The sequence below is a fragment of the Pinus tabuliformis genome, chromosome 4_2, assembly GCF_031772625.1.
Source record: "Pinus tabuliformis cultivar Carrire ecotype Pingquan chromosome 4_2, CPIR1, whole genome shotgun sequence".
Classification (NCBI taxonomy): Eukaryota; Viridiplantae; Streptophyta; class Pinopsida; order Pinales; family Pinaceae; genus Pinus; species Pinus tabuliformis.
In genome coordinates this window covers 542,496,612-542,568,700 of record NC_142304.1, presented here as the reverse complement: position 1 = coordinate 542,568,700, position 72,089 = coordinate 542,496,612, and positions in this window count along the sequence as shown.

Genomic DNA, 72,089 nt, shown 5'->3' with positions numbered 1-72,089 from the left:
TACATGCACATGCATTTTGCATTTAGACTGTTTGTTGGTTTGATTTAGGACAGTGCATATAGTGTGTGCTCTCTGCTCTATGTTGAAAGAATGTCATCTCTCTTTCCTTAGTAGCTAGGATTTTCATTGCAAAAAGAAGATTAAATGACTGTTTATCATCTTAGATTGCATTTTAGGAATTGTACATCTACATCACGCGGTGAACCTGAAAGGAAAATTTCTTAAGCAAGATCACCTGTAAAATAAATTTAATGCATCTAAAAATGCTTTGGAACCTAATGCACAACATCTAGAAGTCTAGGCTAGAGACGTATTCCGGCGTCATAAAGCCTGTAACTGTTGTTTTCATTGTTGGTTGGGTGATTCCTCCACTTTGAGACGATAAGTGCCAGTACGGACTTGTGCTCCCACGTACCGTCCAGTATATATTGGGAGACCACAATAGGCTTTATCCTTTATCCATAGGAAGCCGTGTCTGCCGCCCTATCAATCACAATGCACTGAACACAACATTCGGGAAGATTGACTGCTGTACCGTAAAAAATATTCTGCAGTTTTGCGATTGGTTTGGTAATCCCTCTGTCTAGATTTTCAGAGCAGTCCCTTTCATTCCTCTTCAGACTCCTTAAAGGAAAAGGTCCATCCGAGCACTTGTCACTTCAGGCTCATTAAAAATCGAAGGCGACTAGAGTCATCTTTTGTTTTTTCTCGACTCTTAAAAATTGAAAAAACAAGTTGTGTCAAAGAGTCTAAAATTCATCTAATTCGGAAACATACTTCCCATTGATTTTTAGTTGATCGAGTAATCCGCAATCGTGGAAGAAAGTCAATTGAAACCCCCTCGTTTGTGGAGGCTTACGAGTCAACCGTCTTTGTCTCCAAAATCGAAGCTGTTATGGACAAAGCGAACTCGTTTAACTGGTTCCAAATCCCCTGGTAAAGTTAGAACCAGTGTTCCAACACCATTGGAGACTCTGGTTACTCCAAACATTTCTGGTATCCCTGCCTTTACATAAGAAGTTCAGCAGCCACCAAAGGACAGTAGAACTGATCCTAGTGTGAAGGTAAATAGTTGTATTACTGAACGAGCTCCATCTACAGCTGATTCAGAAGGTGTTATTCCCCAAACATCTGTCGCTGCGGATTCTATACCTTCTTCGGCACCGGAAATATTTTACGGCCCTGACGATCTACCTCTTCCACCCGGTCTGATTACTATAGAAGAGATTGTGGAGGATCCTCCATCTAGTACTCCATCGCGATTTGGAATCGGTATCACTCTATATCCTTTTTCATCAGAAATTAGTCTACCATCATCGGAATATCCTGTAGAATCGCTAGGCAATCTTTTGGATAGACTAGAAATGTCTGAACAACCATCGACATCTAGGACTGTGTCATCCGACACAGTGACGACAGAACTTCCTGTTGTCACTCCAACAATGTTCGTCGGCATACCATCTGTCCCAACTATCTCTCAATCGCTAGAAGGGGCCCACTTAGGGGTTATTTCGACAGTATGGTATGTTCCTGTTTGTTCATCCAGAATAGTATCCGGGAACTCTTGTGTTGAGTCTCAGCAAATTGATCCCTCAGGGTGTCAATTTGGGTAGTCCGGTCCTCAAGGATAAACAATTCCTTTGAGTACTAGATTACCGCTGTATGGGGGGCAGTATACCCTTTCATTGTCTCCTCTGGGAGGACAACCATACGTGAGTTCACAACAAAATTCAGGTTATGCTAGAATTACATCTAGCAGTTGGGTGCCAATACTGCCTCAACAACTAAGAGTTGTATATTCGATGCAACAATGTTTACCTTTGTCAAATATACCAACTACGCCGGCTATTGTGACGGTGTCGCAAGTACAAGCGTTTCCTGTTGTATGCCAACCTCAGGTTTCTCAGGTTGTAATGTAATAGCCTCTTGTCCCTGCGACTCAACCACAATCGCCAACTAGTGGAATGACACAGGCCCAAACGAGTACAATTACCCCTCATCTTGGTCAAACGGTCAGTATTGGACAACAACACATGGCTTCACAACCATGGCTGGTGCAATATCAACAACCACAATTCCAACAAGTTTACCAGGGGTCTGAGCAACAAATCTTTGCAAATAGTGGGTAGCCGTATATTCAAAACGGTCAAAATCAACCATTCTATAATGGTTATGCCCATCAACCTTACCAAAGTTACCAGCATCAAATGCATTATGCTGGTATGCAAAGACCAACTGCTCAGGCCATTCCATCCTATCCTGGGTATGCTTAGCCAAAACTGAATCAACAGTTACCCTTTGTGGCAACTTTGGAGTTACCAGATCTAAATCGGTTAACGAACGATCCAATTGCTTACGGCCCTTGGTGGCCAGTGATTCCACATAAACTTCCATAAGATATTCCTAAGTTTAATGGAAATCCGGGTGAAGACCTGTCGAATCATGTGATGACCTTTCATCTGTGGTGTTCATCAAACACCCTAAACGATGATTCGATTAGGCTTCGCCTTTAGAGGACGTTAACTAGTCCGGTAGCAAAGTGGTATATCGAGTTACCCAGAGCTTCGTTTGACAACTTCAGTGCCCTAGCCACAACATTTTTAACCCATTTTCAGTTACCGATAAGGTACGAAACGGGAACAGAACTTCTAACCAATTTCAAGAAAACGACGGCCACTCACATATCCGATCATATTCATGAGTTGCGACGTCGTCGTAGAATGGTAAAAACGTATGTTCCTGATCAGCTTTTAGCTGAATGGTTTATTAAGTCATTATTACCTTCCATTACAGAAGATGTGGCAAAAGGAGGATTCGTCAATGAAGAGCAAGTTATTGCTCGTGTGCAATATTTAGACTTGATTTATACCTAGTCTGGCACGCTGTACGATAAAATCCCTGACGCTCCTAGACCAGAATTTTCCGTTCCTCCTCCTCCTAAATCGAACAATGACTGTCATGCCGACGATGGCGTGATTGGTACGATAGACACGAAATCGACAAAGGATACATCTAAAAAGGCCCGTAAGGTTTCCAGTCAAAATGCAAAAGAAGAACTTCTCGCCTCGGAAGTAAATGTCGTCTCGATTGATAAAGGCAAAGAAACCAAGCAACCAGGAGGCAAGAAGAAAAACAAAGGAAAAAAGAAGAAACAAGAGGAATCATCACCTGAAAATTCTTCTGCAAACCCTCATAGAGATAGGAAACCAAAAATCCATGCTTAATATGCGATGAGGATCATTGGACAAGAGATTGTCCACATAAAGTTGAGCTTAAAAGATTCTTCAAGAATTCAAAAACCTTAGTGGTATTGACTGATCCGTTTCCAAATCCAGGAACAAATCTAGTTGCTAGTGAAAATGCTTCCCCGTCCCAAGTACTGATGTTGTTAGTTTTGTAACAGCAAAATGATGCTTTGATATCGACAAGGAATAAAGATTATGGGAATCCACAGTTGTCGAACAACAAGAATAAAGATCAACCTAGTAGTTCGACAACGACTTCGACAGAAGTTGCATCGCCCATCATTCTAGAGCTAACAATAAAACCACCAAAGGGAGTAGTACACAAGTTGACATTTAATCCTCGTGCCAGAGCAGCACAACATTATAACATAGTGGAAGATCTGGCCCAATCACCATCTGCTATGTCGACACTTGAAGTACTACAAAATTGCCCATCCCAAAAGCAGGCTTTATTATCAGGTATAGGTGGGATAGACCCAAAGGATTCTAATCTTGTGTCCTTTAATCACAAAGGATATGATCCTCAGTTACCAGCTCAACTAGCTTTCCTCATTCAGGTGAAAGACCTCAACAAAACTGTTCATTGAACAATTATTGATGAGGGGGCATCTACATGTATTATGTTGATGAGTTGCTGGAAAAATTTGGGATCTCCAACCTTGTCATGATCTTCGACGACATTAAAAGCATTTGACGGAAAAACATATACCCTGTATGGTATTCTAAGTAACTTGCAAGTTGAACTAGGGGGGAAAACAGTAGAAATAGATGTCGAAGTAATCGATGGAAACCTCGATTACAACATCCTATTGGGAAGACCATGGATATATGCTATGGCTACGGTTGTGTCGACCTACTTTAGGAAGATTGCACTTTATTTTCAAGGAGGAATTACAATCGTCAACCAACAAACATTTCTCACCAATAGTTCCCAAGTTACGGGAAGCATTCCAATGATCCATGGAAGCCCCCATTCGCTTCAAAATATCGGAGTAGGCCTACTAAAAGACCCTATATTAATGGGGACTTTTGCCCTCCCACTGCCAATCAATCTGGTGGAAGTGGCGATGGTAGGAACCTGCAATATGATATCTTCGATTCAAAAGATCTCAGAAAACAATATTAACATGGATCATCCGCAGGTATTGCCTCCAAGCCCAATAGAAATATTGTAGAAATCAATGTTTTCGGCATGGGAGGTAGACCCGAATCAACGCTCATCAAGCATTTGGATAGATAGGTCTAAGGAATATGGCACCCCTTCAGATCCTTGGTCGCAAGTGCATTACACCGATGAAGGAATTATTCAGTCAATGATAATTGAAGGGGCACCATGGGAAGATTACCACCATCATTCCCATCTTCCGGATTGTCAAGAAGATACTCCTAATGACCTCCATCATCCTTCAGTTTTTGATTTCCTATCAAATACTGTAAACACGCTGGATTCCGAGCGAAACTTGTCCAATATTGAAGAGACTATCACCATAAATATCTCGACCAAAACAGATGTTGTAGAGAATATTTATGTTGGCAAACGTTGTTCTCCTTCACAACTGGATATATATAACGCTCTTTTTTGTGAATTCAGAGATGTATTTGCATGGTCATACGATGAAATGCCAGGCATTGACTCGAGTATAGTTGAACACGAGATAAAGATGTATCCAGATTTCAAACCAGTATGACAACGGCTACGGCAGGTGCACCCCAAGAAATCCGCTGCCATAAAGGTAGAAGTTGAGAAACTTTTCCATGCTGGTTTTATTTACCCGGTTCCTCTAACCGATTTGGTATCGAACATTGTTCTTGTGATGAAGAAGCAAGGAACAATTAGAGTGTGGATTAATTATCGGGATGTAAATCAAGCTTGTCTGAAAGACAACTACCCTACACCCTTTATTGACCAGATAATTGATGAATGCGCCGGATGTGAAATCTTTTCATTTATGGATGGATTCTCCGGGTATAATCAAATAAATGTCCATCCATAGGACCAGTCAAAGACTGTATTTATTTGTCCGTGGGGCACATTTGCATATCGCAAATTACCCTTTGGTTTAAAGAACGTAGGGGCGACATTTCAGAGGGAAATGAATTATGCCTTCCATGACATCAAGAACACCATTCAACCATATCTCAACGACCTTCCAGCTCATTCGCGAAAGTGTACCGATCATCCGCAGCATTTGAGAGCGATATTTCTACGTTGCCGACACTACAAGATACGACTCAATCCACACAAATGTGTGTTCTGTGTCAGTTCTGGTCATTTTCTTGGCTTTGTAGTCTCAAAAGACGGGATTCATCTCAAACCATGTAAGGTTCAGGCAATCATAAATTTGCCCCCACCTTCAAATTTGCTTCAAATTCAAAAACTCCAAGGGAAAGCAAACTTTCTGAGGAGGTTCATTCCAAACTATGCCGAACTTGCTAAAGGTTATACACGTTTATTGAAAAAGGAAGTACCCTTCATCTGGGATCAGGTCGCGCAAGCTTCCTTTGATGCTTTAAAAGAATCCCTAATGAAAGCATCATTAATGTACGCTCCTGATTATCAAAAAGACTTTAACCTGTATCTGGCTGCAGCGGATAAAACCATCGCAATGGTTTTAGTTCAGGAAGACAATGGAATTGAACATCCTATATATTATTTGAGTAGGAACTTAAATGATACAGAAAGCAAGTATTCCTATGTTGAAAAGCTGGCTCTTGCAGCTGTTCAAGCGATATAGAGATTTCGACACTATGTCCTCTTTCGAAAAACTACCATTTTGTCAGATTGCAACCCCATGACTTATATATTGTCGCGACAGTTGCTGGGGGGCAAATATTCAAAGTGGATAGCAATTCTTCAAGAGTTTGATATGGAATTTGTAAAATCCAAATCAAAGAGATCCCTAGTTTTCACGGAATTACTATGCGATCTCCCATCGTTGTCCAACGATGAAACATCCGAAGAAACCATCGTGGATGAATCCTTGTTTCTAATATCTTCAAGCAATCCGTGGTATGGAGATATAATCATATATCTCCAAACCCAAAAATATAGGTCTAATACCTCTCGCTCAAAACAAAAATGTATTCGATACCTATGAAAATACTACATGATTGTTGGTGATACACTTTACCATCGTGGTGTCGATACAATTCTGAGGAGGTGCCTCACCCACGAGGAGGCCAAAAAAGTCCTGAATGATTGCCATTTAGGCGCATGTGGGGGGCATCAATATGGTTATGCTACAGCGCAAAATTTTTTACGAGCAGGATACTTCTGGCCAACAATGTTCAAAGATTGCATAACCGTAGTCAGAAGTTGCCATGCATGTCAAATTTTCGATAGCAAAACTAGAAAAACACCCGCACCTATGCAACTGATAGTTGCTGTTGGGCCATTCGCCAAATGGGGCATTGATTTCATGACATGTAACCCCACCTCGGCTGGGGGGCATGGGCATATCATAATCGCCGTAGACTATTTTACCAAATGGGTTGAGGCGATGCCTACATTAGATAACATTGGTGAAACAACTGCCCTTTTCTCTTTCAATCATGTAGTCACCAGATTCGGCGTTCCACAGGCTATAGTCATAGATCATGGATCACATTTTCGCAATTACATGATGGTCGAATTGGCTGCCAAATTAGGGCTGTCCCAAGACAGCTCTACTCCATATTACCCATAGGCCAATGGACAAGTTGAAGCAATCAACAAAGTCCTGAAGCGGATGCTGCAAAGGATGATTGGAGTCCACGAAAGGAGTTGGCACCTGATCCTGTACTCAGCTTTGTGGGCATACCGAACATCGGTAAGAAATGCAACTGGGTTTACACCTTTTCAACTGGTGTATGGCCTAGAAGCAATCTTACTAGTTCAGTGTGAAATCTCGTCCCTCAAACTCGCAGTCGACCTTCTCTCCGGAACTTCAGAAGAGGAGGCTCGTTTCTTGGAACTAATCCAATTGGATAAAACCCGTCGTGATGCCGCTTTGGCTAACGAAGCCCATAAGAAATGAGTCAAGGCGCAGTTCGACAAGAATGTCAACCCCGTGTCTTCTCAGAAGGTGACTTGGTCTTACTTTATGACCAGGAATCCGATAAATTGGGAGCAGGTAAGTTGAAGTCTTTATGGATGGACCCCTATATTGTTAAGCGAGTGTTAGCAAAAGGAGCCTACAAGTTAATGGATTATGACGGGATTCCATTGGCCCAACCCCGTAACGGGTTGTACCTTAAGCGTTACTACGCATGATTCAGTGTGGTAAGCTATATGCTTTTGTTACATTTTTGTTTTCGCTAAGAGTAACTGTCTTGGTCAGGTAATCCACTTTTTACATTTGTCGTAGATGTCAGACCCATTGGAATCTTTCGTTGGATATGCTGACGGAGCGAGTCGTAGTTCGCGGAACCTATCTTTTGTGGCCTGGGCCATTTTTGATCCAAACGGCGAGTTAGTAAGTTTCAGAGGGGTATGTATTGGTCGGTCAACAAATAACATCACTTAATATAGTGCATTGATAGAACTTCTCTGTGATGCCATCACACATGGCATAAGCCGACTTGCCATCAGGCTAGACTCACAGCTCGTCATACTACAACTCACTGGTATCTACTCCGTCTGAAATCCAGCTATCTGTCTATGTTCCTAAGGGTCAAGATTTTGGAAAGACAATTTGATTTTATTCAATATCAGCATATTTCCAAAAACCTAAACACATTAATAGACTCATTGGAAAATTATGTGTTAGATAGACATTTGCAACATTTATAAAAAGAAGCATTTCATCAGTATTTGCATCAGGATCATGTAACTTAACCAAAATAATGCTCCGAAAATCAAAAATATATATATATAACTATTTATGGTTTACACATAATGTTCTGTAACCAAGACAAAATTGGTCAAATGACCCAAAACTGAAAACTCTAGGGGGCACCCTAGTCTAATGATGCTGGTGATAACAAGTCACCACCTGTGCTATCATTCGTAAAAACCTAGTCCACCGACTCGGCACACCAGTGGTATGTTGCTGCAACCTTAGGGGCAGCTCATCGGTCCTCACGTCCGGAATACCAAGAGTAAGGCCCTCGACCTAATCCTGCAATGCTGAAAGAGTCCTGACCACATCAAGGTCGCCAAGGATAGCCCTTCCTGCACCCTCTCCTGCTGGAGCGACAGCTGGAACTCTCAAGCGTACTACTAGTCGAACTGGTCCAACATCTGTATGAGCACATGAGTTTTGATTAGTCCTGATAGAAAAATGCACAAGAACATTATAAAGAGAAATGATAAACAAAGATATGGTCAGAGAATTTACCAATGACGCCCCACTGCTCGCGAGCAGGCAATACGAAATCCAGATCACCCCGGAAATCCATACCAGCATATGGATACTCAGAAAAAACCATCTCCTGACGGTTGAACCACTCGAAAAAGGTATCAGAGAAGGAAATCTGGGACTGACTAGCATGTCTGGCCATAAGTTCGACCCATCTCTGCATCCGTGGCTCAGTCAGTGGAGGTAAACCAAGTGAAGCATACTTCGGCTGCATTTGCGGGATCTTTTCCAACGCGAAAGCTGTCAAGATAGAACCATATCCAAAGTTATTCAATCTTCCATTTTTCACCTTGGTCAGTTGTTCTTTCATCACAAAGAGTACTGCATCACACCAGTTGAACACCTTTGGTTCACGGCATTCCAAGGCATACTGCATATAAGACCTGTTGGCCACGTGAAGTGCCGCACTACCAGCCAGTCTAGAAAAAGTGAACAGAATGGTCCTCAGGGACCTGTCAGTGACATCTCGGATAATGATCTTGCTGTCCTTACTTGGCTGAGATCCCTCTCTGCAATACCTGCGAATGTAATCTCTCACAGATTCACCCCCACGGGCCGAACTTGATAATGAGATAGGGGCACCCTGCCTCGATAAGCCGGTCAAAAAATAGATGTCCACGATAGTCAAGGGGATAGATTTTCCCCTAATCTGGAACACCTGGGTGGTAGGATCCCATGCATCAAGAAAATATTGCAATAGGTTAATTTGTTGCCTCATGCAAGGGATGCGGAAAAACTTGAATAGGCCACAGTTCCGCATTGCATTTACCATAACTAGATCATGTAAAGCAAGCATGTCCTCTTATTCATGCTCACGTTCTTGCCATGTAACAGGGATTTTTATCCAATGAATCTCTAAAACAAAAAAGAGAAGAGTCAAGATCCTGATTTGTTGAAAAACAAGCAAAACTTTCCATGAAAAACTATGCATAAATGGCCCTCTTTGCGCCCATTGCACCCCCAACAGTGTTCTAGGTGGGATGCATGCTGACTGGCCAATGGCCAAGCTAGCATGCATCACACCTTTCAATGTAGAAGAGGTGCGATGAAGCCAGGGCGAGTTTTTCAAACCCCAGAGGCTTAGAAAAAACAGAAAACATACTCAGAATGCGAAAAGGAAAGGATGAAATTAAAGAGCTCAGGTTTAGCTCCTACCTGGTCCAGATGGTGCCGAGAATTGTCCACAGAATCTCTCGGAATCAACTAGTGAAAATCAAGGGGGAAAGCACCTCCAAAGCTCCAACAAACCAAAGTTCAAATGAGATGGTAAAATGAGAGGTAAAAAGCACTTTTAAATTACTTTTCACGTCATTCAAGTAAAATATTAGTGTTTTAACTCATTTTTCAAACATGTATTGTTCGTTCCTAACTAGTTTGATGAAGCAATTGAGCAGGCAGTACAACCTTTGAAATAACAAAGTTGTCAATGGTAAAATCAAGACAATCAATGACCATTATATCGAGCCATTTTAACGCAAAATTTGAGCTCGTTAAAAAACAAACATAAGCAATGAGCAAATGTTCACCCAGAGTTTAAGCTCATTAAAAAATGAACCAATCTCCGGTAAATAACCATTGTGAATGTATTACCATCAACCTTTGAAGCCTTGGTCGTGTTCTCATCATCACCTCCACTTTGTTTTGGCCGATCATTCACCTCCATTCGATTGTTTACCCTTTTTGAGGAACAGCTGCGAAGAGTGATCCTGCTAGCCATCCTTGTGACACTGCTGTGATTGGAAAATTCTAAACCTTACCTGGAATCAGCTGCTACCTGAATTTATCACTCGTTCCTCAAAAAACAAGTCTCCTTTAAGCTCTTTTCAACTGACTCGTAAAATATGAAAATATTGCCGAGCAATTGGCCTCTCCAGCTCGTTAAAGGGACCGGAAGTGCTATCCCTCCTTTAGATTTTAATCTTTTTGGACTTGAGGGATTATAACACAAAAAGATCGAGCGCTTGTCGTGTTCGGTTCGTTACAAGTACCGAAAATTCATCCCTTTTGTATTGTTTTATACTTTTTCGGGCTCAAGGGATTATATGACGAAAAAGGATTATTGGAGTTTTCTTTACATCCCTTTTTCAGACTCTCTAAAATTGAAAAGGACCGTGTTATCCTTGTCATTAAACTCATTAAAACCGAATAGCAACAAACTTTTCCATACAGACAAGAACGAGTTTTCACTATCGCTAGGCTCGTTAAAACATAGCGATGGGTTTCCCGAAGGGAAAATTATAGAACAAGCATACGTTATCCTCCTCAAGCTTGACAAAAATAAAGAGGTATTGGTTAGCAATGACTAGGGAAAAATTGGGAAGAAAAATTGAAGAAACTTTATCGGTAGCAAGTCGCTCTTGAACATGACACTTTCACTCCGCATCCGAGTCGGGTTGGGTTGTTCCATTCACTGGTCACATCACCATGGTTCTGTCACACCATCCATATTTGGGGTTGATGCTACCAATCCATCATGTCAGTGTCGACGATATGTTCAAGAGAAGTCACTCAGAGAATTCACCTGTGTCTCACCCACTGCAATACATTTATGCTCCATTCTTTCATGACCGCCACCCTAAACTTAATATCACAAGATCGTTTTCACCTCAATTAAAATCATTTGCTCCATTCCGTGTCATTGATGTGGGATTCACTAAGGCCCTCCTATGACAGATTGCTTCTTGTCGACATCAGCTCATTATCCAAGAAGTCGATCTAGGAACAACCCTTTCAGTACTTTGAAGCTTGCATGCCTCAATGGCAAGTTTCTCACTTCCGATGACAGGTTTACATCAATTGCCTTCGACCGAAATATTTTGCGTGGTGTTCTACACCAAGTCCCTCATTCACACCACGTGAATTGTACTGTACTACCTTGAGGGTCATCATAATTATCAGTGATTCCTCTCACACCTATTAACAGCTTACATCATTGGCTGGTAATCAGGCGATGTCTTTCCATGTTTGACTCTAGAACATCTCTCACATGGATCAACTTGTACTTTGAGTGAAGATCGAACGAGATTGAATACCCCGGATCTAGTTTCATCCATCTGGGTTGCGAAATATATTTAGGAAAATAAAGACATCAAATGTACATCATTACTGCACAGATAATCATCCAACCTAAGGGATGATGGCTCTACCAGAATCATCAGTCTACACTCAGACGATTGTCTGTCTTATGTACATGAAAATGAATTTATAAAGCTGAGCATGGGAATGCCCGCCTCAGCTAGATCATGAAAATATTATGAAGATAATGTATTGTATTGTATCTTATTACAGGTCGCCTTCCAGCTTGAAAGAATCTCAGATCCTCATGATAAAGCATTTAGCCCGAAATCAATAGATTAATGACCTCATGCTTTAGGGGGCAACTGTTATAGACATTTTTTGGCACTGCAACCCCAATCATAAATGTCCATAAACCAATGGCTCTTAAGTCCCTAAAAGTGTTGTAAGTGGGTGGGATGAGAGGCAGGGGGTGGGTGCCCCTATATGCCCCATTTTGTGATGCCGCTTTGGCTAATGAAGCCCATAAGAAACGAGTCAAGGCGTAGTTCGACAAGAATGTCAAACCCCGTGTCTTCTCAGACGGTGACTTGGTCTTACTTTATGACCAGGAATCCGATAAATTGGGAGCAGGTAAGTTCAAGTCTTTATGGATGGGCCCCTATATTGTTAAGCGAGTGTTAGCAAAAGGAGCCTATGAGTTAATGGATTATGACGGGATTCCACTGGCGCAACCCCGTAACGGGTTGTACCTTAAGCGTTACTACGCATGATTCAATGTGGTAACCTATATGCTTTTGTTACATTTTTGTTTTCGCTAAGAGTAATTGTTTTGGTCAAGTAATCCACTTTTTACATTTGTCACAGATGTCAGACCCATTGGAATCTTTCGTTGGATATGCCGACGGAGCGAGTCGTAGTTCGCGGAACCTATCTTCTGCGGCCTGGGCCATTTTTGATCCAAACAACAAGTTAGTAAGTTTTAGAGGGGTATGTATTGGTCGGTCAAAAAATAACATCGCTGAATATAGAGCGTTGATAGAACTTCTCTCTGATGCCATCACACATGGCATAAGCCGACTTGCCATTAGGCTAGACTCACAGCTCGTCATACTACAACTCACTGGTATCTACTCCGTCCGAAATCCAACTACCTATCGTAATGTTCCTAAGGGTCAAGATTTTGGAAAGACAATTTGATTTTATTCAATATCAGCATATTTCCAGAAACTTAAACACATTAACAGACTCATTGGCAAATTATGTGTTAGATAGACATTTGCAACATTTATAAAAAGAAGCATTTCATCAGTATTTGCATCAGGATCATGTAACTTAACCAAAATAAAACTCCGAAAATCAAAAATATATATATAACTGTTTATGGTTTACACATAATGTTCTGTAACCAAGACAAAATTGGTCAAATGACCCAAAACTCAAAATGCTAGGGGGCACCCTATTCTAATGATGCTGGTGATAACAGGTCACCGCCTGTGCAATCATCCGTAAAAGCCTAGTCCACCGACTCAGCACACCAGTAGTATGTCGCTGCAACCTTGGGGGCAGCTCGTCGGTCCTCACTTCCAAAATACCAAGAGTAAGGCCCTTGACCTGATCCTGCCATGCTGAAAGAGTCTCGACCACATCAAGGTCGCGAAGGATAGCCCTTCTCGCACACTCTGCTACTGGAGCGGCAGCTGGCACTCTCAGGCATACTACTGGTTGAACTGGTCCAACATCTACATGAGCACATGAGTTTTGATTAGTCCTGATAGAAGAAAGCACAAGAACATTATAAAGAGAAATGATAAACAGAGATATGGTCAGAGAATTTACCGATGACGCCCCACTGCTCGCCAGCAGGCAGTACCAAATCTGGATCACCCCGGAAGTCCATACCAGCATATGGATACTCGGAAAAAACCATCTCCTGACGGTTGAACCACTCGAAAAAGGTATCAGAGAAGGAAATCTGGGACTGACTAGCATGTCTGGCCATAAGGTCGACGCATCTCTGCATCTGTGGCTCAGTCGGTGGAGGTAAACCAAGTGAAACATACTGCGGCTGCATCAGCGGGATCTTTTCCAAGGCGAAAGTTGTCAAGATAGAACCATATCCAAATTTCTTCAATCTTCCATTTTTCACCTTGGTCAGTTGTTCTTTCATCACAAAGAGTACTGCATCACACCAGTTGAACACCTTCGGTTAAAGGCATTCCAAGGCGTACTGCATATAAGACCTGTTGGCCATGTGAAGTGCTGCATTACCAGCCAGTCTAGCAAAAGTGAACAGAATGGTCCTCAGGGACCTGTCAGTGACATCTCGGATAATGATCTTTCCGTCCTTACTCGGCTGAGATCCCTCTCTACAATACTTACGAATGTAATCTCTCACAGATTCACCCCCACGGGCCGAACTTGATAATGAGATAGGGGCACCCCGCCTTGATAAGCCGATCAAAAAATAGATGTCCACAACAGTCAAGGGGATAGATTTTCCCCTAATCTGGAACACCTGGGTGGTAGGATCCCATGCATCAAGAAAATATTGCAATAGGTTGATTTGTTGCCTCATGCAAGAGATGTAGAAAAACTTGAACAGGCCACAATTTCGCAGTGCATTTACCATAACCGGATCATGTAAAGCAAGCATGTCCTCTTCTTCATGCTCACGTTCTCGCCATTTAACAGGAATTTTGCTCCAATGAATCTCTGAAACAAACAAGAGAAGAGTCAAGATCCTGATTTGGTGAAAAACAAGCAAAAATTTCCATGAAAAACTATGCATAAATGGCCCTCTTTGCGTCCATCGCACCCCCAGCAGTGTTCTAGGTGGGATGCATGCTGACTGGCCAATGGCCAAGCCAGCATGCATCGCACCTTTCAATGTAGAAGAGGTGTGGTGAAGCCAGGGCGAGTTTTTCAAACCCTAGAGGCTCAAAAAAACCAAAAAACATGCTCAGAATGCAAAAAGGAAAGGATGAAATTAAGGAGCTCAGGTTTAGCTCCTACCTGGTCCAGATGGCGCCAAGAATCGTCCACAGAATCTCCCAGAATCAGCTAGTGAAAATCAAGGGGGAAAGCACTTCCAAAGCTCCAACAAACCAAAGTTCAAATGAAATGGTAAAATGAGAGGTAAAAAGCACTTTTAAATTACTTTTTACGTAATTCAAGTAAAATATTAGTGTTTTAACTCATTTTTCAAGCATGTATTATTCGTTTCTAACTAGTTTGATGAAGCAATTGAGCAATTAATACAACCTTTGAAAGAACAAAGTTGTCAATGGTAAAATCAAGACAATCAATGACCATTATATCGAACAGTTTTAACGCGGAATTCAAGCTCGTTAAAAAATAAACATAAGCAACCCCAGTGGAGTCGCCATTTTGTTATCGGGAAAGCTAGTGTCTATGCAGAGCTGATAGTCCCACTAAGGCTGATAGCTACCTTAGAAACAAACAAACTAAAACTACTTTCATTTTCCTTTATGAGAAATAGATAAGAGGGGAATAAGGAGACCAACCTCTGCCTTGCGCTTGGTTCCTCGTTCGATTCCTCTCCCTTCTGATAGATCTTTTCCACTCACTTCCTCGTCTACCCAGCTTCAAAGAGCACCTGTAGAATCAAAGTAGCATAACACTATCCAAGAACATAGATCTATTATCATAAACAATATAGGACCAGATATATATTGACCACACAAATGCATATAACATCAATCATACAAGAATGTGGAGGAAAACTTGAATAGATTTATTGATAATCAAGAAAGAGCAAAGAGGATTACAACCAATTTTTCTGGCCCAGCATCACCCTCTCAGCAAGAAATCCCTTCTTCACCTCATGAAAAGCTTAGATCACCCAACACTATGATGTTGCACCAAGAAACCAGCAGCACTTCCTTACAAGATACAAAATTCCAACCTTTAGATCTCTGGGATGAGGGATCCATATGTAGATGTTTGCAAGGGGGGTGAGTTAGCTTTTGAGAGTTGATTAGTGTCCTCTCTCTAATAGTTCTTGATTCCACTTGAAGATTGATTATCTCTTACTCATCCATGGGCGAATGCATAGAGGCAAGTGTCACAGGAGAAGTTTCTAGAAGATTTCATGATCCTCCACCTTGCAGATTGACCCTGCCATTTGTCCACTCTCGCCCATCGCACCCCATTGAAGGGCTTTTCAAGATGCATCGCACCTCCTGTGTGTATTTAGGTGGGATGCAGCGCACTTTGACCATGGAGCAGGTGAGATGGTCTAGTTTTGACGAGTTCTGAGTAGTTTTTCATGGAGAACTTCTGGGAGAAGATGTAATCAGTTGACCTTGTTATTTTAGAGGTTGGAACAACACTTTTAGAGACTTAAGAGCCCTTGGTTTATGGACATTTATGATTGGGGTTGCAGTGCCCAAAAATGTCTATGACAGTTGGCCCCTAAAGCATGAGGTCGTTAATCTGTTGATGTCGGGTGAAATGCTTTATCATGAGGATCTGAAGTTCTTTCAAGTTGGAAGGCGACCTGTAATAATATACAATACAATAGATTATCTTGATAATATTTTCATGATCTAGCTGAGGTGGGCATTCCCATGCTCAGCTTTATAAATTCATTTTCATGTACATAAGACAGACAATCGTCTGAGTGTAGACTGATGATTCTGGTAGAGCCATCATCCCTTAGGTTGGATGATTATCTGTGTAGTAATGATGTACATTTAATGTCTTTATTTTCCTGAATATATATCGCAGCCCGGATGGATGAAACTAGATCTGGGGTCTTCAATCTCGTTCGATCTTCACTCAAAGTACAATTCGATCCATGTGAGAGATGTTATGGAGTCGAACATGGAAAGACATCGCTTGATTACCAGCCAATGATGTAAGCTGTTAACAGGCGCGAGAGGAATCACCGATAATGATGATGGCCCTCAAGGTACTACAGTACAATTAATGTGGTGTGAATGAGGGACTTGGCATCGAACACCAGGCAAAATCTTTCGGTTTAAGGCCATTGATGTAAACCTGTCGCCGGAAGTGGAAAACTTGTCATTGAGGCATGCAAGCTTCAAAGTACTGAAAGGGTTGTTCCTAGATCGACTTCTTGGATAATGAGATGATGTCGACAAGAAGCGACCCGTCATAGGAGGGCCTTAGTGAATCCCACATCAATGACATGGAAAGGAGCAAATGATTTTAATGGAGGTGAAAACGATCTGGTGATATAAGGTTCAGGGTGGCGGTCATGAAAGAGTGGAGCGTAAATGTATTGCAGTGGGTGAGACACAGGTGAATTCTCTGAGCGACTTCTCTTGAACATATTGGTGACACTGACATGATGGATCGGTAGCATCAACCCCAAATATGGATGGTGTGACGGAACCATGGTGATGTGACCAGTGAATGGAACAACCCAACCCAACTCGGATGCGGAGTGAAAGTGTCATGTTCAAGAGCGACTTGCTACTGATAAAGTTTCTTCAAGTTTTCTTCCCAATTTTTCCCCAGTCATTGCTGACCAGTACCTCTTTATTTTTGTCAAGCTTGAGGAGGATAACATATGCTTGTTCTATAATTTTCCCTTCGGGCAAACCCATCGCTATGTTTTCATGAGCCTAGCGATAGTGGAACTCATTATTGTCTGTATGGACAAGTTTGTCGCTTTTTGGTTTTAACGAGTTTAATGAAAAGGATAACACGGTCCTTTTCAATTTTAGAGAGTCTGAAAAGGGGACGTAAAGAAAACTCCAATAATCCTTTTTCGTCATATAATCCCTTGAGCCCAAAAAAGTATAAAACAATACAAAAGGGATGAATTTTCGGTACTTCTAACGAGTCGAACAAGACAAGCGCTCGATCTTTTTGTGTAATAATCCCTCAAGTCCAAAAAGATTAAAATCTAAAGGAGGGATAGCACTTCCAGTCCCTTTAACGAGCTGGAGAGGCCAATTTCTCGGCAATATTTTCATATTTTATGAGTCAGTTGAAAAGAGCTTAAAGGAGACTCGTTTTTTTGAGGAACAAGTGATAAATTCAGGTAGCAGCTGATTCCAGGTAAGGTTTTGAATTTTCCAATCATGGCAGTGTCATAAGGATGGCTAACAGGATCACTCTTCACAGCTGTTCCTCAAAAAGGGTAAACAATCAAATGGAGGTGAATGATCGGCCAATACAGAGTGGAGGTGATGATGAGAACATGACCAAGGCTTCAAAGGCTGATGATAATACATTCACGATGGTTATTTACTGGAAATTGGTTCATTTTTTAATGAGCTTAAACTCTGGGGGAACATTTGCTCATTGCTTATGTTTATTTTTTAACGAGCTTGAATTCCGCGTTAAAACTGCTCGATATAATGGTCATTGATTGTCTTGATTTTACCATTGACAACTTTGTTCTTTCAAAGGTTGTACTGCCTGCTCAATTGCTTCATCAAACTAGTTAGAAACGAACAATACATGTTTGAAAAATGAGTTAAAACACTAATATTTTACTTGAATTACGTGAAAAGTAATTTAAAAGTGCTTTTTACCTCTCATTTTACCATTTCATTTGAACTTTGGTTTGTTGGAGCTTTGGAGGTGCTTTCCCCCTTGATTTTCACTAGCTGATTCCGGGAGATTCTGTGGACAATTCTCGGCGCCGTCTGGACTAGGTAGGAGCTAAACCTGAGCTCTTTAATTTCATCCTTTCCTTTTTGCATTCTGAGCATGTTTTCTGGTTTTTCTGAGCCTCTGGGGTTTGAAAAACTCGCCCTGGCTCCATTGCACCTCTTCTACATCGAAAGGTGCGATGCATGCTGGCTTGGCCATTGGCCAGTCAGCATGCATCCCACCTAGAACACTGCTGGGGGTGCGATGGGCGCAAAGAGGGCCATTTATGCATAGTTTTTCATGGAAAATTTTGCCTGTTTTTCACCAAATTAGGATCTTGACTCTTCTCTTGTTTGTTTCAGAGATTCATTGGAGCAAAATTCCTGTTACATGGCGAGAACGTGAGCATGAAGAAGAGGACATGCTTGCTTTACATGATCCGGTTACGGTAAATGCACTGCGGAACTGTGGCCTGTTCAAGTTTTTCCGCATCTCTTGCATGAGGCAACAAATCAACCTGTTGCAATATTTTCTCGATGCATGGGATCCTACCACCCAGGTGTTCCAGATTAGGGGCAAATCTATCCCCTTGACTGTTGTGGACATCTATTTTTTGACCGGCTTATCGAGGCAGGGTGCCCCTATCTCATTATTAGGTTCGGCCCGTCGGGGTGAATCTGTGAGAGATTACATTCGTAGGTATTGCAGAGAGGGATCTCAGCCAAGTAAGGACGGCAAGATCATTATCCGAGATGTCACTGATAGGTCCCTGAGGACCATTCTGTTCACTTTTGCTAGACTAGCTGGTAGTGCGGCACTTCACATGGCCAACAGGTCTTATATGCAGTACGCCTTGGAATGCCTTGAACCAAAGGTGTTCAACTGGTGTGATGCAGTACTCTCTGTGATGAAAGAACAACTGACCAAGGTGAAAAATGGAAGATTGAAGAACTTTGGATATGGTTCTATCTTGACAGCTTTCGCCTTGGAAAAGATCCCGTTGATGCAGCCGTAGTATGTTTCACTTGGTTTACCTCCACCGACTGAGCCACGGATGCAGAGATGGGTCAACCTTATGGCCAGACATGCTGGTCAGTCCCAGATTTCCTTCTCTGATACCTTTTTCGAGTGGTTCAACTGTCAGGAGATGGTTTTTTCCGAGTATCCATATGCTGGTATGGATTTCCCGGGTGATCTGGATTTGGTACTGCCTGCTAGCTGGCAGTGGGGCGTCATTGGTAAATTCTCTGACCATATCTCTGTTTACCATTTCTGTTTATAATGTTCTTGTGCTTTCTTCTATCAGGACTAATCAAAACTCATGTGCTCATGCAGATGTTGGACCAGTTCGACCAGTAGTACTCCTGAGAGTGCCAGCTGCCGCTCCAGCAGGAGAGGGTGCGGGAAGGGCTATCATTCGTGACCTTGATGTGGTCGAGACTCTTTCAGCATTTCAGGATTAGGTCGAGGGCCTTACTCTTGGTATTCCATATGTGAGTTACCCCTGAGGTTGCAGCGACATACTACGGGTGTGCTGAGTTGGTGGACTAGGCTTTTACGCATGATTGCACAGGCGGTGACTTGTTGAACTGTGCCTTGATTCATTTCTTATGGGCTTCATTAGCCAAAGCGTCATCATGATGGGTTTCATCCAATTGGATTAGTTCCAAGAAACGAGCCTCCTCTTCTGAAGTTTTGGGGAGAAGGTCGACTGCGAGTTTGAGGGATGAGATTTCAAACTGAACTGGTAAGATTACTTCTAGGCCATACACCAGTTGAAAAGGTGTAAACCCGGTTTCATTTCTTACCGATGTTCGATATGACCACAAATCTGAGTACAGGATCAAGTGCCAACTCCTTTTGTGGACTCCAATCATCCTTTTCAGCATCCACTTCAGGACTTTGTTGATTGCTTCAACTTGTCCATTGGCTTGCGGGTAATATGGAGTAGCGCTGTAGTGGGACAACCCTAATTTGGTAGCCAATTCGACCATCATGTGATTGCAAAAATGCGATCCATGATCTATCAATATAGCTTGTGGAACGCCGAATTTGGCGACTACATGATTGAAAAAGAAAAGGGCAGCTGTTTCACCATTGTTATCTAATGTAGGCATCACCTCGGCCCATTTGGTAAAATAGTCTACGACGACTATGATATACCCATACCCCCCGATCGAGGTGGGGTTACATGTCATGAAATCAATGCCCCATTTGGTGAAAACCATCGACAGGCACTTAAGAAATGAGTCGCGCTGCATAGACACTAGTTTTCCCGATAACAAAATGGCAACTACACTAGTTTTGTAGCTATGCATTTGTGTGGTAAATATATATCTGGTGGGGCCTATGGGGTAAGTGGGTGGGTTGAGAGGTAGGCAGAACTGTTATAGACATTTTTGGGCACTGCAACCTCAATCATAAATGTTCGTATACCAAGGGCTCTTAAGTCCCTAAAAGTGTTGTTCCAACCTCTAAAAGAATAAGGTCAACTGACTACATCTTCTCCCAGAAGTTCTCCATGAAAAACTGCTCAGAACTGGTCGAAACTGGACCATCTCACCTACTCCATTGTCAAAGTGTGCTGCATCCCACCTAAATACACACAGGAGGTGCGATGCATCTTGAAAATCCCTTCTATGGGGTGTGATGGGTGAGAGTGGACAAACGACAGGGTCAATCTGCAAGGTGGAGGATCATGGAATCTTCTAGAAACTTCTCCTTTGACACTTGCCTCTCTACATTCACCCAGGGATGAGTAAGAGATCATCAATCTCCAAGTGGAATCAAGAACTATCAAAGAGAGGACACTAATAAACTCTCAAAAGCTGACTCACCCCCCTTGCAAACATCTATATATGGATCCCTCATCCCAGAGATCCAGAGGCTGGAATTTTGTATCTTGTAAGGAAGTGTTGCGGAGCTGCTAGTCCCACTAAGGTTGGTAGCTACCTTAAAAACAAACAAACTAAAACTACTTTTGTTTTCCTTCATGAGAAATAGATAAGAGGGGAATAAGGATATCAACCTCTGTCTTGCGCTTGGTTCCTCGTTCGATTCCTCTCCCTTCTGATAGATCTTTGCCACTCGCTTCCTCGTCTACCTAGCTTCAAAGAGCACCTGTAGAATCAAAGCAGCATAACACTATCCAAGAACATAGATCTATTATCATAAACAATATAGGACTAGATATATATTGACCACACAAATGCATATAACATCAATCATACAAGAATGTGGAGGAAAACTTGAATAACTTTATTGATAATCAAGAAAGAGAAAATAAGATTACAACCAATTGTTCTGACCCAGCATCATCCTCTCAGCAAGAAAGCCCTTCTTCACCTCATGAAAAGCTTATATCACCCAACACTATGATGTTGCACTAAGAAACCAGCAGCACTTCCTTAAAAGATACAAAATTATGCTCTTATCTATTTCTCATAAAGGAAAACGAAAGTAGTTTTAGTTTGTTTGTTTGTTTCTTATGCTCTTCGTTAGCCAAAGCGGCATCACGATGGGTTTCATCCAATTGGATTAGTTCCAAGAAACGAGCCTCCTCTTCTGAAGTTCCGGGGAGAAGGTCGACTGCGAGTTTGAGGGATGAGATTTCACACTGAATTGGTAAGATTGCTTCTAGGCCATACACCAGTTGAAAAGGTGTAAACCCGGCTGCATTTCTTACCGATGTTCGGTATGCCCACAAAGCTGAGTACAGGATCAGGTGCCAACTCCTTTTGTGGACTCCAATCATCCTTTGCAGCATCCGCTTCAAGACTTTGTTGATTGCTTCAACTTGTCCATTGGCCTGCGGGTAATATGGAGTAGAGTTGTCGTGGGAAAACCCTAATTTGGCAGCCAATTGGACCATCATGTGATTGCGAAAATGCGATCCATGATCTGTGACTATAGCCTGTGGAATGCTGAATCTGGTGACTACATGATTGAAAAAGAAAAGGGTAGTTGTTTCACCAGTGTTATCTAATGTAGGCATCGCCTCGGCCCATTTGGTAAAATAGTCTACGGCGACTATGATATGCCCATGCCCCCTGGTTGAGGTGGGGTTACATGTCATGAAATCAATGCCCCATTTGGAAAATGGCCCAATAGCAACTATCGGTTGCAGAGGTGCAGGTGGTTTTTTGGTTTTGCTATCGAAAATTTGACATGCATGGCAACTTCTGACTGCGGTTATGCAATCTTTGAACATTGTTGGCCAGAAGTATCCTGCTCATAAAAATTTTTGCGCTGTAGTGTAACCAGATTGATGCCCCCCACACGTGCCTGAATGGCAATCATTCAAGACTTTTTCGGCCTCCTCGTGGGTGAGGCACCTCCTCAGAACTGTATCGACACCATGACGGTAAAGTGTATCACCGACGATCATGTAGTCTTTTGATTGGTATCGAATACGTTTTTTTTCCAAGTGAGAGGTATTAGACCTATATTTTTGGGTTTGGAGATAGATGATTATATCTACATACCACAGATTGCTTGAAGATATCAGAAACAAGGATTCATCCACGATGGTTTCTTCGGATGTTTCATCGTTGGATGACGATGGGAGATCGCATAGTAATTCCGCGAAAACTAGGGATCTCTTTGATTTGGATTTTATGAATTCCAGATCAAACTCTTGAAGAATTTCTATCCACTTTGAATATTTGCCCCCCAGCAACTGTCGCGACAATATATAAGTCATGGGGTAGCAATCTGACAAAATGGTAGTTTTTTGAAAGAGGACATAGTGTCGAAATCTCTGTATTGCTTGAATAGCTGCAAGAGCCAACTTTTCAACATAGGAATACTTGCTTTCTGTATCATTTAAGTTCCTACTCAAATAATATATAGGATGTTGAATTTTGTTGTCTTCTTGAACTAAAACCATTGCGATGGTTCTATCCACTGCAGCCAAATACAGGTTAAAGTCTTTTTGATAATCAAGAGCGTACATTAATGATGCTTTCATTAGGGATTCTTTTAAAGCATCAAAGGAAGCTTGCACAACCTGATCCCAGATGAAGGGTACTTCCTTTTTCAATAGACGTGTATAACCTTTAGCAAGTTCGGCATAATTTGGAATGAACCTCCCTAGAAAGTTTTCTTTCCCTTGGAGTTTCTGAATCTGAAGCAAATTTGAAGGTGGAGGCAAATTTATGATTGCCTGAACCTTACATGGGTCAAGACGAATCCCGTATTTTGAGACTACAACGCCAAGCAAATGACTAGAACTAACACAGAACACACATTTGTGTGGATTGAGTCGTATCTTGTAGTTTCGGCAATGTAGAAATATCACACTCAAATGCTACAGATGATTGGTCTGCTTTTGCGAATGAGCCAGAAGGTCATCGAGATATGGTTGAACGATGTTCTTGATGTCATGGAAGGCATAATTCATTGCCCTCTGAAATGTCGCCCCTACGTTCTTTAAACCAAAGGGTAATTTGCGATATGCAAATGTGCCTCACGGACAAATAAATGCAGTCTTTGACATGTCCTGTGGGCGGATATATATTTGATTATACCCGGAGAAACCATCCATAAATGAAAATATTTCACATCTGGAGCATTCATCAATTATCTGGTCAATAAAGGGTGTAGGGTAGTTGTCTTTCGGACAAGCTTGATTTACATCCCTATAATCGACGCACACTCTAATTGTTCATTGCTTTTTCATCACGGGAACAATGTTCGATACCCAATCAGTTAGAGGAACCGAGTAAATAAAACCAGCATGGAGAAGTTTCTCAACTTCTGCCTTTATGGCAGCAACTTTCTTGGGGTGCAGCTGCCGTAGCCATTGTCGTACCGTTATGACATCTGGATACATCTTTATCTCGTGTTCAACTATACTCGAGTCAATTCCTAGCATTTCATCGTATGACCATGCAAAGACATCTCTGAATACGCAAAAAAAAGCGTTATATATTTCCAGTTCTGAAGGAGAACAACATTTGCCAACATAAATATTCTCTACAACATCCGTTTTGGTTGAGATATTTATGGCCATAGTCTCTTCAATATTGGAAAAGTTTCGTGTGTTTACAGTATTTGATAGGAAATCAAAAACTGAAGGATGATGGAGGTCATCAAGAGTATCTTCTTGACAATCTGGAAGATGGGAATGATGGTGCTAATCTTCCCATGGCACCCCTTCAATTATCATTGACTGAACAATTCCTTCGTCGGTGTAATGCACTTGCGACCAAGGATCTGAAGGGGTGCCATATTCCTTAGACCTATCTATCCAAACGCTTGATGAGCGTTGATTCGGGTCTACCTCCCATGCCGAAAACATTGATTTCTACAATATTTCTATTGGGCTTGGAGGCAATACCTGCGGATGATCCATGTTAATATCGTTTTCTGAGATCTTTTGAATCGAAGATATCATATTGCAGGTTCCTATCGTCGCCACTTCCGCCAGATTGATTGGAGGCGGGAGGGCAAAAGTCCCCATTAATATATGGTCTTTTAGTAGGCCTACTCTGATATTTTGAAGCAAATGGGGGCTTCCATGGATCATCGGAATGCTTCCCGTAACTTGGGAACTATTGGTGAGAAATGTTTGTTGGTCGATGATTGTAATTCCTCCTTGAAAAGGAAATGAAATCTTCCTAAAATAGGTCGACACAACCGTAGCCATAGCATATATCCATGGTCTTCCCAGTAGGATGTTGTAATCGAGGTTTCCGTCAATTATTTTGACATCTATTTCTACTATTTTCCCCCCTAGCTCAACTTCCAAGTTACTTAGAATACCATACGGGGTATATGTTCATCCGTCAAATGCTTTTAATGTCGTCGAAGATAGTGACAAGGTTTGAGATCCCAAAGTTTTCCAGCAACTCATCGACATAATACATGTAGATGCCCCCTCATCAATAATTGTTCGATGAACAGTTTTGTTGAGGGATTTCACCTGAATGAGGAAATCTAGTTGAGCTGGTAACTGAGGATCATATCCTTTGTGATTAAAGGACACAAGATTAGAATCCTTTGGGTCTATCCCACCTATAGATGATAATAAAGCCTGCTTTTGGGATGGGCAATTTTGTAGTACTTCAAGTGTCGACATAGCAGATGGCGATTGGGCCAGATCTTCCACTATGTTATAATGTTGTGCTGCTCTGGCACGAGGATTAAATGTTGACTTGTGTACTACTCCCTTTGGCGGTTTTATTGTTAGCTCTAGAATGATGGGCGGCGCAACTTCTGTCGAAGTTGTTGTCGAACTACTAGGTTGATCTTTATCCTTGTTGTTTGATAGCTGTGGATTCCCATAATCTTTATTCCTTTTCGATATCAAAGCATCATTTTGCTGTTTCGAAACCGACAACATCAGTACTTGGGACGGGGAAGCATTTTCACTAGCAACCATATTTGTTCCTGGATTTGGAAACGGATTAGTCAATACCATCGAGGTTTTTGAATTCTTGAAGAATCTTTTAAGCTCAGCTTTATGTGGACAATCTCTTGTCCAATGATCCTCATCGCATATTAAGCATGGATTTTTTGGTTTGCTATCTCCAGGAGGTTTTGCAAAAGAATTTTCAAGTGATGATTCCTCCAATTTCTTCTTTTTCCCTTTGTTTTTCTTCTTGCCTCCTGGTTGCTTGGTTTCTTTGCCTTTATCAGTCGAGACGGCATTTACTTTCGAGGCGAGAAGTTCTTATTTTTCATTTTGACTGGAAATATTATGGGCCTTTTTAGATGTAGCCTTTGTCGATTTCGTGTCTGTCGTACCAATCACGCCATCGCTGGCATGAGAGTCATTGTTCGATTTAGGAGGAGGAGGAATGGAAAATTCTAGTCTGGGAGCGTCAGCGATTTTATCGTAGAGCATGCCAGACTGGGTATAAATCAAGTCTAAATATTGCGCACGAGCAATAACTTGCTCTTCAGTGACGACTCCTCCTTTTGCCACATCTTCTGTAATGGAAGGTAATAATGATTTAATAAACCATTCAGCTAAAAGCTGATCAAGAACATACGTTTTTACCATTCTACGATGATGTCGCCACTCATGAATATGATCGGATATGTGAGTGGCCGTCGTTTGCTTGAAATTGGTTAGAAGTTTTGTTCCCATTTCGTACCTTATCGGTAACTGAAAATGGGTTAAAAAGGTTGTGGCTAGCACACTGAAGTTGTCAAACGAAGCTCTGGGTAACTCGATATACCACTTTGCTGCTAGACCAGTTAACGTCCTCTAAAAAAGGCGAAGCCTAATCGAATCATCATTTAGGGTGTTTGATGAACACCACAGATGAAAGGTCATCACATAATTCGATGGGTCTTCACCCAGATTTCCATTAAACTTAGGAATATCTGACGGAATTTTATGTGGAATCACTGGCCACCAAGGGGCGTAAGCAATTGGATCGTTCGTTAACCAATTTAGATCTGGTAACTCCAAAGTTGCGACAAAGGGTAACTGTTGATTCAGTTTTGGTGAAGCATACCCAGGATAGGACGGAATGGCCTGAGTAGTTGGTCTTTGCATACCAGCATAATGCATTTGATGCTGGTAACTTTGGTAAGGTTGATGGGCATAACCATTATAGAATGGTTGATTTCGACCGTTTTGAATATACAGCTACCCACTATTTGCAAAGATTTGTTGCTCAGACCCCTCGTAAACTTGTTGGAATTGCGGTTGTTAATATTGCACCAGCCATGGTCATGAAGCCATGTGTTGTTGTCCAATACTGACCGTTTGACCAAGATGAGGGGTAATTGTACCCGTTTGGGCCTGTGTCATTCCACTAGTTGGCGATTGTGGTTAAGTCGCAGGGACAAGAGGCTGTTGCATTACAACCTGAGAAACTCGCGGTTGGCATACAACAGGTAACGCTTGTACTTGCGACACCATCACAATAGCCGGTGTAGTTGGTATATTTGACATAGGTAAACATTGTTGCATCGAATATATAACTCTTGGTTATTGAGGTAGTATTGGCACCCAACCGCTAGATGTAATTCCAGCATAACCTGAATTTTGTTGTGAACTCACGTATGGTTGTCCTCCTAGAGGAGACAATGAAAGGGTATACTGCCCCCCATACGACGGTAATCCGGTACTCAAAGGAATTGTTTGTCCTTGAGGAACGGACTGTTGAAATTGACACCTTGAAGGATCAATTTGCTGAGACTCAACAAAAGAGTTCCCGGATACTATTCCAGATGAATAAACAAGAATAGACCATACTGTCGAAATAGCCCCTAAGTGGGCCCCTTCTAGCAATTGAGAGCTAGTTGGGATAGATGGTATGCCAGCGAACATTGTTGGAGTGATAGCAGGAAGTTCTGTCGTCACTGTGTCAGATGACACAGTCCTAGATGTCGACGGTTGTTCAGACATTTCTAGTCTATCCAAAAGATTACCTAGCGATTCTACAAGAGCTTCCGATGATGGTAGACTAATTTTTGATGAAGAAGGATATAGAGTGATCCTGACTCCAAATCGCGATGGAGTACTAGATGGAGGATCCTCCACAATCTCTTCTATAGTAATCAGACCAGGTGGAAGAGGTAGACCGTCAGGTCCGTAAAATATTTCCGGTGCCGAAGAAAGTATGGAATCCGCAACGACAGATGTTTGGGGAATAACACCTTCTGAATCAGCTGTAGATGGAGTTGGTTCAGTAATACAACTGTTTACCTTCACACTAGGATCAGTTCTACTGTCCTTTGGTGGCTGCTAAACTTCTTCTATAAAGGCAAGGATACCAGAAATGTTTGGAGTAACCGGAGTCTTCGATGGTGTTGGAACACTAGTTCTAACTTTACCAGGGGATTTGGAACCGGTTAAAGGAGTTCGATTTGTCCGTAACAGCTTCGATTCTGGAGACAAAGACGGTTGACTCATAAGCCTCCGCGAATGACGGGGTTTCAATTGACTTTCTTCCACGATTTCGGATTACTCGATCAACTAAAAATCAAGGGGAAGTATGTTTCCGAATAGATGAATTTTAGACGCTTTGACACAACTTGTTTTTTCAATTTTTAAGAGTCGAGAAAAAACAAAAGATGACTCTAGTTGCCTTCGATTTTTAATGAGCCTGAAGTGACAAGTGCTCAGATGGACCTTTTCCTTTAAGGAATCTGAAAAGGAATGAAAGATACTGCTCTGGAAATCTAGACAGAGGGATTACCAAACCAATCGCAAAACTGCAGAATACTTTTTACGGTACGACAATTAATCTTCTCGAATGCTGGTTCAGTGCATTGCGATCGATAGGGTGGCAGACACGGCTTCCTATTGATAAAGGATAAAGCCTATTGTGGTCTCCCAATATATACTCGATTGTACGTGGGAGCACAAGTCTGTACTGGCACTTATCGTCTCAAAGTGGAGGAATCACCCAACCAACAATGAAAACAACAGTTACCAGGCTTTACGACGCTAGAATACGTCTCTAGCGTAGACTTCTAGATGTTGTGTGTTAGGTTCCAAAGCGTTTTTAGATTCATTAAATTTATTTTACAGTTGATCTTGCTTAAGAAATTTTCCTTTCAGGTTCACTGCGTGATGTAGATGTACAATTCCTAAAATGCAATCTAAGATGATAAACAGTCGTTTAATCTTCTTTTTGCAATGAAAATCCTAGCTACTAAGGAAAGAGAGATGACGTTCTTTCAACATAGAGCAGAGAGCACACATTATATGCACTATCCTAAATCAAACCAACAAACAGTCTAAATGAAAAATGCACGTGCATGTATTTGTTTTCAGCCTTCTTAATGTGTGAATGATAAAAAGAAAGCTAAGCGCAAATCTGAATTATTTTTCAATGCGACGTTACTAACAAGTTTCTTTTGAAGACAAAATGAGGAAAATGACAACACTTTGCGACTTGGAAATGAAAAATTGCTTTCGACACTTGAAAAACTACTAATTCAAATCAAATACAAGAGTAACAGTGTAATCGACTATCAAGAACAATCAGATTCTCTTCTATGACTGAAAACAACACTTGCGACACTTTCAAATCAAGAAACGACAGTACGATTACGCTACTTCTTTGTAAAAGAGAACTGAAAATGGCTCAAAATACATAAAAACATTTACAGTCCTTTGCACAATGGAGGTGGAATAATGGCAAGGAAGGGGGTTTCAACAGAGGTGTACTGACTACAGGCAGCAAAACTCTTGAATAGAGCTGAAAAGAGTGAACACAGAAACCAAATCTAGGAGCAGGAAAGGCCTTGTCTGATCAGCGCACCTGTAACACAGTGAAAAAGAGATGCAGCGCACCTACTACACTCGGGAAGTGCGATGCATCTAGAATTCATAGAAGAGACAGTGCGCTGGACCAGGGACGAGACTTTAACTCAGTTCCGGGTCACAGTTTACAGCTCAGTTCAGGGATTTAGGCTGAGCAAGTGGTAATCAGTAAATCAATCATAGGGGTAGATCTAAAGAGGTTACTAGAGCCACCACAAGGGAAATTAGAGAGCTTGTAAATTAATTGTTCAATTCATAAACAAAACCTGGAGATAGACTGAAGCAGCATTGATCTACTTTGCACTTGCATAGCAAATGCAATTCGAAGGCTAGCTAGCTTGACTTCAGGCTTCGTCTGTAAGTTTATAAAGCAAACAAATGTAGATAAACAAACAATCTATTCGATCCCCAGTGGAGTCGCCATTTTGTTATCGAGAAAACTAGTGTCTATGCAGAGCTGCTAGTCCCACTAAGGCTGGTAGCTACCTTAGAAACAAACAAACTAAAACTACTTTCGTTTTCCTTTATGAGAAATAGATAAGAGGGGAATAAGGAGACCAACCTCTGTCTTGCGCTTGGTTCCTCGTTCGATTCCTCTCCCTTCTGATAGATCTTTGCCACTCGCTTCCTCGTCTACCTAGCTTCAAAGAGCACCTGTAGTATGAAAGCAGCATAACACTATGCAAGAAAATAGATCTATTATCATAAAAAATATAGGACCAGATATATATTAACCACACAAATGCGTATAACATCAATCATAAAAGAATGTGGAGGAAAACTTGAATAGCTTTATTGATAATCAAGAAAGAGCAAAGAGGATTACAACCAATTGTTCTGACCCAGCATGATCCTCTCAGCAAGAAAGCCCTTCTTCACCTCATGAAAAGCTTAGATCACCCAACACTATGATGTTGCACCAAGAAACCAGTAGCACTTCCTTACAAGATACAAAATTCCAGCCTCTGGATCTCTTGGATGAGGGATCCATATATAGATATTTGCAAGGGGGGTGAGTCAGCTTTTGAGATTTGATTAGTGTCCTCTCTCTGATAGTTCTTGATTCCACTTGGAGATTGATGATATCTTACTCATCCCTGGGCGAATGCAGAGAGGAAAGTGTCACAGGAGAAGTTTCTAGAAGATTCCATGATCCTCCACCTTGCAGATTGACCCTGCCATTTGTCCACTCTCGCCCATCGCACCCAATAGAAGGGCTTTTCAAGATGTATCACACCTCCTGTGTGTATTTAGGTGGGATGCAGCACACTTTGACCATGGAGCAGGTGAGATGGTCCAATTTTGACCAGTTCTGAGCAGTTTTTCATGGAGAACTTCTGGGAGAAGATGTAATCAGTTGACCTTGTTCTTTTAGATGTTGGAACAACACTTTTAGGGACTTAAGAGCCCTTGGTTTATGGACATTTATTACTGGGGTTGCAGTGCCCAAAAATATCTATAACAGTACTGTCACCTACCATTCCCGTCAACCCTCCCATCCGGCGCTGCAGATCCGACGGCCCACGCTGATATCGGAGCCGCCCCGCTGTACGAAAGTTAGCTCCCGATGGAAAGCGGTTTTGCCATTGTACATGGGGACGTGTGGCCCATTTCTATTGCATCGGGCCCGCTCTGACAGAAACCGCTCCCGTACCAAAAGCGGTCCGATGCAAACCATTTACCACCTATTCTCCTCGCCGCGCACGTCATCCCCACGTATGCATCTGCGTCGGCACCCCTATCACTATATCCTCCGCCGTGTCCGCCCCGTCACCCATCCACATCAGCTGCCACATCACCCTCCGTACCATGCTACAGGACAAGGTGACGTCAGCACAAAAAGCGCCAAAAGGTCCGAAAAAACACAAATTTTCGTTAAAACTCACGAAAGTGATGTTTTTTGTTTATTTTCTATGCAACCAATAGTGAAGTCTGTGCATGAGAAATACATCGAATTCACCATTAACGTCCCAGTCTGCCACCCAGGCGTGTTCAACCTGCAAACCCGACCTCCTCGGCTCTACCTGCAACTGCATTTCACCGCAAAGTCTCGAATAAACAGGTATTTACCCGTGAATCGCCCATAAACCCTATTTTTTCATAATTTCTCTATAAAAGATCACCAAGACAGCTAAATTCAACTCAAAGACATTATCGCCCGTAGGCTCCTGTGCTCTGCCTCACTGTGTAACCATATTTTCGAGCAAAACCTGCCAATTTTGTGACCCTCTGATAAATTGTCCATTAAAGCTTGAAATCGAGCTCCTGTTTGCCTGCAAAACCACCCAAAAGCACCTGTAAAATCCGCGCTCTTTCCACTGTTTTAAAGCTTCCTCGTTGAAGAGTCCTACAGACTTTGTATTCCCTTTCAGTTCCACTCAGCAAGGCCACCTTCGCACAGAACTCAAACTACAAATTTCTTGCTAAAAAGCCCTCTGTCAGAACCTTGTCTTCTGTTGAGACATAGACTCAAATCCAATTATAAGCACAGTAAACCATGGAGGCTCCAGTAGCCCTAAACATTGCACCCTTGAATGCACCTCATAAGCAGCTGGAGTGGTTACCTCTAGCTGATAGGGATTTCCATATTGATGACATGGAGGGTCAAAAGCCTCACCTACAAGATTTTTGTGAGATAACGAATAGTCATAAAAACAACATTGACATATTCAAAATTTGGGAGTCCAACATGCCTATGTACTACCTACCTTCAGTCAATGTCTTCCCTGACCTCATCCATCAGTGTTGTGCTAATGATGAGCCTTCTCAAAGGGCAGTGGTGGACCCTGCTGGAAATGTCCTCTTTTACATTACCCCTCAGTCTATAAATGAGATGCTGCACTTTGAGCCAGCTCAGCCTTTGGTCCCTCTCACCATGAAAAATTTGTTGGACCAAGCCTCCAAGTTGTCAAGAAATTGACTGAATTGCCAAGCTGTTTATGCCACCAGATTGCTACTCCAGATACAAAATTACCTACCATCATGCCTGGCTTAGTGAGGTTGGAAAAATGCTCATAGACATGATTTCCTACATTCTGGGATTCATAACAAGTGAAATTGTAGATGAAATTGTCTTTGCTTTGATGTCCATGTTTGCTCCAGGACAACCCCCTGCCGTCAAGTATGACTATGCCACCTTCACAGCCAACAAAATTCATGAACAGTTCATGAACTTAGAGAGGGAGAGAGTGCTCAAATACACTACATATATATACCATTTGATGCTATACTATCAACCTGATAGTTTCCCAGTCCCCCTTAAAAAGTTGGATGCTAAGGGGGAGCAAAGGTCTATAATATTTTGGACCTCAGTATTCCATCATGTTGGAATTTACCTATATACATATTGTGAATTTATTGACCTTTTCATATATCCAACCACTTGTTTATTGTCAATAACTCCTCCTGCCAGGCTCTCTTCTGAAATGCAGAAAATTTTGCACCTATCAAAGGAATACAGCATTGGTGATTGGTACTTTTACCAAAACCATACAATGATTAGGATCTATGGCTGTCAAATGGCTCCCTTCAAACTGCCAAAATATGTCCCTATGAGACTCTTTGCCCTGTAATACTACCAGCAGTGTTGTGGGGAAAAATGCCTATTTAGGACGATCCTATCCACCTAACGTGTGACAGCGCCTTAGCAACAAACGAATGCAGCTATTATGATTTCTTCCTTTATGAAATGTGAAAGAGGGGAGATTGGCAGACTTACCGTTGTCTTTCGGTTGTCCCTCGATCTAGATCCTCTTCCCTTTGTGTGTCCACAGCTACTCGTCTCCTCGCTTGCTCAAGAGAACAGCTACTTGAATCCCACGAGGTCACAAGAGAACAACTACCTGTGACAAGAGAACAGCTACTTGCGACAAGAGAAGAACACAATACAAAGGCACATATACATATTCATAAATGATTCAGGATTAGAAGTAAATCAAATACACTAATGCAATCATACAAAATACACCAGCATATAGGAAAGAATCAAGATAGCTTTATTGAAAGTAACAGGGTTCAGGAAGAGATACAACCCATGGGGCTCCAATCTAGCATCTCCTTCCCAGCAGAATGGAATTCCCTCTTCAGCTCCCTTCAAAGCATAAACACCCAATGTATCCAGCCACAAACCAACAACAATTCTTTGCATTCACCAAATTCCAGCCTCTAGATCTCATGGAGGAGAGATCCATATATAGATGTTTTGGAGAGAGGATGAGTCAGCTTGAGATCTGACTAGTGTCCTCTCCCACTTTAGTTCTTGAGTCCACTTGGAGGTTCTTGCTTCCACTTGGAGTTTTGGAACCTCTTACTCATCACCAGTCGAATTCCCTGATCCAAGTGTCATTTTGGAAGCTTCCTGGGCATTGACACCTTGAGGAATGACTCTGCCACTTGTCCAAACTCGCTCAGCGCAGGTAGCCTTCTTTGCAGTTGATATTCAACGCAGGTAGACAGTGGAGCAGTTGACATTCAGCGTAGATGCTCAGTGGAGCAGTTGACATGATCCAGAATTGCCTTGTTTTTGAGTGTTTTCAGGTGGAGAACTTCTGTTAATTGTTGTGGTTTGCTGGCCTTGTTCCTCTAGGGGTAGGAACAACATGTTTAGGGACTTTGGATCCCTTGATTATTGACATTTCATGCTCAGTGATGCGAGGCACAAAAATGTCTATAACAGGCAGTTCAGTAGTTCAGACTTAACCCATTTCTATGGTGCTAGGAAAAAGGCACAGCTTAAGATAAGGCACCAACTGGGCCCTTTTATCTTTAATAAAAGGGAAGAAGCATGGAAGGAAGCTGACACCATTCTGAGAGATAAACTCAAGCTGAAACAAAGTTTTCTTTGGGCACCATATGACCCTGAACATTTCATAAGCTTTAGGAGAGTCAAACACAAGCTTACAGGATATGTGCATTATAGTATCCCTCAAATTGAACAATATGCCAATCAACAAGAGTGGGTAGAGGGCACACTAGTTGAAGAGCTTACTGAAGAAGAGATAACAGAAAAAGCAATCAAAGACCTTGAAAAATCAGTTGACCTGGAATCTTTTGGACAGGTGTTTTTCACATCTCCTCGACACCTTGGAGCAGGCACATCATCTGCCACGACTTCCCAACAACCTGCCCAAGTAAGTGTTCCACCTGCAGGGACATCTAAAGGAAAAGAGGTGTAGCATTCAGAGCAACAGGTGCAGCATTCAGAGCAGCAAGAGATAATGGCAAACCGGCCAGACACAAGCAAAGAACAAAGTCAAGGGCAAGCCCCTTCAACACAAGCAAGAGCACCTGAGGTCCCTGTCCTACAAACTCCTCTCAATGAGGAAAGATCCAAGAAAAGGGACAGGCAGGAAGAGACACCTATAGGGGCATCCACAGAACAACAAGGATAGAAGAGGCAGAGACTAAACCCCTATTCTGAGGAAGAGTTTACAGAGGAGACACCAGGTAATCAAAGAGGTGAGGAAAAAACCAAAAAACGGATTCCTCCAAGCATGGAAACATCAGCTAGCTCCTTTCAGCATGAGCAAGAGAGACAACAAGGTGTGGAGGTTACCTCAACCTCCACCAAGCAGCAGAGCAAGCAAGGCTCTGACATAAAGAAGGCATTCACCGAAATCAAGGCCAGAAATGAGCCAGTAAGATTCCAGCTCTACAACCAGTTGCTAAGAATGGCTCCCACTAATCAACAGAGGCTAATGGCAGCCTATGACATCCAAGAAGGGAAAATGACCCTCAGTCATTTCAGACCTACAGTACAGCAGCCCCAATCCGCTGCTGATTATATTAGGACCAATCTGGAAGTGCTTGCTAAAGACATCCATCCAATGGACCAGATTGAGTTACACAAACAAACTGGAGAAATGGTGTACTCCACCCTGGCAGATAAGGCAATATTGGCACACAGACTGCAGAATTCACTTCACAACACTTCTGCCCAATTAGAATTGGAGAAAGCTTCATCACAGACCAAGGACAATAGAATCAAATCCTTGGAGGAGATCATTATGGAGCTGGGACATGATCCCAACAATCCCAAGGGCATGCAGGCTTTGATTAAGAAGAAAGAAGAAGACATAGCAGCCCTTAGAAAACAACTCAGGCTGCCACCTACAATTCATCCTCAAACCACAGAAGTAGCACAACAAAAAGAAGAGGAGGATGTAGTAAGTCTACATATGAGGATGCATAAAAGACTGATAGAAACAGAGAGCGCCTTGGAGGCATCACTGCAAGGAAGACAGAGAGATTTGGCCTCTCAGCTAGCTCAAACATCTCTAACTCTTGAGACTGCTCCTCCTGCGGTCACCACAACAGTCCCTCCTACTGTTCCAACTATAGCAGCAGGTACCTCAACTCCAACCTCAACTTCAGCAACAGTTTCAGCAACAACTACAGCAGCAGTAGAGCAAGAGGCCAGCCTGAGTATGGAGGAGATGATGAAAGAAATAAAGGCTCTGGAACTGTAGATGGCAGAATTAAAAGAAGCCAAAGAAAAGCTGGCCAAAATTGAGGTAAGATATGACAAATCAAAGATGGATGTAGCTGAGAAGACAAGGGAAGTAAAAACCTTGGAGAAAAGAATAAAGGAGCTGGAGAAGGACCTTACTGAAATCAAGAAAATTTTGTGGGCCAAAATTGGCCAATCCATTACTGATCAATGGCAGTCCATCCAGACTATACATGAGCAGATAGAATTGATAGGCTTAGCTCAATTCGAGACTCAAAAGGCTAGAGCATCATTGGGAAATATGCCTAAGCAAGCCAACAGAATGATTCAATTCTTGAACACTCATACCAAAGAGCAATTGGCAACACTAGGTATCAGGAACAGGACAGATACCATCTTGCTAGTGAAAAAGGTGCTAACCCTAAGGAATTTTGTGCAGACTCTAGAAAGAAAATGCCAAGAAATGTAGGCAGAGATAAATGATTTCAAAATAAAGTTTGCAGCATTACAGAGCAGAGGGCTACCCAGTTTATTAACCAGTGCTGGGAGACTGCTATCACATGAGAAGTATGCCAACAGGGTAAATAATTATGCCTCCAATCAAATTACAGCATCCTCAAGCACCTCAGAAGAAACAGGGCCTCCCTCTGGACAGAGTCTATATGACAAATTAGAAAATCTGTTCTACATTAAACATGAGATAAACCATCTTTTTAAAGTCTAGCCCAACTTTTATAGATACACTGAAGCTGATGAAACACTGATAAAAATACAAAGACATCAATTGCCTACAGAGGACTGGTGGCAAGGAATGCTGGAGATACTACTCAGGTAATTTTGTTTTTATTTCCCTTTCGGTCAGCTACAGGTCAGCAAATACAGAGGCACGGTCCACCTGTCAAAGGGTAAAAAACAACAAAAAGCAGAAATTGAATTATGACTACAGCTCGTTAATGAAAAACCGAGCACTGATGACAAGGCTAGCACAACAGCACAACAAGGCATCAAGGCAACAAACGCAGAGTAAAGACGCAGCTACCAGCTGACTCACTCAGTCCAGAAAGTCAAATATCTCTGACAAATTGGACAGCCAGCACATTCACATTTACTGTAGCATTTATTTCCCTCATCTACTTCTTCTAAAGAGTGGGTAAACGAAGTTATGGTTTCAGAACTTATCTTCACGATATTTTGTATCTTCCTGTTTGTATAAATACCTCCCCATAGTATGTGTTTGGGGTTGGTGACTTTCTCTCTAGAATGCGCTGTAAATTTTGAGACTGTCTAATACAAATGGCCATTCAAGTTCACTGTTGCTGCACCGTCTGAATGTGGATTTAATGTTCTGGGAACCGCTACAGAATTCCTGTGTCTTTCTATGGATCAATAAGTTGCTCTAACCTGTGTTTATGTCTTCTGCGTTTGCAAATATCATATATGTTTCATAGTCTTAGTAACAGAGAAAAGGAATAACCCAGGATTTGTTTAAATGCACCCTGTGTTCAATCTCTGCTATTAATTATGTTTTCTTCAGAATTAGTCATAAATATGAATTCTTAGTTGCTCATGTTTACACTGATTCTTTCATTTTGAATACTATTTAGGAATTCTTAATTGCTCCTAGATAATATTCAAGCACCTTCCCTCTGCCAACATGATCAAGGATTCTTGATTTCCCTTCATCCACTGGCCTACATTCCACCAATTTCCAGATTTGAAAAATTTTCTAAGAACTGCCTATCTTGCTCTGTAGCATTACCATTTACCCAAGAAACACTCTCAGCAGTACCCCATGATTGGCTCCATTTCCCAATAGTATAAACTGTCTTGGACCTGCATCCCAGCTCTATATGAGATCACCATCCAACAAACTAAAAACCTAATTCTATGCATCATAACTAGCCTAAAATACTCCAAAACAAAGCTAAATTACAAAGAGAGAGCCCTCTCTGGTTGCAAGTAGGCTAGAACCTGCAGCTAAAAGACTGGTTAGTGGTTACCTCGGCCGAATTCCCTCCCAGAGGCAGGGAACAACCTGAGTGATAACAAAATATATGCGGAGGTTGGAGGGTTGGGGTTGATTGTGGTCACAGCCTGTTGGCCCTTTTTTAAATAATTTTTTTTTTTTTAAATATATTTCGGTCCGATGGAGGTGGCGAGGGTCATGGCCTATCACTAATTTCTATATATATATATATATATATATATATATATATATATATATATATATATATATATATATATATATATATATATATATAATAAGGTTGTTTTTGGATTTTGTCTAATATAAGGGATATTAGACAAATTAAGTATCCAAGAAATTCGCCCACTCCTCGGGAGCCATATTCCCTATCTGAGACTCAGTCAATTTGTAGGACACTTAAACTTGGTCCACAACACAACTTTCACCAAAAAATTGAATGCTCTTTCTCCCTCATATGAGCTCATATTTGAGTGGCGTTCAGACTGTTGGAATCAGGGAAACAAGCACTTCGATTTGGTGCTGGTTTGGGAACAACCTGACCACTTTGAATTTTGACCATTTCTAAGTCCTTTGGGACTTCTGGCAATGTCTAGAGCCACCTAGATCAATCCTCTCCACTGAGGAGCTTTTGGTCCTCCAAAAGCATGAAGATAATCTACCACTTATTTGTACCTTGTCTGCACTTACAAATGTCTGATAAGTCACCCTTCCTTCTCCTTCACCTTTGTCCTTTTGAGCCATAAGCGATAAGTCGACACCAGCAACCTCTGCAAACCTGTAATACAATTTTGCGAATTACATGCTTGATTTACAAGACCAACTAATGACCCAAGCATCCCATACTTGCCATGGGTTTATAACACATACTTGGCGATCAAGTTTATATCAAAATGGAGATAATACCCTAGTTATGAAAACAAGGCCAAAATATCATTATTGCTTCAACAAGTGATGGAAAGCACATCAACTTTGCAACACATGATTTACAAAAATAAGGCCAAACACTATTGTTGCTTTGACAAGTGATGGAAACACAACATCACTTTCATAGTTTTAAATGCAACACAAAATAAGACTAGACATCATTTTTGCTTAACAAGTGATATAAAACACATCATCACTTTTACAATTTAAAATGCAACACATGATTGGAAAACAAATAAGACCGTGAAATTCTATCATGAGTAGAAGAACCATTTCTCAATTATCAATGTGAATGGGTCATTTCCTTGTGGCACATTCGTTGGTCGAACAATTATTTCATCTAGTTCATGCATCGACACTTTGTCTTTAAGGTGCTACTCTGGATGGAGCCTCCAACATGCGGCTCTTTGATGGCCACCTCTGTCACAATGACTACAATAGGTCTTCTTCCTCCATATTTGCTTTACTTCTTCTTTGCCTGTTTTTGAGAGGGTCCTTCACGCCTCCTCCTTTTGTGTGCTGCTATTCTTTTCTAGCACTGAACCAATGTATGGTTATGTAATCCACGAAAGGTAGATGTTTTTCGATGCCTTGATTTATGTCCATCATTAACAACATGATTGTAATCAAAATGAACATTCGAATATTGAGATTGGTTATACCTTTCCTTGCTACCTCTGGTGTCATTACAGTGATGAAATCTTGCCTCAACTCTTTCCCTGTAGTGGGCATTATCATGGGATGATGGTTACGTGTCCAATCATTCTCTTTCCTCAACGATTTCAACGATGTCTCAAAAGCCTCTGACACCCTTGAGCTTTCTCCTTCAGTGTATCCCAATCCTACAAATCGAGGTCTTCACTCAACCTGCAATGGTTGATTTATACCTTGCCTATTAACAACAAGTCCTTCTTCTTCCTTGTACCTCATCTTGGTAAGGAGCCTCATGTTTGTCCCTGTAATGGGTATCTCCACATTTCAAACAAAAATCATACTATGTGAAGATGAACTTGAAGGGAAATCAACATCTTTTACCTCCACTACCAATTTGGAAAGAACTGACGAGGGCTTCTCATCATCTGTTTTTGGTGGTTCGCTGGTTGCCTTGGCGCATTCCCCAACTTCCTCTCTGACATACCTAAGACCTGTTCGATAGGGTAATTCTTCTACTTTCATGGGCTTGACAATGGCTTGGCCATTAATGCCCAAGCCTTTTCATTCATACCCCATTTTATTCAATAGTTTGGAGCCAATTCCTATGGTATGATTTTCAAAGAAAGCAAAATAATTGTCATGAAACATACATGAATTCGGATAATTACTTTTTACCTCACATGGGTCACACTGCAGCTTCTCCAAGGCCTAATCCTTAGCTTGTAGTTGTCTTAGAAAAATATGTTTCTCCTCTTTCCCTTCTTGTAGAAGAATCTTCAATTCAGCGTTGTTGGCTTCAAAACTCTGGTTATTGTGCTTCAATTCTTTGAGGGCCTCTTCCATGGCTCGCAACTGAAGCTACACTCGCTACTTTTTCTCTGTCTCTTTATGTTGGGCTTCATACATTATTTCCACCTTTTGGGAAATTCTGAGTATGGTCTCATACATCGATTTGCCATCCTCGATTGTTGCACGTTCCATTATTCATGCTCGTAATTCACATCCACTCAAAGACTGCTCTGATACCAAACTTGATCTGAGTTGACTCAGCTCCTAGATTTTACCAAGATCTTTTACTTTCGTGATGTTCTTACAATTACATTTAAACGAGCATAAAGTAACATATATGCATGTTGTAAAGAAGAGGGAACATGACAAGAATTAACAACATAATACACAAGACGTTGATAACAGATTTCGTCCAGTGTGGACTACGTCTCTGGGCCCAGTGTCAAGATGGTGTAGGTTGCTGCATTAAGTGCTGGAAAGAGTGATGATGTACATGGATGTGTTTTCTCTATCATGCAAGGAATATTACCTCACGTAGGAGTGGCTCCATGAGATGTTCCACTGCAGTAATTCTCATTCACAACAGACCTCCTATCAGCATGACATAATTTCTGTTATGAAACCAGCTCACAAAAGGATAGAAAAGATAGATCAATGCCTTAGAATTCAGCCTGTTCAAGGGGGCAACCTCCTTTACATTACACAAATGAATGATTCTTTGATGATTCAAATGACAAAACCTCCTTTCTATATATAGGAGTCTAAGGAGTCACAATATAACCCAGCTGACCTAACAATAATAATATAAAGGCACAAAAATAACAATAGAGGGATTCTATGGGGCACAGTAATAACAATATGGAGACAATAGGGGCACAACAATATTAATAAGGGATACAACTACAATAGTAATGGGGTAATCACTAGTATTATAGGGACCTAACATGCCTCTCTCCTTCAAAAAAGTGTTGTCCTCAATGCTTGAGTAGTTCTGGATGCTTCTGTATAAAATTCTCATCCTCCCATGTGGAATCTTCAGTGGATAAGTTCTTCCACTTGATGAGATACTCCGAAATTGATCGATTTCATAGCTGTCGAGTTCTTGTTTCTGTGACTACTTCTAGTTCCAATATAATTTTTCCTTCCTCATCAAGTTCTGGCAATATTGTTTGAACCGGGAGCTTGTCGCCTATAACCTTCTTTAAACATGAAACATGGAAAACTAGGAGCACTCGAGAAACTGGAGGAAGCTCTAATTTGTATGCCATAGTACCAATCTTTTGCAACACCTTGTACGTACCATAATACTCTGGTGATAATTTATTATGCTTCTTAGCTTGCTTGAGGGGCATTTGTTTATATGGTTGTAGCCGTAGGAATACCCAATCACCTACATCAAAACTTATTTCACTGCGATGTTGATCTGCCTATTGTTTCATTCTATTCTGTGCCAACATGAGGTTATTGTTTAAGAGTTGGAGGACTTGTTGTTGATGCTTTATGTGATGTTACACTGCTTGAACCTTAGAATTTTCTCTTAAATATGATGTGATGGATGGTGGCTGATATCCATAAAGTGCCATAAATGGGGTCATTTTTGTTGCTGTGTGGAAGGACGTGTTATACCACCATTCAGCCAGAGGCAACCATTTGACCCATTGTGTCTTTTTATCAGATACAAAGCAACAAAGATATCCTTCCAAATATTTGTTTACTATCTCAGTTTGCCCATCATATTGAGGATTATAAGATGAGCTATGAGCTAACTGGGTACCAAGACAAGAAAATAATTCTGTCCAAAAATTTCCAGTGAAAATGGGATCTTTGTCACTTACAATAATCTTTGGGTTTCCATGTAGCTTTTGAATTGTTTCCATAAATGCAGTAGAAACTGTACTGGCTTTAAATGGATGTGATAATGCAAAAAAGTGTGCATACTTGGTAAGTTTGTCAACTACCACCATCATGACACTCTTTCCCTCAGACTTGGGTAAACCTGTGATAAAATCCATTGAAACCTTCTCCCAATGTTGACTTGGGATGGATAAAGGTTGTAATAGACCCGAGGTCTTAATTATTTCAACTTTATTTTGTTGGCAAACCAAACAACCACCACAAACTTTTGAATATCCGGCTTAAGGCCATCCCAAAAAAATTCCTTCTTAACCCTATGGTAAGTTTTTAAAAATCATGAGTGCCCTTGTAAGGGGGAAGTGTGCAATTCCATAAGAATCTTTTGTTTGATTTGGGAATTATTACAGACGTATAAGCGATCTTTGACCATATCGAATCATTTTTCCAGCTAAATGTATCAGATGTTCTGGAATCTTGTTGTAACTTTTGAATAAGTGCCCACACTTCTTCATCATTCTTCCATTCATCCCTTGCTTCATTTATCCAATCTCGTTGGATAATAGAAATGATTCACAACAATGCTTCCACATCCTCATCCTTTCTTAAGAGTGCATCTGCCACCACATTTTGCTTCCCTTTTTTGTAGATGATTTCAAAGTCATAACCCAACATCTTTGTGACCCACTTTTGTTGCTCTTTAGAGGATAATATTTGTTATAAAAAGTATTTAAGGCTATCATGATCCATTTTTACCTTGAAGTTTCTTCCCATTAGGTAGGGTCACCATTTCATAAGTGCATGTAGTATTGCCAACATTTCCTTCTCATAAATAGCTTTGTGTACAAACCTTCCCTGGATTGGACGACTTTCAAAAGCAATGGGTCTTTCATCTTGCATTAAAAAAGAACCAATTCAATTTCCTGAAGCATCACATTCCACAATAAAGTTTTTTGTGAAGTCCAGTGTAGCTAAGATGACACATTTCCTCTTTAAGATGTTCGAAGGCCTTTGTTGCTTTTGGAGTCCATGAAAATGCATCTTTCCTCAATAAGGTTGTTATAGGTGCTACTATTCTCCCATAATTCTTAACAAACTTGCAATAATACCCTATCAACCCAAGAAATCCTCGCAGATGCTTTATGGATGTGTCGATTTTCCATTCCTTAATGGCTTTAATTTTGCTAGGGTCTACCTTAACTCCTTCATGAGATACAATATGACCCAGATATTCCACCTCTTGTACTCCAAAGAAACATTTGGATCTTTTTGCATATAATTGTTTCTCCTCCAATAGTTGTAGCACCCTGTCAATATGTTCAACATGATCCTTCCAAGACTTGTTGTAGATTAGTATATCATCAAAAAATACTAACACAAATTTTCTAAGGAAGGGTTTGAAAATGGAATTCATCAAACCTTGAAATGTAGAAGGTGCATTGGTAAGGCCAAAAGGCATGACCAAAAATTCATAATGACCCTCATGAGTTCTAAATGTTGTTTTCGGAATGTCTTCAGTCTTCATTTTGATTTGATGATATCCTGAACGAAGATCCAAGTTGGTGAAGTAAATTGATCCATGCAATTCATCCAGTAATTCATCAATGAAAGGAATGGGAAAATTATCTTTAATAGTGAGCTTGTTGAGCTCCCTATAATCTGGACACATGCGCAATGATCCATCCTTCTTGTGTACCAATACTACTGGAGCAGAGAAATAACTTTGACTAGGTTGAATTATACCAGCCTCTAGCATTTCTGCAACCATACGTTCAATTTCACTCTTTTGGGCATAGGGATATCTGTACGACCTGATGTTTGGAGGAACACTTCCTGGAATTAGATGAATAGCATGATCATGATAACGAATAGGTGGGAGAACTTTTGGAGTCTCAAATACCTTGGAATGATTGTCCAAGACTTTTGGAGATCTGGAGAAATAGATGATTTCGATGTGGAAACATCTGGCGAACATAATTGTGCAATTACACCTCTTTGTTCCTTTTTTAGAAGCTTTTTCATACCGTTAGAGCTGATTATCTTTGTCAGTTTCCCTGTAATACCCCTTAATTCAAATTATTTTCCTTCCACAAAAAATTTCATTAAAAGTTCTTGAAAATCAAAAGCTATTGTACCCAAGGATTTTAGCCATTGGACTCCTAGTACAACATCAGCACTTCCCATTGGAATGGAAAGCATTGGGCTAGTAAATACATATTCTCCCATGGATAGCTTGATATTATGACACTTTCCAGAGCAATTTATCGTTCCTCCATTTGCAACCATCACTTGACACCATGGTGTTGGATATAGAAAGCAATTCAATTCTCTTGCTATCTTACAATGAATAAAATTGTGGGTACTTCCTGAATCAATCAACACTATTACCTTTTTCTTCTTGATTTGTCCTTCTATCTTGATGGTTTGAGGAGTGGTAATTCCAGCCAATGCATTACAATATATGGTCGGATTCATTTCTTATTTATCTAGGCTTTCTTCCTGGAGTATATCCTCTTCTTTTGACCTTTCTTGCTCCTTTTCTTCTTCCTCTTAACAATCTATGTAGAATAATTTCTTCTTAGCACCCTTATGACCTTTAGTGTATTTGCTATCACAATTGTAACAAAGCCCTTTTTCTCTTTTTTCTTCAAATTGTTGTGGTGTCAACCATATAGGTTGTGAAAGGCTAGGGGCAACAACACTTCCATCTTTATAGTTGTGAGTGGTATGCTTCCTGGTTGCCATAATTTTGCTTTCCATTTTTCTTACTAACCTGAATGCCTTCTCTAATGAATCAGGTTCCCAAAGGCAAACATCATGTTGGATATTATCCTTTAAAGTCCCTATGAACACATCAATCCTATGCTCCTTTGGAATATTTTTTACCCTTATGTTCAATTTTTGGAACTCCTCAATGTGCTCCATTATTGAACCCTTTTGTTTGAGACTTATCAATTGGCTAAAAAAAGTGTTGCTTTTTGTATCGTCATAATGTGTTGTCAATTCTTCTGTAAAAATTGCCCAAGTGATAATCTGTTTACGAGAGCAAAGCCATTGATACCATACAAACTGATTTGGTTCCAAATATAAAGTTGCAATACGTACCTTTTGTGTCTTTTGCACATTATTGAGATCGAAAAATTGCTCCATCTGTAATATCCATGTTGCGGGATCCTTGCCATCAAACTTCCTCATATCGATTTTTGGAATATGGTGGGTCTTCGATCCAACATTAGAGTCTATGAAATCATGATTAACATTTCTTTTATTCTCATCATCAGTTTCCTTTACTACCCTTTCACCATTAGTAAGCATTTCTTGTAGAAACTTTGTTAAATCTATCTTCAAATCTGTCTTCAAATCTTCCATGCCTGTCTTCAAATCTATCTTCAAATCGTCCATCTTAGCTTCCACATCATTCATCTTAGCTTCTATGCCTTTCTTTAAACAATCCATCTTAGCTTCTATGCCTTTCTTTAAACCATCCATCTTAGCTTTTACATCTTTCTTTAAACCATCCATCTTAGATTCTATTACTTTTTGTGCAAGTGACACTTGTTGCACTTGGTCTCATAATTTTGATATATCATGTTGCATTTCTTCCTCTTCTTCATCAGTCATGCTAGACCTTTCAGGTTGCTTACTAGGTGTTTGCATTTTATTTCCTCAGGGCATCAGTTACCGATAATAATGCTTTACTATGCCCTTTGAATTCCTTCAAACTAATTTTTCAAACCAAGCTTATGCAAAAATTTAAAAACTACACACCATTTTTCACTTTGTAGGAGCTTGATATTGAATCTGATGTATCTCTGTAATTTCGAATCATCCAATTGTGAAATTGCAACCTACTGTAGCCCTTTATGTCCTCTTTCCAATACCACCAATCTGATCCAAATTGGATTCTCCAGGGAAGAGTTATGCCAAATCTCCCACAGTGACCTGATTATGGACTAGTTCAGTATAGTGAACTTATACGACATGCCACATGTCACTGTTTGGACCTTTGGCTCTGAAAAATATATACAAGAAGCTACAGTCCATCCTCTTTCTGTACCTTCTGACGAAATTCAATCTGATGCTCAGAGAGAAAGTTATGACGATTTTCCCCAGGTCACTTGTTTGGAATGTAATTCAGGAGTTTGCAAAAAGACCAACTTCCTCGGATCATATCTCCCTAAATATAGCACGAAAAGCTTTGAAATTCGGACCCAAGGTTCAGTGAAATTTCTTCTCAAATGGTTTTTTTTTTTCACTTCTGAAATGTCACAAAAAAAAGTTGTAGAGAAAATGCCATGATGACCTATTTGGAGCAGCAAAACCCTAGAATCCAAATCTCTGATACGAAATGTTATGAAACCAACTCACAAAAAGATAGAAAAGATAGATCAATGGCTTATAATTCAGCCTCTTCGAGGGGGAAAACTCCTTTACATTACACAAGTGAATGATTCTTTGATGATTCAAATGACAAAACCTCCTTTCTATATATAGGAGTCTAAGGAGTCACAATATAACTCAGCCGACCTAACAATAATAATATAAAGGCACAAAAATAACAATAGAGGGATTCTATGGGGCACAGTAATAACAATATGTGGACAATAGGGGCACAACAATATGAATAAGGGATACAACTACAATAGTAATGGGGTAATCACTAGTATTATAGGGACCTATCAATTTCACATATGATAATAGAGAGCATCCTGCCAACATTGCATCAAAGGGATCCCAATTCAAACATACATGGAGACACATGAGTATCCCATCAACATGGAGACAAAGGGATCTTAATCAAAACATGACAATAAATACATCTCACATCAAGAACAAAACAAGATCCCACATCAAACATCAAACAGGGATCTATACAACACAATGAATCTGAAGCAAAGATACAAAGAAGTACATGATCATACTGCATATACCTCACATCAAGAAGTTATCTAAATAAGAGGATGATAAACTACTAGATCTAGTTGTACCATCAATCTCATGGCGTCGAATATCATGGAAATTACTGCTTGCACATTGAATGCTGACAACTGCACTCCACTTTGAAAAGTGGCTAAAAAATGGAATGATCAAATGGAAAATCTGATTACACCATTAGATTTGTGCCATCGAATAGTGGAAAACTGACTATCAAATTTCTAAATTATGACAAAGCGAAAATCTGGGGCTACAGGAATCTTTTAGATTCCCTCTAGATTCCTCAAAGATTCCCTCCTCTGGGTCATCTAAAGATCTGCTGTTTAGATCAAAATTATGATCTCGCCATTGAGATCCTTGTGAAATTTCAAGAAGAATGAGAATAAATTTGGCTGCATTCTCACTCTAGCGAATTTCATCCTCCAAGGAATCTTGAAGATTCCCTCAAGATTCTCAAAGATTTTTCTCTACTGGGAATCTGAGAAAATCTGAGGGAAATTACTGTAAACGTGATTACATTCTGATAAAAATAATTTTTACCTTCGGGGAAAAATCTCCAAGTTCAGCATTCCACTACTACATCTGGGCAAGGCATGGTTCCACCTGTCAAAATTCCGCTACTTGTGGTTCCACCAAATCTCTGTTTGCTGTTCCATTCCCTCGGTTTGGTTCCCCTCCATCAAATGGGAAATAAAAACATGGTTTATATATGAACACATCGGCGGATGAAACAACACATGGTCATTGGCCCCATGGCTAATTATGGTGAGTTGTTTGGGGGCGAACAAGGTTCAAGTCTTAGCCACACTTATATACCATATAATTTTTATCAAATGATGCTAGCGGTTATTTGATAACTGTTTAGTTATATATGGTTAAGTTTTAACATGACGTTGTATTGTTTTAAGCATTTGTTGTAGCTGTTGGTGTGACTATTACATGGGGGTGGTGTGGGCACTCGAGCGACGGGCTGGCGATTCCAGCCGGGCGGTTTAAACCCCGTCACCCATGTTGTATTAATAGACAATGCTATTAGGGGATGGGGGGGGGGGGGGGGGGGGGTTGGGTCTGCTGGTGTCGTCCTACCCCGTTACAACATTTGTTTAAATATACACTAAGGTTGGAGGGTTGGGGCCAGCAAGGGCCACGACGTGTCATCTCTTTTTATTTAATGAACAATATTTTTTTTAATATATTTCGGTCTGATGGAGGTGGCTGGTGTCATGGTCCACTACCTATTTAATATTTTTTATAATAATAAGGTTGTTTTTGGATTTTTCCTAACATAAGGGATATTAGACAAATTAAGTATCCAAAAAATTCACCGGCTCCTCGGGAGCTAGATTCCCTATCTAGGACTTGGTCAATTTGTAGGACACTTAAACTTGGCCCAGAACTCAACTTTTATGAGAAATTTGACTTGTTCTTTCTCCCTCATACAAGCTCAGATATGAGTGTCGTTCTCACAGTTGGAATCAGGGCAACGAGAAATTTGATCTGGTGCTAGTTTGGAACAATACGACCACTTTGAATTTTGAACATTTCTAAGTCCTTGCGGACTTCTGCCTGTGTCTGGAGCCACCTAGATCAGGGTATTTGGTAGAAATTCTCCTAATTTATCCCTATTCCTACAAGGCATGAAAGAAATTTTTTTGTTTTGTTTTGTTCTTCAAGCTTTAAAACTAATTGCATAATTGAAAAGAAAAACTGAATGGAGACTAACTGTTGAATGAAATCTCTTGCAGAATGGAAAGGAAATAAAACCAACTTACAATTATCTTGCAAAAATGAAACTAATAGCAAAATGAAAGAGATAAGGAATGGAAGAAAGAAAGCAGAAATCACATCTACTCAGACACCTCGACAATGACTGCAAAAGGTGATGAGCACCATTATTGTAGCAAGAATGCTGCAACTCCTGGGTCTACCAACTTTACTTTATGAACCCAAGGTTCGTACACAAGTAGATGCAATGGGTCCACTCTTTGTCACTGCTAAGCTGGCGATAGACCACTAGGGTTTCTCAAACCAGCCTTATATTGATTTAGAAGAAGTTTGATTACCAATGGTGAAAGGGGAATTTTACCCTAATTGAGAGAATTGAAATATTATGTACTGCAATAATGAAAGACTGGAATAAATGATTTAAAGCACACCACTCATCTAGCTATCTGTTAAGAGATCTTTCTTCAGAATAATTCTAAGCTAGCACACGTGGAACCCTAACTATCCTAAGCATGCAATCTAATCTGATCAAACTCTTTATTGTGGTGCATATGAATGAACACAATAACCTTTTTGTTTTTGTTTTTTTGTGAAAACATGAATACTAATTCCTCTTGATTGTATGGAAGGTGGTTTAGGTGTGGAGAGAGATGGTTTTGAAGGGTTAGATGGCTTGAAAGGCAAGAAGGGGTCTTATCCTATCTTTCTGGATGCACTTTTCACAAACTGACCTCAAAACAGGCCACTACACGTTGTCCTATAGGATGTCTATGGGATGTCCTAATGGACCTACAGAATCCCCTGTATTCCTACAGGATCTGGCCTAAGCATAAGGAGTGATTTTAACAATGGTATTGGGCTTAGGGAACTTGAGCGATGGAAGGAATAAGGCAAGGGAGTGGCTAGGATTTCCTTAGAACTCAAACCAACGTTTTTAGGATGGTTGGATTTGCTCAAGAAAAATGGCAAGTTGTTCTTATGAAATGATGACTCGGTTTATGGACTTAGTGGCTTTTGGCAATCATGGATGGATGAGGTTAGGCTAGGGCTACTGACATGAGGTCTTCCTGCACTATTGAAACTCCTGCAATACACATCATTGGCACTTACCCATAAATCATGTCAAAACAAGTAAGATTTCCAACAACATAAGAAAACATAATTCCATTATTCATTTTCCTAGTTTATGCATGGAAATAATTGGAGCCTTTTGTGAAACACCATGAAATCTAAATACAAAGCTAGAGATATCAGAAATAACAACTGCAATCTATCCTTCAAAACTGAAAGATGCTGGCCTAATTAGCAGAAAACCCTAAATTTCATGAGAAATTAGAAATATGTCTTTTTGGCGATAAATGGGAGTTTTTCCTCAAACCATGGTCCCAAAAGAGAGGAGTGAGGAAAGATCCACCTGTTATCAGCCTTTTTGGTATTCCTTTATCTCTCTAAAGCTACTGCTAAAGCTATGCACAAATGGAAACAAACTAATCAAATTCACCAATACTTGCAATGAAATAATGCCAAAATCAATTCAACAAGTAATATATGAAATAACCTATGCATTCAAGTATAGTAAGAGGAACCTCTCCTACTAGGGTTGGGCCCTAACCCTAGAACTTCAGCCCTATGAGTCAACTCAGTGATGGATCAAGTAAATGTTCATTTTCATTAAAATACCAAAAAATACATCAGTGTTTTACCCCAATCCTTCAAATCGAAAATGCTTAGTTATCTGTCATAAAAAATCTGAATCCTAATCAGGCTCTAGGCCTCCTTATTTATAAAATTGAAGTCTCCAACAACTTCCTTAAATCTAGGTACGCTTGGCTCCCAAAATCAAGATGAACCAGTTCTTAACTATCACTGGCTTGACTGCCAATGATCTTCATGACTCAGCTTCTTGCAACTGCAAGCTATTGTGATTTTATTGAAGTATATTTGAATGAGTGAGGATTTAATGAGGAAGATCCATCTCCTATAATCTCTCCTTCTTGTCTCATTCGAGTTCCTACACCTTAATTAGCCAAAATTGCCATGATTTTCTCCCAAAAACCTGTAATAAATGCACATTAGACCACTAGACATAACATCTTACTTTTACTCATCTCATTAAGAAATATATAATTAAAACATGTAAGGAATTATGAGAAGATTTGATTTTAGTAATCTTGGATGTGTATTAAGGTCCATATAGTTAACCAATGATGAGACTCATCACACTCATGACTACGGCATCCAACAACACACCATCCACTTTCACATGGTGACACAAATGCAACCACGATGACCACCATGCATAGAAAACAAGTACATAGACCACAACATAAAGATAACAAATGTGACTGACATAAATGCATGATCAACAAACTACCCATCCATTCCAAGGGGTGAACCATGCTTTGGTACCAATCCCTAACACCCTCCTCCCACATTTACCCAAGTTAATTGGTCTGCTAAGTTAAACATGTGATGAGAGGATACTCTGATTTGATTCAAATCCCCATGTAGTATTAAGGAAGTCAAGCTAACAAAACACAACTAATCTAACCTTATACAAATGTTATAGAACCTTCAGGAGCCAACAAACCTTTTGAGGTGTCTAACCCCTGAGGTAACTTGACATTTTATGGACATGGAGCCTTATTTACTCCAATGACATTGGAATTCATGTGATTGGAACCCCCTAGTCCCTTCCACAAGGGCATGCCAGTGACTGGGGAATTTTTTAGGTAGTTTTGAGCCAATGACCACAAATTCTTTGCCACTTTTTTAGGGCTAGGTCTAAAACCATTGCCTAGAACTTCGTGAAACTTCATTGAAACAATGATACTAATTCGAATACTTCATCAATAAATTGATTGGAACCCTACTAGCCATCACAGGAATCTCGTCAAACATGTCAAAAATATCTAATCTATAGGTCATAATAAGAGATCTGAACATAGGGGTCTCATACTTATCCAAGAATCACTAAGAAGCATTTATATATGATCAAAATAGTGGCATTATCATCTATTAGAGCATATATTCATTATACATTCATTTATAAATAAAAGCATTGTGAGAATCATACATTAATTATGTCCTAAAACATGCCCATAACCAACATATAAACAACATAAATAACAAGGATAAAACAACCATAAAATACAGATATAAACCAGTAAATTTACACATGAAATACGAAGGAGAAGGAACTCTTATTAACGAATGTAAAATCCAACCAGGTATGGGAATTCCATGAACCACCCAACCAAAGATTGGCCGAACCAAATATTTCTTTCAGCCAATCACTCCTCTGCCATATTCCAAGTAGGAATATGGGACTCATAGCCAAAATAAAACAGGGCTTTCCAAGGCTACACCACCTCAACCTCATCAATAGAATCGGGCTTTAACTTAATTCCTATCATATGAGTAGGCACTTAAAAAGCATGGATGACACCAAATTTCTCCACCTACACCGTGAGGAATTTTCCTGTCCCCTAGTGTCTAAGTCATACCCTACATCCTGCCATACAATGGTTGAGGATCCCTAGGTCTAACCAAGATTCCATCCTCTAGGTTTTATAGTATATCCTACCATTCACTAACCTAGGATTCCTATGCCTCATCGAGGTGTTGTGGGGAAAAATGCCTATGCAGGACGATCCTATCCACCTAAGGTGTGACAGTGCCTTAGCAACAAACATAGACAACTATTCTAGTACTCTTCCTTTATGAATTAAGAATGAAGAGAGATAGATGGACTAACCGGTGTCTTCCGTTTGTCCCTCGATCCGGTCTCTCTTCTCTTTGTGAGTTCCCAGCTACTTGCCTTCTCGCTTGCCCAGCTTCAAGAGGTTTCTGTAAGATCACAAGAAGAGAACACTACACAAGACATGGATTCATATTCATAACTAGTTCAGGATTAGAAATGAACTAAACATACTAATGAAATCATACATCAAAAATACATCAGTATATAGGAGAAACCAAGATAGATTTATTGATGAATAACAAGGTTCAGGAAGAGATACAACCTAGAGGGCTCCAATCCAGCATCTCCTTCCCAACAAATGGAATTCCTATCTTCACCCCCTTCAAAGCATTAAGCACCCAATGATTCCAATCTCAAACCAACAGCAATTCTTTGCAATAACAAAATTCCAGCCTCTAGATCTCATGGAGGAGAGATTCATATATAGATGTTTGGAGAGAGGATGAGTCAGCTTGAGATCTGACTAGTGTCCTCTCCCTCTGTCAGTTCTTGATTCCACTTGGAGGTTCTTGCTTCCACTTGGAGATTTGGAACCTCTTACTCATCATAGTCGAATTCCCTGAGGCAAGTGTCATTTTGGAAGCTTCCTAGGTTTTGACACCTTGAGAAATGAACTTGCCACATGTCCACTCTCGCTCAGCGCAGGTAGCCAGTGTTGCCTTTGACATTCAGCGCAGGTAGCCAGTGTTGGCTTTGACATTTAGCGTAGACAGCTAATGGAGCCACTGAAATGATCCTGAATTGACCTGTTTTTGAGCAGTTTCTGGTGGAGAACTTCTGTGAATTGCTGTGGTTTGTTAGCCTTGTTCCTCTAGGGGTAGGAACAACATGTTTAGGGACTTTGGATCCCTTAGATTATGGACATTTCATGCTCAATGCTGTAAGGCACAAAAATGTCTATAACAGTTGCCCCCTAAAGTATGAGGCCGTTTATCGGGTGAAATGCTTTATCAGGGGGATCCGAAGTTCATCCAATGCTGGGAGGAGACCTGTAATAAGATACAATACAATACATTATTTTTCATACTGCTTTCATGATCTATCTGAGGCAGGCATTCCCATGCTCAGCTTTATAAATTCATTTTTCTGTACATAGAACAAACAATCGTCTGATGGTAGACTGATAATTTTGATGAAATTATCATCCTTTGAGTAGGATGATTATCTGCTGCAATGATGTACATGTCAATGTCTTTATCTTTCCTGAATATATATCGCATCCTGGATGGATGAAACTAGATCTGGGGTCTTCAAACTCGTTCGATCTTCACTCTAAGTACAAGTAGATGCATGTGAGAAATGTTCTGAAGTCGAACGTGGAAAGACATCGCTTGATTACCGGTCAATGAGGTAAACCGTTAACAAGCGCGAGAGGAATCACCGATAATGATAATGACCCTCAAGGTACTGCAGTACAATTCACGTGGTGTGAATAAAGGACTTGGCGTCGAACACCACGCAAAATCTTTCGGTCGAAGGTCATTGATGTATACCTGTCGCCGGAAGTGAGAAACTTGCCATTGAGGCATGCAAGCTTCAAAGTACTGAAGGGGTTGTTCCTAGATCAACTTCTTGGATAATGAGCTGATGTCGACAAGAAGCGATCCGTCAAAGGAGGGCCTTAATGAATCCCACATCAGTGACATGGAACGGAGCTAATGATTTTAATGGAGGTGAAAACGATCTGTGACATATGATTCAGGGTGGCGGTCATGAAAGGATGAAGGATAATGTATGGCAGTGGATGGGACACGGTTGACTTTTCTGAATGACTTCTCTTGAACATATGGCGACACTGATGCGATGGATCGGTAGCATTACCCCAAATATGGATGGTATGGCGAGACCATGGTGATGTGACCGGTGAATGAAACAACCCAACCCGATTGTGGTACGGAGGAAAAGTGTCATGTTCAAGAGCGACTTGCTACCATCAAAGTTTTCTTGAGTTTCTCCCAATTTTTCCCCAATCATTGCTGACCAGTACCTCTTTATTTTTGTCAAGCTTGAGGAGGATAACATATGCTTGTTCTATAACCTTCCCTTTGGGCAAGCCCATCGCTATGTTTTAACGAGCCTAGCGATAGTGAAACTCGTTCTCGTCTAAAGACAAGTTTGTCGCTATTAATGATTTTAACGAGTCTAACGACAAGGATAACTCGGTCCTTTTCATTTTTAGAGAGTCTGAAAAGGCACATAAAGTTAACTCCAAAGGTCCTTTTTCGTCATCTAATCCCTTAAGTCCGAAAAAGTATAAAACAATACAAAAGGGATGAGTTTTCGATAGTTTTAACGAGCCGAATAAAACAAGCGCTCGATCTTTTTGTGCAATAATCCCTCGGGTCCAAAAAGATTAAAATCTAGAGGAGGGATAGCACTTCCTGTCCCTTTAACGAGCTGGAAGGCCAAGGACTCGGCAATCTTTTCATATTTGACGAGTCAGATGAAAAGAGCTTAAAGAAGACTCGTCTTTTGAGGAACGAGTGATGAAACAGGTTAGCAGCTGAATCCAGGTACAGGTTGGAATTTTCCAATCACGGCAGTGTCACAAGGATGGCTAGTGAAATCACTCTTCGCAGCTGTTCCTCAAAATGGGTAAAAAAACATATGGAGGTGAACGATCGGCCAATGGAAAAGTGGAGGTGACAGTGCAAACACGACCAAGGCTTTAATGGCTGATGATATTACATTCACTGTGGTTATTTACCGGGATAGTTCATTTTTTAACGAGCTTAAATGCGGGTGGAAACATTTTCTCGATCTTATGTTTATTTTTTAACGAGCATGAACTATGCGCTAAAACTGCTCGGATCTTGCGTTTATTTTTTAACGAGCATGAACTGTGTGCTAAAACTGATCGATTACCCAGTCATATGATAAGAATGTCTCATTAAGATTCTATTTTTTATGGAGCTTCATCTTACAAAGCTATGCCCCGCATCCTTTCTTTATGCAAGTTAGGAAACGACTAACCCCAAAAACAGATAAATAACCGCTCTTTGCTTGCACTCAAAAAGGTTTGCATGCCCCCAGGTATAAAGTACGATTTCAAGGTTACCCCTCAATTTGCAGATAAAACATTTGTTTTACCGGGAGAGGCCTACCTCTTTCAGGCTACCTAAATATTGTTCTGTTATTCTTTCAACAAAACACTTCTTCGGCGATATCTACCGAAATAGACAAAGGTGAGTGACAACGAGCGCCAAACACATAACTTTGACAAGAGAATCTTATTCCAGAACAACCCCTCTTCCAACCACGGACGGGGTACGGACTAGTCATATTCTCCCACGGAAACCTACCCTATACCCAAAGTTTTCCTGCCGAAGCAGACCAGGACGCATGCCCCCTGGGTTCCAGTCATATCCTCCCGGATTACTCGTGCTCATCAGGAGGACGGACCGTGGGTTGAGACATTTCTTGCGTGAAGAGACCATTTAGGGATGGTACATGACTATTTGCGATGCGTGATCCGGGAAATGAAAGTTGGTCCACGAGCTTGACCACTCTTCCTTCATGCGGAAAACACATTACTCTAAAGAGTGAGGAGACGATGGCTCCCATGCAATATATATAGTCTCGTCCAAGGAGTAGGTTATAACCCAAGGGTCCTTGAACGACCATCACGTTCATTTGAACGGTCTTCCCTTTCAATGTTATGGGCACATTGGGGAGGATCCCTAAAGGTCGACTGGTTCCTTTATCAAAGCCTGATAGATTTCTCATTTCAGGCAAAAGCGCTGGCGAACCAAGCGCTTTCCAAGCAATAGAGGAAAGGATACTCACAGATGCCCCCTCATCAATGATAGTGCCAGCCATTACCATTCTGTATATTTGAACGATAATTTTGAATGGTATGCTTGCTGCCAACCGGGGTCTGCCTAGTTGGTTCCAGTCGAACGAGACAACTAGGTTGCTTGGTGGTGGGACCGAATAGACGGTCGGGTATGACTCTGACGAAGTTCCTTCCTGCGATAAAGGAATGGGTAAATTGCCCCCTTGTTCATCAGAGTCTGTGCTGATGAAGAGAATTTGGACGGTGTCGTCTTTATTCTCCTTTGTGATGGTATCATTCGAAGATAGAGCCTCTTAAGGCAAAACCTGGTCAACTGCCGCCTCAACCTTTTGACTTTCGTCAGGTATGGATTTAGATGGTTCATCTTCAATGATAGGTGCTTCGGCTGACCACCTGGGCGGGCCAGCCGGGTTCTCAACTAGCGAAGGACTTGGCAGGAGTTTTTGATATCCAGGAGGAAGTTGCGCTCGTAAAATCGGGCGATCTTCCAAAACTCTTTTAGCCTCGTCTAAGAAGGGACAACGGTGGATGGCGTGGTCGCCTTCACACAGTTTGCAGGGAAATCTAGCTTTCCCTCTTTGTCCTGGGACTTCACTTTCACTAGTTGACGGTGAGCTGTCAACATGACTATCAGAGGTTGACGCTACCAAATTGTGCAAACGGGGAGACCAGTCCCTTAGTATCCGAGGGATGCAGGGACAATCTCTGTGGAAGTGGTCTCCCTTGCATATGACACATGGCGATTTAGGCCTGGTCAGTGCTGTGTGTGGATTTTTGTCAGACGACACTTGTTTGCCCCCAGTCGCTTTTGGCTCCTTCTTATTCTTCTCTTTCTTCTTCTTTTCCTTCTTCTCCTTAGGACCCTGGTTTTTTGTTTTACCAGTTCCTTCAAGCGAAGAGGAAGGAGGAGAGGAAGAATTAGATGAAGTAGAAGGCTGGTGGGCAACTCTGGTCTGATCTAACTGCTGACTCGACTGTTTAGGAATAGTGGTGGTTTGAACGATATTGGTTGAAAAGAGCCAGACCAGTAGGCCAATTGTCAGTCCTGGAAGCGACAATGTGGCCATATGGGGCGCACCAACATCTCCCCAAGAGGAGAAGGGACTAGGATTTCCACCAAGGGGAATTCCTTGGTTGGTATGCTCCATTTTTCAACCTAAATATCAACGCAGGAATAAAGGGTGATTGTTCCGTTTAAAATAAATTTTAACGACGCTTTAGACACAACTTGCTTTTTCAATTTTAAAGAGTCGAGAAAAAGCTAAAGATGACTCTAGTCTCCTTCGATGTTTTAACGAGCCCGAAGTGACAAATGCTCGGATGGACTTTTTCTATTATAGAGTCTGAAAAAGGCCAAAAGGAACTGCTCTGGAGTTCTAGGCAGAGGGTGTGCCAAAATTTTCGCAAAACCGCAGAATACTTTTTAGGGTACGAGCGGTCGATCTTCCTGAATGCTGTGTTCAGTGCATTGCGATCAGTAGGGCGGCCGACACGGCTTCCTAAGGATAAAGGTTTTATGCCTATAGGGGTCTCCCAATATATATGTGACGGTACGTGGGAGCACAATCCGTACTGGCGCTATCGTCCCTCAGGAGGAATCACCCACCATCAACGAGATCGACAGTCACCAGGCTTTACGACGCCGGAACACGTCTCTAGCCTAGACCTCTATGTTGTGCGTTATGTTGCAAAGCGTTGTTAAGTTCATTCAATTTATTTTAGGTTGATCTTTTTAGAAGTTTGCCTTTCAAGGTTCACCACGAGATGTATGATACAATTCCTAAATGCAGTCTAAAGATGATAAGCAAGCTTTATATCTTTTCAACTTTGAAAATCCTAGCTACTAAGGGAAAAGAAAGACGCCATCTTTTCTCAAAGAGCAATCAGCACACTCTAATGCACTTTTCCTAGATCAAACATGCAAACTATCAAGATGCAAATGCACAATGCAGGTGTTTGTTTTCCGCTTTCTTAGTATTGATGCCTACAAAGAAAGCTTTTTGTACAACTTTGACTTTGCTTTTAAATGACCAATACAAACAAGTTTACTTTTTCAAAATCAGAGAGGGTAGAAGAGATTACAACACATAACGATTTTCGAAATGAATACCTGTTTCGACACTTAAAAGAGAAAAACTCAAACCAATAAGCAAGAGTAAACGTATAATCAACTGCAAACAACCAATGAACTCTCTTCTAAGATCACAATCAACAGATCTGAATCAAGGGCTACAGGATGACTATTTCACTCATGCAAAGGAAAACTGTAAATGACGTCACAAACACGTAAAAACACTCACAGTCTTTTTGTACAAAAGGAGGCGGAATCTAAGCAGAGAAAAGGAGTTATTAGACTGGTACCTATGCTGGTTACAGGCTGCAAAAATCAGAGATCAAAACAAGGCAAAACAGAGTAGAGAACCCCAGCTGCACATGGCCAAACTGGTTCAGCGCAACCTCAACACAGGGGTTTTGACATTCAGCGCAGGTAGCCTTCACGGGACCTGTGTTGAAATGCAGAATCCCTTCATAGGGTCTGCGGTGAAGGAGAAACTCTCGTTTCTCACTGGTTCTGGGTCACAGATTGCTATTTAATCTACTGTTTCAGGCCAAATAAAAGCAACAAGCAAGGTGAAATCAAAGGGATGCTTTGAGGGAGTACTAAGATCTATCACAAAGGATCATCAAATCATTTGTGAGTCCATTGTTCAGATCATAGACAAGTCCAGTGATTGGATCAACGCAGCAATTGTCTACTTTGCATCTGGGAATAGCAGATGCAGTTCGATTGTTGCTGTCGAGTCTATGAAACAAACAATGATAGAAACACAAATAAAATGACTAAGCAGATCTCCCCAGCGGAGTCGCCAATTTGTTGTGGGGAAAAATGCTATCCTATCCACCTAAGGTGTGACAGTGCCTTAGCAACAAACAGAGACAGCTATTCTAGTACTCTTCCTTTATGAATTAAGAATGAAGAGAGATAGATGGACTAACCGGTGTCTTCCGTTTGTCCCTCGATCCGGTCTCTCTTCTCTTTGTGAGTTCCTAGCTACTTGCCTTCTCGCTTGCCCAGCTTCAAGAGGTTTCTGCAAGATCACAAGAAGAGAACACTACACAAGACATGGATTCATATTCATAACTAGTTCAGGATTAGAAATGAACTAAACATACTAATGCAATCATACACCAAAAATACATCAGTATATAGGAGAAACCAAGATAGCTTTATTGATGAATAACAAGGTTCAGGAAGAGATACAACCCAGAGGGCTCCAATCCAGCATCTCCTTCCCAGCAAATGGAATTGCTATCTTCACCCCTTTCAAAGCATTAAGCACCCAATGATTCCAATCTCAAACCAACAGCAATTCTTTGCAATAACAAAATTCCAACCTCTAGATCTCATGGAGGAGAGATCCATATATAGATGTTTGGAGAGAGGATGAGTCAGCTTGAGATCTGACTAGTGTCCTCTCCCTCTATCAGTTCTTGATTCCACTTGGAGGTTCTTGCTTCCACTTGGAGATTTGGAACCTCTTACTCATCATGGTCGAATTCCCTGAGGCAAGTGTCATTTTGGAAGCTTCCTGGGTTTTGACACCTTGAGAAATGAACTTTCCACATGTCCACTCTCGCTCAGCGCAGGTAGCCAGTGTTGCCTTTGACATTCAGCGCAGGTAGCCAGTGTTGGCTTTGACATTCAGCGCAGACAGCTAATGGAGCCACTGAAATGATCCTGAATTGACTTGTTTTTGAGCAGTTTTTGGTGGAGAACTTCTGTGAATTGTTGTGGTTTGTTAGCCTTGTTCCTCTAGGGGTAGGAAGAACATGTTTAGGTACTTTGGATCCCTTAGATTATGGACATTTCATGCTCAATGCTGTAAGGCACAAAAATGTCTATAACACGAGGGCAGCCATCTCTAGGATTTACCATATATCCCACCATTCGTTGGTTGAGGATTCGTTGTACCACTGAGGTAACACAAGATTCACCTTTACCACAACCCATAGTTTAGTTTTGGGGTTACTAGGCAAAGGTTTTACTACAATCCATAGTCCAATTTAGGGATCACTACACCACATGTTCTTTCTTTTAAAGAGCACCTCACTCAGTTTCAAATCCATCCAAAAATATAGCTCAACTAAAACATGAGAACGCCATCACACCATGGCTATCTAGAAATGGCAAGGCAACGTTGAAAAACATTGTGGCACCTAGAAAAACCCATGTGAATGGTAGCAAGAGAACCAAGAACACACATGCATAACCATGCATGCCAAATCTAGCAATGAAATCACACATGTAAATCGATACCAACAAATAATGATGTTGTATCCGCTTGATCATGCCCTTCCATCTTTTATCTTCGCTTCCTCTTGTCTCCTTTTATTTTCTTGATCTAATGCTGAAGTGCTCCAAGAAAAGTGTAAGTGTCCAAGAGTGAGAGAGAGAGAGAGAGAGAGAGAGAGAGAGAGAGAGAGAGAGGGAGAGAACAAAGAGAGAGCTCAAAAACTGAATTGACAAAAGGTACCAATTGATCCTCAAAATATTTTTTATTAATGAGGGCTCTATTTTATTCAATTTTCAATTATTTTCCTTCAATTTCCTCCTCACATGCAACCTATGACCTTCCACCTTCCTTTTCTCGTGATTTCCATTATTTTCATATATAAAATGCCAATAAATTCCATTTTTCCTTTCCAAAGTCTTTTCCATTTCCTTTTCCAATTTCCTTAGACATAATAAACCAAATGAACAACCACACCAAGATGTTTTTCCCAACACTCAGCTTGGAATAAGTGTCCCATAACCATGGTTATTATTTTTCCTTTATTCACTTTTATTTACATGGAATTTTCATCAAGGATGTTACAATCTTGAAAATACTACATCATTTTGAAAGACTTAAATTCATGGGTACTATTTTTTATTAACCTCTCGGGGCTTCCAAACTGAGACAAAATGTGATCTTCAAAGAAATCTATGATGACTTTTTTATCAGCCTTCTCAGTTGGAATGGCTTCTACCCACTTAGTGAAGTATTCAATGACCATGAGAATCTCTTTGTGTTTCCCACTTGAGTTTGAATGTATCTCTCCAATGAAATCCAATCACCACTATTGGAAAGGAGCTTGAACTTTCATTGGTTTCAGCGGTAAATTTTGGACCTTCTATTTACCTACAAACATTTGGCATTTTGGAACATCCCTAATAACAACACTTGTATCTTTGAATAGGGAAGGCCAATAATATCTTGCTCTAAAAATTTTGTAGGTCATGACCTTCTATGCTTGATGCCCTCTACACACACCTCGAGAGAGAACTCTGAAATGATCTCTTGTACTGGTGCTCAGTGACGCAAGTAAGTAGGACATCGGAAGTATCTTTCCAATATAATCCTTTATCAAAAATACAGTATTTAAGTGTCTTAAGTTTTAGGGACTTGTACTTCCCTTTAGGTAGCTTTGGTAGACACTCCAAGTTTTATGAGAAGAATATGATATCACATTACCATGAATATTTTTGGAAATTTGAGAGGTCCTTTAGGAAGGATTCTTGTGGATACCCTCTTACTAGATTGAGAGGTTATTGGGGATTCTGTCTTCCAAGATGAAGATGTTCTTATAGAATATCTTCACCCAAAGAATGAGGTTATTGTGAATTTTTCTCTCTGGATATGTTATAGATATCTTCATTGGTGCACATTTCTAGTGAAATGTGATTAGACTTTGAGAGTAATTTATCCAATCCATAGCCCTTGATAAGCTTTGTGGGCTTGATTTTCATGTCGTATTCGTACAGCTTTGCTATCCATTTTCCCAATCTAGCATCACTATCAGGTTGTGTGAATATTTCCTTCATTTTTGCTAGTGGAACATATGCTACTACTTTGGAATGCACCACATATTCTCAAAATGCCTTAAATGATTTTACCATGGTGTATTCCAGCTTCTACAAAATAATGTATTTAAACTCTCTATCTCTCAAGGCACGATGGAAAAAAACTATGGATTTTTCATTTTGGAAACTAGGACAATACTAAGAGGGGGATGGGTGAATCAATATTGTAAGAATTTTACCAATTCAAAAAAAGAAAAATCACTTTGTACACGAACACCACGACACTACTAAGTACTTCAATAATTAATTGAAACAAGCATGAGAAGAGAAAATATCAGCAATCACAATGGAACACACAAAGAATAACAATTTTTTGAAAATGTTTGTTCTATTATTGACAAGGGAAGCTACAACTTGACGTTACAATTCTTTGGCTACAACTAGAAGGAATCTACAACTCCCTGATCTGTCAACTACAACTAAAAGGAGCTACAACCCCAACTATTTACTAGCACCCATTGGAAGGAGCACCAATCCTTGATTTTCAAGTTACAACTTGCTTGACACTCACTGATTCATATTTCATCGATTTTCATACTATAACCATGAATGGAAACTATGTCTTCAAAATAAAGAAATTTCCTCTTAATAATCAATACGTTCAACAATATTTTATTACTAAGAACACTAGTAGCTTCACCTCAACTCACTCATGAGAACTATCCAACGTGGTTTTTCAAGCTTGCATATAGGTATTTTGGCTTTATATTTTTGGGCTCATTTCTTTTTTTATGCAACTAGATCACAAATAGAGAGATCAATGAATTAAGAATTATCCTCTTAAAGGGGGAAATCTCCTTCACATTACATACATGAAAAATTCTTGGATTATTCAAATGAGAAAACCTCCTTTATCTATATAGAAGTCTAAGGGGTCGTAATATAATGAGAGCCTACAAAACAATAATAATGTAATTCTAGAACAATAACAATAGTGGGCTTCTATGGGGAACAATAATAACAATATGGGGACTACATGGGAACAACAATAACAATAAAGGGGCTACGCTAGTATTATAGGGAATTGACATGCCCCTCTCCTTCAAAAAAATATTGTGCTCAACGCTTGAGTAGTTTTCGATTCTTCTATATAAAATTCTGATCGTCCCATGTGAAATCTTCAGCGGGTAATTTCTTCCACTCGATGAGATACTCTGAAATTGATTGATTTCGTAGCTATAAATTTTTTGTTTCCATGACTAATTTAGGTTCTAATATGATTTTTCCTTCCTTGTCAAGTTCTGGAAATATTGCTTGAACTAGGATCTTGTCAACTATAACCTTATTTAAGCATGAAACATGGAAAACTCAGTGCACTTAGGAAGATACATGAAGCTCGCATTTGTATGCCATAGTACCAATCTTTTGCAACACCTTGTAACGACCATAGTACTTTGGTGATAATTTATTATCCTTCTTAGCTTGCTTGAGGGAATTTTTTTGTATGGTTGTAGCCATAAAAGAAACAGTTACCTACATCAAAACTTATCGTGCTACGATGTTGATGTTCCTATTGTTTCATTCAATTCTACACCAAAGTGAGGTTATCCTTTAAGAGTTAGAGAGCTTGTTCTTGATGATCTATGTGATCTTCCACTGCTTATCAAATACAAAGCAATGAAAACAGTCTTCCAAATTTTTTTTCACTATCTCAGTTTCACCATCAGATTGAGGATGATAATGTGAGCTATTAGCTACTTAAGTACCGAGAGAAGAAAAAAATTCTAGCGAAAATGGGATCTTTGGCACTTACAATAATCTTTGGGTTTCCATGTATATTTTGAATTGTTTCTATAAATGCAGTAGCAACTGTACTTGCTTTAAATGGATGAGATAGTGCACAAAAGTCTGTATACTTATTAAGTATATCACCTACCACCATGATTCCAATCTTTCCTTGGGGCTTGGGTAAAACTATGATAAAATCCATTGAAAACTCCTCACAACGTTGACTTGGAATGGATAAAGGTTGTAACAAACCTGAGGTCATAAGTGTCAACTTTATTTTGTTACATTTTGTTACAAAATTTTGAATATCAGATTTATTTCTATCCCAAAAAAAATCCTTCTTGACCATGTGGTAAGTTCTTAAAAATTCTGAGTACCCTCCTAAGGGAGAGGTGTGCAATTCCAAAAGGATATTTTGTTTGAGTTGGGAATTCTTACAAATATATAAGCGATCTTTGTACCATAATGAATCATTTTTCCATCTGAATGTATCATATGTTATGGGATATTTCTACAAATTTTGAATGAGTGTTCACACTTCTTAGTCATTCTTCCATTCATCATGTGCCTCAGTTATCCAATCTGGTTGGATAATATAAATGGCACAAAGAAATCCTTCCACATCCTCATCATTTCTTGAGAGTGCATCTACAAAAACATTTTTCTTTGATTTTTTGTAGATGATTTCAAGGTCATAACCCAACATTTTTGTGACCTATACTTCCTTCTCTCTTGGAGATAATATTTGTTCCAAAAAGTATTTAATACTATCATGATATGTTTTTACCTTGAGGCGTCTTCCCATTAGGTAATATCGCCATTGCTTTAGTGCATGTAGTATTTCCAACATTCCTTCTCATAAATAGGTTTGTGTAAATAGTTTCCTTTTATTGAATGACTTTCAAAAGAAATGGGTGTTCCATATTGCATTAAAACAACACCAATTCAATTTTCTGAGCCATCACATTTCACAATAAAAGTTTTTGTGAATTTTGGTGTCACTACAACCGTTGCTTAGTACATTTCCTCTTTACTCTGTTCAAAGGCCTTATTTTCTTCTCAAGTCCAAGAAAATACATCTTTCTTCTGTAATTTTGTTAGATGTGCTTCTATTCTCCCATAATTATTAACAAACTTGTGATAATATCCTATCAACCTGAGAAATCCTCGCAGATGCTTTATGGTTGTGGGGATTTTCCATTCCTTAATGGATTTAATTTTGTTAGGGTCCACCTTAACACCCTCATGAGATACATATGACCCAGATATTCCACCTCCTGTACTCCAAAGAAAATTTGGAGGCTTTTTCATATAATTATTTCTCCTCCAATAGTTTGAGCACCTTGTCAATATGTTGAACATGATCCTTCTAAGACTTGTTGTAGATTAGTATATCATCAAAAAATACTAACAAAATTTTTTTGAAGGGAGTGAAAATGGAATTCATCAAACCATGAAATGTAGAAGGTGCATTGGTAAGGCAAAAAGACATGACCAAAAATTCATAATGACCCTCATGAGTTCTAAATTTTGTTTTCAAAATTTCTACAATCTTCATTCTAATTTGATGATATCTTGAACGAAAGTCCAACTTGGTGAAGTAAATTTCTCCATGTAATTCATCCAATGATTCATCAATGACGTGAATGGGAAATTTATCTTTAATACTAAGCTTTTTGAGCTCCCTACAATTTGTACACATGCAACATGATCCATCCTTCTTGTGCATCAATACTAAAAAAACTTTGACTAGGTTGAATTATACCGGTCTCTAGCATTTATGCAACCATACATTCAATTTCATGCTTTTTGGAATAGGGATATCTATAAGGGTTGATGTTTGGAGGAAAACGTCTTGGAATCAAATGAATAGCATGATCATGATCATGAATAGGTGGGGGGCCTTTGGGAGTCTCAAATACCTTAGAATTATTTTCCAAGACTTTTTGGAGATCTTGAGAAATAGATGATTTTGATGTTAGAACCTCTAGTGAACATAATTGCACAATTACACCCCATTGTTATTTATTTGGAATATTTTTCATGACATTAGATCTAATTATATTTCTTGGTTTCCATGTGATATCCCTTAATTCAAATTCCTTTCCTTCCCAAAAAAATTTCACGAAGTGTTCTTGAAAATTAAAATCTATCACATCCAAAGATCGTAACCATTGGACTCCTAGTACAACATCAGCACCATGCATTGGAATATAGAGAAATGGAATATTAAATACATATCCCCCCATGGTTAACTTGATACTATGACACCTTCTAGAGAAATTTGTAGTTCCTCCATTTGCAACAATCACTTGACTCTCTGGTGCTGGGTATAGGAAAATATTCAATTCCTTAGCTATCTTAAAATGAATAAAATTATGGGTAGTACCCGAATCAATCAACACTATTACATTTATCTTGTTCATATGTCATTCTATCTTGAGATTTTAGGAGTGGTAATTCTTGCCAATGCATTACCAGATATGGTTAAAGTATTTTATTATTTCTATAGGGTTGATTCCTAGTGTATATCCTCTTCTTTTGTAGTTTCTTGTTCATTTTCTTCTTCGTCTTCACAATTTATGTAAAAGAATTTCTTCTCAGTAAACATATGACCTTTAGTGCAGTTTCTATCACAACTGTATCAAATCCATTTTGCTATTTTTTCTTCCAATTGTTGTGTCAAACTTGTAGGTTTTTGAAGGCTAGGAGTAGCAACACTTCCATATTTCTAATTTTGAGTGGTAGGCTTCCTTGTTGCCATAATTTTTCTTTCAATCTTTCTTTTGAAATTGAATGACTTCTCTGATGAATATGGTCCCTAAAGGGAAACCTCATGTTGGATGTTATCCTTTAAATTCCCTTATATTTAATTTTTGGAAGTCCTCAATGTGCTTCTGCATTGAACAGTTTTGTTTGAGATTTATCAATTTTCTAAAGAAGGCCTTTCTCTTTGTATCCTCATAATGTTATATCATTTCCCCCATAAAAATTGACAAAGTGGTAAGTGGTTTATGAGAAAAAAGCCATCGATACCATACAAACTAATTAGGTTATAAATATAATGTTTCAATGCATACCTTTTGTGTGTGTTACCTCTTATTAGTCCATGCATCAATAAAAAATTGGCTTGTCAGTTTCCCAAGAAAAACAAATATGACTACCATGTGTCAACCTCTCACTAGGTGTGATGAAATTATTGTCCTTCATCGTCTTAAGCCAATAATATGTTGGAAAGTGTCCTTCCATGAGAGAGGAGAGAGAAAAATTTGAGGCCTTGTTTTTCTGCAAATTTCCTTTATAATTTTTTAAATATTTCTTAGCTTTCTTCCTCTGTTTTTCTTCAATATCCTCTGGGTCGAATCTCTTTCTACTTGTTTCTTTGAAAAAACTCTTCGAAAATCTAAGTGGGCTTATACCACCAATGATTGCTTCCTAATACACTATGTCATGGCCATAGATGATTGTTTCCTATCTCTCTATCCAACATTTCCTAGCACCTGCCTCTTGGCACTTTCGCTATGTGCACACCAAAAACCTTCAAGATTTTACCATCGAGCTTCCTCTGTTGGCTCAAGCTATAGGTGGGATCCACCTATGCCCAATGGAGAAAATTCCCGTTGATGTGTTGTCACACTGAGTCAACAACGTCCTTTTTTATATCTTCACCATAATTTTTGCTAGGTTTGGTTGTTATGCCAACCTTGGCTATGCATGAAAAGAGTCTCTAAGAAGCTCTAACTCTATATACTAGTTTGACTTAGGAGCTACATAATTTTGACTCACTCTATCTCTCGAATTAGGAGGACCTTTTCATTATTTCATGTACCCCTCGAAATATTTTTTTGATCTCTATCCATTTAGGTGGGTTTTATCTATGTCATAGATAATATGCTATTTCAAAATTGGCTCCAAACTCTCCATACGATTATCATCCATGTTTCTCCTTGACTCTTCTACTTGTGCTTGGAACTCGATCTCCTGATTCCTTCAGTCACACACTTACCATGTGTTGACATCAATGAAAACATATTTCTAACATTCCCCCCCTTTGGCATTGATAGAAACACCAAGATAAAAGAAAAACATCATTAGCAAAACATATCAAATTTATTTCTCTCTTTTGAGTGCTACGCCCCCAAGATGCACTTCTCTTATCCTTAGTTGTTTTTGTTGTTGTGGAGCTGTTATTATTGTTGTTGTTGGATCATTGCCATCTCCCCTTCATGAAGTATCTATCCCTTTACTTCTTTTTTTGGATAGCCTTGTATCTCTCCCCCTTTGACATCAATGGAAAATACACCAACATGCTTGCCCTGTCGCCGTAGTCGTCCTATCAACAATATTTATCTGTCATGTTGATCTTGTGAACCTAGAAACTTGATATTGATATGTTGAAAATACAACAACTGCCTTTCTTTCTCGTGAAGGAAAATATAGTGGAGGGAGGCTAGAGGAACAACTCCAAATATTGTCCTCAAATATTCAAACTGGTCTCTAGGAAGTGGCTTGGTGATAATATCAACAACTTTCACATTTGTAGTGACATACTCCAAATTTAGAATATGATCAACAACTTTCTCTCTCAATAAATGATACTTGATTGGAATGTTCTTTTTCTTGGAGTGAAAAAATATATTCTTTGACATGCCTATTTCACTTGTGTTATCACAAATAATGGGAATAGCTTGATCATAGAATGCTTGTACATCCTACAATATCTGCTTCATTCACAATAGTTGAGTGAAATAAGAGGTTGTTGAAATTAACTTTGCTTCACATGTGGATAGGTAAATGGAAGCTTGCTTCTTGCTCAACCATGAAACTAGGTATTCTCCAAGAAGGAAAGCACCCCCACTTGGGCCCTTTCAATCACATATATCACCTTCCCAATAAATACCATTATAAATAATTAAGGAATTTTTTTACCTCTAGGGTACCACAGTCCATAATCCATTATTTCTCTCACATATCGAAGACTCTTGTTGGATATTAGTAGATGACTTTGTATAGGAGCTACTTGGAATCCTCCAACAATATTAATGACCTGCATGATGTCTGGTCTTGAATCAAATGTTGGAATTGATCTTACTGATGGGGGGGGTGAATCACTAGTATGAGGTTTTATTAACTTTTAATTTTTTTTGTCAATACAACCAATAATTAGTAACCCATCATCTAGAATAATAAATTGACATAAAATAAACATATGAAAACACCATGAAAAACATCAAACATGCACACAAAAGAAAATAAACTTTTTATGGAGGGAAACCCTCTCAAGTGAAAAGAACCACCCCTATTGTTACTGCTCAATATTCCATTAATGGATGAACAAAGTCTTACATAGAGTAGCTAAAACCCACTAGCCAGAAAACTCGACTCCTACAATGATGTGCTAGCATCCATCAATTGAGAAGTACTTACTCGCACAACTCTACTAATCAAAATATACTAGAAGCCTTCACAACCAACTAGCCTTGCCCAACAACCGTTGGACTATCCAACTACCATTCGATTGATATTTTCCTCCTCTAATCATTTTTTTCTTGTCTCTGCAAGCATGAAGTCTCTATGCCTTCAACTCCTCCATGTGAACCATGTTTCAAAAATTTTCAGACTCAGCTCACAAACTTGATCACCATGAGGAACGCAACAATCTATCTTTGATCTAGTCTGAAAAGAAATTTTTATATACACACAAGTCCATACGACTATAAGTGTACAATATCCTATGAAGAACACTGTAGCACACTCTCACACTCACACCAACAAAAAATAATCTACTCTCTCACGCAAGTATATATCAAATTAATCTCAATAATTCTCTAAGGGAACACCAAAGAAAAATACCATGGTTATCCCAATACCACAGACACTTATACCATGGTAATATCTGAGTCAATACCACAGGCTGATACCATGGTTATCCAATACTATAGACCCTTGTAGGATGGTAATCTCCAAGACAATACCAAATGAAAATACCATGGTAAAAAAATATCTATAATCTCAATACTAGTGCTAAAGTGGACCAAAAAAAAATTTATACCATACAACATAACATCTTCCATAGCATATAAAAGCTACCATAGTATCCATATATAAGCTATACAGAACCCAATACCCTCTACTCCTTGTACCAAACACCCGCAACCATCTATTACACATAAACACAGTCAAGCCATCTACAACACATAGCTAGGCTAACATCAATACCAACCAATAATCATTGCATCCAACAACTTCATCAATGCCAACAATATCCCCTGTTGTCATTAATGGAAAACGTAGCTAAATTATCCAACTGATGATGAATCTGAAGATGATATCCTCATGCACTCCCCCTTTGACATCAATGGCAAAGGGGTCACCTCAACAATCACTCTACTACAAACAACCCCCCACACCCCTAGACACTACATAGATATGATCACAATATAATTCTCTCTCTCCTCATAGCAACATGAAAACATGCAACGACAACAATAAATCCTTGTGTCCTGAAACAACAACAACATACTCAGCCAAAGTAGCAACATTATATCATAAGAATTAGTAACAACAACCACACTCTCTTAAAAGTCAAATTGTAGCAACAACAAAACAAATATGATCATAAACAAATATCTTGCCATCAACATGAGAGTAACACTCATCAATAAAATGTCTGCAACAAAATCATGATAACCATTAGCAAGAGCAGCAATGCTCAATGCAACAACAATATTTGCAGTACGAACTATAGGAAATTCTCTCTCAACCAAAAAAACAACATAATCATCATCAACAACATAATATGAGCTCTCTCTCTCGTAAGGTAGCAATAGAAAAAGTAATTAGAAGATCCATCCACATCACTTCTCAACCAAGTCAACAAGGACAATATTAAATGAGCAACATTCTCTTCATCAACATCATCATCAACATGACATATCCATTAGCAGGAACATAGTTTGAGCAACAACACATCATAAACCATATTAGCAACAACATCACTCTACATTATAGTCGTAAACATAATCATCCTCAAGCAATAACACAATATTCACTTGGTCAACAAGAACATGAAAGCAATGCTTTCCTTGAGCGTCATTATCATTGTTATCATGGTTATATCAAATAAAAAAATACACAAGATACATGCTCCCGTTGAGCAGCATCATGATCTTGAAAAGAACGCCTTCTTGCTGAAGACTTCTACCTCATGGACCAAAAGATTGACTCTTCGCTAAAGGACATGACCAAAAATTACAGGGCTTTATAAATATTTTACATGGGAAACAACTAACACCAATGACTCTCTGGATTGTTATGCACTAATGTGTGCTTACATGGCTGAAATAAATACGTAAATAAATATTTCATGGCTTCAAAAAATGGAATATATGAATATAATGAGACTTTATATCATGGAAATATTTAGGGTCTAATATTTGCAAGTGGGCTAATTTTCCATGTTTTTTCAAAAATAAAAGATTTCCCAATTTCCATTTTTTTTCTAAAATGATTCACCAAAATTTTACAGTAAACCATTGTTTTACCTTAAAATCGCCAAAATATTATATCGACTAATATAAAATCATTGGAAATCTAAATATTTTGACAAAAATATCACCAATTTTTTTACAATTTGCATATTATGGACTAGTAAGATTCGCCAAGGTTTCTAAACTTTAAGATAAAATTCCATCCTTAAAATTTTTCATTTTTTATATTTGTGACAAAAATCCCTCATCAACACACTTGAACTCTACTCATTACTTTACAACAAAATTGTGAAAGATATTGATCTTACGTGCTGAGGCACGTTAAACAGTGTAAACATGATTGTTTGCATAATGTCTAATTTGACCATCAAAATATAGGAGAGAGAAATCCAATAATTTTTTTTTTTTTTTTTTTAACATGACTCGTTGAAAATCTCAATACCCCAATCCTATTTAGGATATTCTCTAATAGTTCTGTCACTACTGAATTTCCCTGAACCATCGATGCCAAGAATACTCATGCGTGTCCATTTTTCCTTGTCAACAAATGTCCTATCCATTTTTCCTTGTCAATAACTAGCAAAAATTTTCACATTCACCATCTACTGCAATAATCTTCTAAGTCAAAATAACCATTCTGAATCATCCTAAGAAAGAGCCAAAATTTC